Here is a 71,159-nt window from a genome sequence, read left to right as displayed (position 1 = left end):
CACTTAGCAAGTTTTGGTCAATGTTAGGTACATAAAGAACATCTGATATTAATTTGATACCTGAACATGTTGAAATTGCAACAGTTCCTTTTCCTTTTACTGAAATATAGCCACCATTCCCAATTCTGACCTTTGAGACATTAGTTGGCTTCAAATCCTTGAATAGAGTCTTATCATATGTCATGTGGTTTGTACAACCACTATCAATCAACCAACTTTCACTTGATTCACTACTCAAGAAGCATGTGGCCACAAACAGTTGATCCTCCTCTTCTTGATTAGCAATCTGAGCTCCCTCATCATGATGATTTTTGTTGGGGCAGATCACCGCTTCATGCCCTATCTGGTTGCACTTGTTACATTTTGCATCTGGTCTCCTCCAACATCTGAAAGGTGCATGACCTTTTTTGCCACAATGCTGACAAGGTGGATAATTTTTCTTTTTATCTTTATCTTTGTTTTGGTTGTTTGCACTATTTTCGCTACTTGCTGGTTGATTCTTCTTGAAAAAATCCTTTTTGCTTTCATCAACTTCATGATGTTTGGCGGGCAAAGCACCTTCGACAACACGATCTTACCTCATCAACCTTCGCTGCTCTTGAGCTTGCAGGGCATGTAGCACTTCTGCCAATGTGATTTTCGACAGATCCTTTGTGTTCTCCAATGAAGCTATAGATGCTTCATACCTCTTCGGCACCGTTACCAAAATTTTCTCTACAATTCTCGAATCAGCAAAATCACTTCCCAACAACTTTATCTTGTTGGCAATACCCAACAATTTGTTTGAGTATTCTTTGATTGTATCTTACTCTTCCATACTTTGAAGCTCAAATTTCCTCCTTAAATTCAGCACTTGCATGCTTCGTATTCTATCATCTCCAGCGTATTCCTCTTTCAGATAATCCCAAATTGCTTTGGGTGATTTAAGAGTCATGATTCTGATGAATATCATTTGTGAAACACCAGTGAACAAACATGATCTCGCCTTTGCCTTCTTCATCTTTCTTTCCTTGTGATTTTTAATTTGGACCATGGTGGGATTTTCAGATAGCGGATATATTTCATAATCCTCTTCCACAACATCCCACAAATCCAAAGACTCCATGTAGGATTGCATTTTCACTTCCCAAAGATCATAATTCTTTCCATCAAAGATTGGAAGAGTTATGTGAGAAAAACTTGCTTCACCTTCCATGGTAGAGGTCCCATAAGAATAAGGCTCTGATACCAAATGTTGGTTTTTTGGAGGAAATTATAAAAAATAGAAGAGAGAAGAGACACAATACGTATGCGGAGGAAATAGAATTATTCTATTCTAATTCAAATTGTTCTCAGTAGCGATACAATAAATAGCAAAAAATAAACTAATTAGATAACAAGATATTAGTAAAATAGAATATTAAAACTAACTTGCTCCTTAAAGATAAGAACCACTTATTGACTAGGCTAATCCATTAAAAGTGACTTACTCCTAAAATATAGGAAACCAACTTATTTACTAAATCCTATTTTAAAAACTGAAAAATAAAATATTATGCAGTTACAAAAGTATATCTTCAACACAATAGATTTCAAAATAGGAAACTTTCTGATTTAGTCCAGTGACCATCTGTTCTATGAGCAAGACTCCAATCACAGTTTTATTATCAAATTGACTTGCTATAAAAGATCCAATAGGATCCCATGCAACCCCCTTAACCAGACTTGTGTGGCCCCTCAGAACAGCAGTGCAAATACCATTGCTCATGTTCCATATATGAATAGTGTTGTCCAAACTCCCACTAGCTAATGTGGAGTCATCAGGAGACCAATTAAGACCCACCTACTTTATGCATGGACATATAGATCCCAAGCTAATGATGCTCTCGTTAAAAAATGTGAAAATGTTTGGATACATAAGGTGATGAGAAAAAAATAATATATGGAGGACAATTTAGATGACACAATTGGTTAATTTAGATTCAAAGACAAATGAGAGTTAATAGGCCGAAACATGAATGCCTGTTGAAATAGGAAAAGCATTTGCATTACCAGATATGCAACGTGCCCTCTCAAAGTCAAAGCAACTTTCCAGTATTCAATATTCGGTGGCTCTCCACTGCCAAATTTCGTGGTTCCCAAACCGGACTTTCTCTCGTGAACTAATATTACCTGATCATCAGACCCTGCGCAACATACCTACCATGCTTAGCCCACCTAACACAGTTAATAGACCCAAAACGATCCCGCAGGGTTGCAAGAAGCCTCTGAGAAGACTCATCATTTCCTATGTCCCCAGACTCCCCACAAACAGACTTCATATTCCATATTCGAACCTGCACAAAGCACAGACGAGGAAGGTGATTATTGGAGAATCATTACTATGGCTCTCAGTATCAATTTCTCCCATCACCTAACTAGCAATGCATCAAACATCAGAGCAACACCCTTTTGCCTAATGAGTTCAGCAACATCACCAAATTACATAAAGTATCTCATTCGTCAACAAACAAATTAAACATTAATGCACAACAATGGTATGACACGTCCCTGGACACAGGCAAAACAACGGCAGACCGAAAAATTCAAATTCATCATTAAATTGAGACTCTTAATACAAAGGATGAGAGAAAGAAGCCATACCTTGTGGTCACCACCACCAGTAGCAAACCGGAGCCCACCAGGTTGAACATCAATGGAGAAAATTTGCATGCCCTCATGCCTAACCCAGCTAGGTTTCTCAGCGATCTTCTTCCAAAAATCTGTTTTGCCTCCCAAAATAACTTTTTTTTTTTGTTCTTTTTGAAGCAAATTCAATACATTTTTCTTTCCTTTCCCAATGGGGGAGTGGAGGAAGCTGAGAACTTCACCAACTCAGTTCAAAACCCACGAGATTCCTACAAAAATTGATGTTACTTAAACCCACGAGAACAAAATTGATGGAGTGAAAACAAAATGGTATCAAAGGGTGCTTTACATACTTTTTTATTCAATATTAATTCAAGCACGATTTCATAAAAACCAAATTTAGAAAGAAGAAAAAGTACGGGTGTGGTTTAAATTTATTAAAAATTTATAAGACCTTGAAAAAATCAATTAAAGTTGCAAGATTCATGGAAGGCAATATGCTCAACCTTAAAAAACAAGATGTTTACATAAACAACACCAGACTTTGACAAAGTTTAGCCTTCCATAAACAACAAATAAGCAATACCATTAACATTAACACATGTAATACAACACAACATTTTTATTCCATGACTTAGAGAATATATATGCAGATGATCACTGGTATTGCTTCCATTGAATCAGTTATCAGATAATATTTGGTGTACTATAATACATAGAGATTCAGTTTTTGCTCCTGGAGATTTGCTGCTATTGAGCCTTACTTATTTTGCAGACAGAAGTGATATAAATGAATTTTCTTAAGGTGTAAACCAATAATGATACAGGCAAAGAAGCACTCATGACTCAACATTAAGTAAATAATGTGACACCCTCTATCCGACTTACATATAGTTAAGAAAAATATATAAAAATCTAGAATTTAATTAAATAAATTTTATTCAAATCGCTTAAACAAATTCACGTGGATAAAAAGGTCACATTTGATTCACTGTTACCAAATAAAACTTATTAAAAATATTTCTAGCTTAAAACAAGGTCATTTAAGTTTACAAAAAAAAAAACTCAAGTTAAACAACGGAATAAAATAAAGTAAAATACATGTTTGGAACATCATGCAATTAAAACAAAAATAAATGTCTCAATATTACATCCTATCAGAGTAGTGTCTTAGCGTCCTCTAGCACGAGGTTCTTTAAAGTCATTCACCTAGTTATATGCTTCCAAGAACACAAGGTTCGAGATCATCACATGATCCAAATATAAACAACAAATAGGGAGTGAGTTATTACATTTCTAAATAAAATACAGATAAACAAAGGCATAAGTGTTAACTTATTGACAAGTGCACCAATTCGTCCAAGTAGTAATTTGAAACAGTAAGACCGATTATTGCTTCCACAGGAATTTTGTTTGTAAATTAAACAAACTATACTATTCTAAGCTATGATTGAGTAGAAAAACAAACACTGGGAGTGGCGAAGGATCGTGAACGCAGGAGTTAAATATGTTGGTGGCTTCTTACCGAAACTACTCTTGATGCAATATAATTAATTTTTCTCTATTTAATATTACTCTAGTTATCACCCACATCTAGTATTATACTCTAACTATGATTCCTCGCATGAGAGAGCCTAATTATCCTAATTTCTTTCTTAATCCCTCAAGAACTAAATTAGTTGAGCCGCATGACTAATGGAGATGCATAAACTGACTAAGCAACCTCAACTATCCCTAGCAATGAAGCATTTAGATGTTCTTTCTGGTTCTAAGGATCAAAAATATTTTCCAATGCCTAAACCCTAAACATATATATATGGGTGATCAAACCAAATACATGTGAATAAGCACAGAAAGATACAATGAAAATTGGAAATAACATTAAATAAATAGTGAAAGTCATTACATAAAGAGAGTTTAGTGGAAAGCTCCCCAACAATGGGTGGTTTAACCTCTCATTGACAATGAAATGCTTAACTATACAAAAAAAGGATGAAAATGTGTGGAGGAATGGAAGAAAGATGGGTGTGGGGATAGTTAGTGGCTCCCAATGGTTGCCTTCTTCTTCATCATCGAGCTTTAAGTTTTTATGTTGTGCTCCCCATCAGAAGTACCCATTTTTCCTCTTATTTCTCACTTAAAAGTCATCCTGATGTGAGTTTTTGCAATATCCGCACTAAGCGGCTTCCTCACGTGACTTCAAGCTCTCCAAGCAGCTTTCTCATGCTAAGTGGCTTTAGCGCGCTAAGCGAGCCTGGTGCGCTAAGCAAAAATAATTAGGCTTCAACTTCTCTTTCAATCCCTCATTTGTATTTCTGCAAAACAAAAGCCACCAAAATAATATAAATCTAACAATTTAGGCATCTACTACACAAAAACTCAGAAGATGCCAAAATTCCAATGATTCACACAAAAAAGAAGCAATAAAAGAGGAAAAAATCGATAATTACTATATGTCTCAATTACAGAATATGTTTATGCACATTAGTTATCAATAAGCAAAATACATTATAGAAATATAACATAGCTCAACTTAATACAATCCACATCACTTCACCACTTCATCATTTAAAATTCATTTTCAATCACCAATTACATTACACATAAATCACACACTCGAGTCAAAACGTAACAACACTCACCAATTTTATAATAAATAATTCACAGGCGTTATGCAACAATTATACTAAGGCATATATACAATGTGATACCATGTCAATGAAAAATTACACTAGGGCACTTATGAGTACATAAAAGACACGCCACACAATGGGTATGTCAGGTTACTCTCACTAAGTAAAATCATAAAGTGATCAGTCAGGATCACTCTGCTTTGCGAGAAGCCGAGAATGCTCCAACCATATGGGATCAACATAGGCTTAAAGGAGCACTCAAACCGAGTGTCTTTACCCCAAAGGCCTAGACTCTGAAGAATCCGTTAAGGCCTCACCTTCCTGATTCAAGTCCAACCCCTAAAATAATTTTTGCACGCAAACACTACTTATGAACTATACAATACTCACAACCTCACAATTATTTTCAATCACATTTAACACATTGTATTACAATTTAACACTTCAGGTTCCTAACTTGGAATCCTACACTTTCCTTTTAACACTTCACGCATAAACACTCTTCTCAAGGTAAACACCAATAAGGTTATTGTATAATTCACAACTCACAACACAAATATTATCACATCAAGTATTAATCACACACTTATTCACTACCATGTCCCATGTCCACAATTTAACATCTCACAATTCATCACATATTCAATTTATCACTTACACATAATTTCAATCACAATTTCATGATCCCAATATAGCAATTTATCACGCTAATATAGTAAATCTTGTCCAAAATATAAACAACTTATACAAAAATGTTTCTCAATCATATTAGAATCAAAGGAATCGAAATCATAGGTCAAAACACGAAAATACCAAGAGCACTCAATTTATCAACCAATTCGCATCAGGACATCAATTGATCCTCCAAATACAACAATCTCGTAATTATAATAATAAAGGAAGAATTACAATACAGTAAACATCCCAAACTAAACCCTAATTTGATCCTCTAAGGATCCCTACACATGTTCATTTTAACCCCAATTGCGATAAACTTATCCCTTACCTCTAAGCGGGCTCACGTGTGTAGTCTGACAGTGATAGCGGTGTTTCTAGAGGTTTCTTAAGATTCCTCAAGCTTTTGCTCTGGTTGCTCTGCTAGGATTTTCAAGCGTTAGAGAGAATGAGAAGAAATTAGAGCCTTCATTTCACTGTCTCTGTGCGAGGGATATTTATATCACCATAGAGACTACTTCCCGAATCCCAATGGTAGAGATATGCAAAAATGAGTTCCGAACCTGGTGCTCAAATTTGACTATGATCCAATGGTTAACGAGTCCAAGATCGTAGTCTTACTAAGATAAGTTTGGATGTATAGTAGAAAAAGAGATCTCTGTACGAGGGAAATTTCTCTCACTAATGATATTATTTCAGAAATTCCAACGGTGAGAATGTGCGAAAATGAGTATCGAACCTAGTGTTCAAATAGCACGATGATCCAACGGTTAAAGAGTCTATGATTGTAGTTTTATTGTGATAAGTTTGAGTGTATACGAGAAAAATGGATGGTTTTGGGAGAAAGAGAATGGAAAATGAATTTGAGAGGAAGAGAGAATGTAGAGACGCATCGTAAATGTAAAAAATGACTTAATAAAACATCTTTTTATAAAAATGAACTCTCAGCCTATTATTTACTTTATTTTTCTTTATTTTATTATTTTATAAAAATGAACTCTATTCTACTCTCTATCAAATAAATAAATAAAACATCTTTTTTATTTTCTAAGAACATATATTCATTTTATTTACCTTAAAACCATTATTTTAATTAATAAAATTATTTCTCCTTATTTATTTAATTACAAAAATCTCATTATTTTCCTAAAACTCTATTTATTTTTAAATAAAATCTTTATTTTTAATTTATTTTACGACAAATGGGGTGTTACAAATAGTAAGTTGAGACCAATAGGACTCCTAACACTTTGTATACCATTGTTCCATATCAAGCCACCAAACACTAAGTTTCCATTGCTATTCTTGAAAGGAAAGAAATCAATCCTGAAAGTTATATTCTCCCCAATTTTCCAGAACTTCAATTCTTCTAGTGTAACTTTAACATTCTCACCAGATGGATTTTCAACACTTGCATGATACATTGTTGGTTCCTCACCATAATAACTATACGATAAACCGATAAACTTCCATTCAAGTTGGAAGATAACATAATACTTTCGCTCGAGAGCTTTTCTTGGTGCTTTCATCACTGCTACACTCGTCATCATCCTTCACTTTGTACCGTGACACAAACACATGGGGAGTTGTGCATTTCTTCAAACTCATTTCTGTACAATATGCAATCATTAAGACACACATGAATCTTCTGGTACTCCATACCCATCAGACAAAGTATTTTCTTCGTCTGATAGTAACTTTTTGGCAATGTGTTTTCCTCTGAAAGCATATCCTGCACCACTAGAAGAAGTGAAGTGAAGCTTCTGTCACTCCACCCATATATGACCTTGACATTAACTAGACTTAACACTGTTGACAACAAGGTCAAAGGCTTCTTGCACCCCAGATACAAAAGTTTCTTCTAATCACTTTGCAATGTATCATACATAAGGGCATGTGCTTGCTGAAAAGATTCTTGTCCAAGATCACAAATCAATTCCTCTAAGAGATCTCCTATTTGTACATCAATCGGTTCATATTGGAACTCCCTCTGTATGTCTGTCAATTCACCATGTCATATCTATGTTGTATAATTCTTCTTAATCACATCACACAGTAGATATTCCCATATGTCGTTGAGTAGTTGTCATTTCCCGTTCAAAAAATTTATAGAAGGATATAAATATTTTCCATCCTCATCCGGTCGACTTCTTTCAGAGGCGAATTCCAACAACTGATCCATGCCTTTCTCTTGCACAAGGCTCATGCGACTTGCGTTCATCTAACTTCAATCCATCTAATTATTAACTCTGTGATACTCACAAAGTTTTTCAATGCATGAAACTCTTACTTTTTCATTAAAGGTGTGACCCTATCCCATTCAAGGAAGACATATTTTTATAGTAAATTCATATGTGAAGGTTAAGTCTCTCTTCTTAAATTTGATGAAATTTTGGCAGCATTTCGCATTGGTCTCCAAGTACACAACATAAAAGTGGTGAGATTAATTCCACGACAATCAAGTATGCACTAAAAGAACATAGAGAAATACATTGTACCAAAATTTCATCAAATTTAAGAAAATAAACTTAACATTTACGCATGAATATACTATAAAAATATGACTCTTCCCAAATTGTTCAAATGGACAATTCAAGATTCAATACAACGATTAATGCAAACTATCTACAAGAATCATTGTATTCAATCTCAAACGGGAATCTAAGGTTTACTCATCATGAACATAACTTGTATATGAATCAATACTCATTAATCACAGTGAAGAAGTAATAAACACATTGTTGACAAACAAGAGCATAAAAACTTTATGAAAAACAAATGTACCTGTGATGATGATCAATATAATGGCCAACAATGAATGTCGTGATCACAATGCAAACAACAAAATGAAAAAATGCCTACAAATTACATTGAAAATTAGATATGTTTAACTAACAACTCTTAAGCAACAACTTCATGACCACTCACTAGCAACCAATAAAATTTTATCCCACTAAATAATGTCAACTACAAGATTAACAAAAAAATACACCCACTTCTAAAAGAAGAAAAAAAGAAGGAAAAACTGAAATAATTTTTTTGTAAGTTAAAATTAACTTATGCATAAGCTAATATGTAGAAATTATCTCTTATTAACTCTTTTAAAAGTTGATTTTAACTTATGCATAAGTTAATTATGGGAGAAACATTTTTCATTTTTCTCAAGTGGAACCTTAGGTAAGCAACACTTGTCTACTCCATCTTATCTCTTTTTAATGTTTAATTTCAGTTCATTTATCCATTTCTACATGTGTTTAACACAAATAAAAAGAAAATGAGCCACCAAATCCGTATTATCCATATGGATTGAACTCAACATATCATAAACATAGAAAAGGAAAAAAAAATCATAATCAAAATCAAAATCAAACCTGTACTATAGCAAAACTAGCACAAATCAAATCTAGTGGAAATTAGAAGAAACCAAGTTTGTTTAACTCATTGTGATGATTATACGATTAAAGTTTTCAACTTTCTTTCTTATTTTTTGGCCTATGTAATTAAAGAATAAAAAAAAGACAAACATTTAGCTGTTGCAGATGTTGGTGCAACTAGGAGCTAATTTACAGTGATTCAACCAATCAAAATGATATACAATACCATTCACCACATCTACACCAAACAAGTACGCCACATAAAATGAAGGCATGCTAATTCACAGACAGTTTTTCCCCAGTTCATATTCATCTCATTACATTTACAAGTTACAACATCCTAGCATTAACTTACTTACCTCTTCTACTGAGAGTGAGGGTGTATGGATATAAAGTTTCCCAGTACAGTCAGCACAGTCCAAAAACATAGTAGCAATCCAAGAGACAGGTCAATCACCACCTACATCAATCATCATTCCCATAAACATATATATACATATAGATACACTGTAACTTGAAAATGCACCCAGTTTCAATTAATGCCTAATGAATGGCACTTGCATCCAGTTTCAGAAAATGCATCATAACTTGAAAGAAAATGCATCAAACATATATACATATAGATACACATAGTCATAGATAGGTAGTGAGATTAATTAATAACATAAGAAGTCTTCGTGTTGCCTCAAAGGCTTCATAAACCAACAACATTCAATCCTAACCATTAACTAGTTCGTGGTTCAGTAATCAATATGAAAAATCAGGTGCTTCATAAACCAGTTACATATACAAGCTATCATCCACACATACACATGCACATTTCGTTAAATACGTTGTGAGTTGTATATATATATATATATATATATATATATATATATATATATATATATATATATATATATATATATATATATCAAAGACTTACCTGGCTTCACTTCTTTTATATTGCGTCCTGTTAGACTAATACGAAGGATAAAGAGAAAGGAAATGATAAAGGGTCCTATGAGACTGAGAAAAGAAGAAGGACTTCAAATGGCAGTGCGTGAAGGAGAACAAAGTACAGAAACACGAAGAAAGGAGAAGAAACCTAACCTTTTGTGACCGAGAGGTTCCAATGTTGCCTATGATGGAGTTAGAGTGTCGTGAGAGGTTGCAAATCAGAGTGTCAAAGTGTTCAAGTGAGAGTGATCAGAATGAGAGTGAAAGTGTTGAGAGTGAGAGATTTCAAAGGTCCTGAACTTCAGGGTTTTCGGCACTAGACAATGATTAAAAGATCTCACAACATCAATTTTTTTAATAAAAAAAACGATGCTAACAAAGTAACCTTAACATCGGTTTTTCAAAAAAATGATGTTGAGTTTTCTCTACGTTCTTCAGTAACATCGATTTTTGGTAAAGCCGATGCTATCAAAGTTTGTTAACATCGAGTTTTTAAAAACCGATGTAATGAACTCATGTTAACATCAATTTTATTAAAAACCGATGTTAACAAACTCGTGTTATTGCCACTGCATTTTTTGTTAACATCAGTTTTACATAAAACCAATGTTAACTTAGCGATATTAAAACCATTGTTTGTAGTAGTGAAGGTAAAGGTTCACATTCGCTTCTCGAACATCATAATAGTACTTGTCCAAAAAATAATAAAATCATGTCGACTCAAAACAAGGTCTTCCAAATGAATGAAAAAAGTCAAACTGATAGCAGAAAACATAAAACAACTATATTGGTCATGGAACTATAACATATGAAATAAAAATGTCATGTCCCGATGTCACATCTATAAGAGCATTTCCCTGAGAAAGGCTAAGCCTCTCCATCTCCAGCATGGAACTCATCATATGTTAGCTCACCTGAAACAAAATGACATTTAGCCCAAACAAAAATACACATCGGGAATGAGTTATCACATTTGTATATAAAAAAAAATACTAGAATGTGTGAAACATATAAATACATAAAGCTGAATTTACACAAACATCATCACTTCACAAAATCACACGCAAGTATGCACACTCATTCAAGTTCACACACTCCAGAAAATAATACCGAAATCTCAATCGTTAACTCAATGAAGGCCAAACACAACATTATGCAACAAATATACTAGACTTAAGCCTACATGCAATGTGATACCATTTTCAGTGAAAACCTCATTAGGAGCTTAGGAGTACATGACAAAACATGTCTCACAATAGGTAAGTCAGGTCACTCTCACTAAGTGAAATCATAGGAAGACTAGTCAGGGTCACTTTGTTTTGCGAGAATACTTCAACCATGTGGGATCGGCACAAACTTAAAATAGCACTCAAACCAAGTATATTTACCCCCAAGGCCTAGAATCCGAGAAGCCTGTCATTCCTGATTTAGGTCCAACTCAAAATATTTTAACACACATACTCTACCTATGAATTATGCAATATACACAATCACTCAATTGTTTTCAAAATCATTTTAACTCGTCATATTTAAACTGATTAAACTCGTCGGATTCCCAAAATGAAACCCATCACAAAACTCGCCGCCCTTAAAGGATCTTACAGTTGTATGATTGAACAGTTGATAACTCACAACTCATTACATACAACAGCTTAATACACATGTATCTCACAATTCATTGCATACTCAATTTATCACTTACACAATTTCAATCACAATTTCATGATCTTAATATAACAATTTATCATGTTTCATGAATCATATACACATCACACAGTAATAATATTTACAGGTACAAAATACGTATATATTAAATTAAATTATATTATTTTCAATTAAAAAGAGTATATACAATGATTAAATTGAAATGTAACAAAAGTAATTATTATTATTAAGCAATAATTTTATAACTTTATTTAATTTTTTTTTACTTTTATTATTTGAAATATATATATCCGAAAGGCAAGAACGAGGACCACCTAACAAATCCCAACCTAGCTAACAATTGAAATGTCACTTTTTCTTTGCAATTCATAAACATGCACATACAATGAATCAACTTTTAAAATCTAATACAAAAGTATAACTTTCACATGGACATATTAAAATGGGTAAAGCAAATGAAAATTCAATTGAAAGCTCTTTTTCGTTCAATATTTAAATAACTATGGTCACATCCACACGAAAATCTCAAAATGATATATTATCACCCATCCATTCACGTTTCAATGTATATATATATATATATATATATATTAATCATTCATACACGTGTAGAAAGTACCATGGTGTAATTAGAAAGCTTCCGTATATGAATATGCCAGCAATTAGCATGTACCTATGTACAACAACATCATGCTTCTAACAAAAATACCACAACAATCTATCTAACTTTCTTAATCCATTATTGCGGAAAGAAATATCGATATGCAAAACCGCGATCCCTTAATCAAATCGAATAGGCAAAGCATGAGAGAAAATCTTAAATGCACGTGGATATCTAAGTGGAATACTTTTGCCAATTACAATATATATGATAGACTAAATAAAAATTAGTGACACCAAAAGAATCTCTAGATTAATTATTTTGTACGCAGAGTTTGCAATCACCGTCACAAAAATTAGATTAGTGAAAAGGTCAAGAGACAACAACTAAAATAAAATAATTTAACCTTAATTTTAAAACCAATCAAAATTCCTAAAAGGCACAGAAGTAAAAACACAATAAAAAACAAATACTCCTGAAATCAAATCACAACAATTTCACATCCAATCCCTAAACACACTCAATTCATAAATAAAAGCATAAAAACAAAATTGAATTTTATAAAATAGTTCAAAATAATCCCAAATTTAATTCTTTAAAGATCTCTACACATGTTAATTTTAATCTATAAGTTTGAGTAACTCATCCCTCGATTTAGTCGTTGTAACGTTTCTTGCTACCAACGACGGCCTGGTGTTTTAGGTGCTCTCTAAAACTCTTCCTCCAATCTCTAAAAACACTCTTTTTTCTCTATTAAATAGATGAAAAATGAAAAAGTAAATCTCCCTCTTATTTTTTTTAACTCTCTTTTTATTTTTTAAAAACTCATTTATTATTTATTCCAAACCTCTATTTTATTTAAATAAAAACTCATTTATTTTAATTAAAAAAACTCTTTTAATTAATTTTTTTAAAAAAAGACAGGGTATTATTATCACAGGCAATAGAAATTGACAACACTTCCATTGAATCAGACAGATATTGGTACATAAAGATCCAGTCTTGCTTGTGGAGAATTCGCTATATTGGAAATCCTCAATGATATCTATTGAACTTTTTTTTTTTATTGCCGAAATCAAAGTGATATATATAAATAAATGCATTTTCTTAAGGTATAACCAATCAATGTTAAGTAGATAGTACATTGAGACCAATAGGACTCCTAACCCTTTGTATGCCATTGTTCCATATCAAAGCACCAAACACAAAGCTTCCATCGCTGTTCTTGAAAGGGAAGAAATCAATCCTGAAAGTTATTTTTTCCCCAGTTTTCACAAACTTCAATTCTGCAGGTGTAACTTTAACATTCACACCAGATGGATTTTCAACGCTTGCACGATATACCGTTGGCCCCTGACCATAATAAGTAACTGTACGATACACTGATAAACTTCCATTCAAGCTGGACACACCAATTGAAGGGTAATTGAAGTTGGAGGAAGCTGTAAGAGGTTTCTGACATTGACTAATAACCCCAGTGAGGTTCTTAAGTTGTGCCGGGCTTGCCCCATTGCTGCACAGAAAATTGAGAACATCTTGGGAATTAAAATCATATACTAATCCAGGATTGAGTGATGCAACCGGATTAACATGTCCAGATCCATAGTCAAATGGTGTGGTTTGTGTTCCATTCGGATCTCTTCCTATGACTCGACGTGTGTTATCAATAACTGTCGCTGTAACATCAGAACAAAGGCACCAATTTAGGATCATCACACACAATTACAAACATCTATTCTCATGGTTTTTGTTGTTGCCAGGAACTTTTCTAGCATGAATGAACAACTTACCTGTTGTCATTATTGAAGACATTATGGCTGCAGGACCCCAGTGTGGGTGGTGAGATTTTATAATTGCCGCAACTGCAGTTACATGTGGGCAAGACATTGATGTTCCGGAAATGATGTTATAGTCGACAGATCGATGTTCAACTGTGGCTTCAGTTGCCACTGGAGACCATGCTGCCAAAATATTCACTCCAGGTGCTGTTATGTCAGGCTGCATAGTGGGATGAGAGCACACTATTTAGCATATATAGGTATATGATCAACTTTCAACACTAAATCCTCTTTATCCTTTTTGGGTGTGTGTCAACATAAAATTAAACTAGGAAGAGAATCTGTGGTGCATGCAGATCTAAAACATATAGTTTATTGAGTAAACTTACCTTAATAATGTCTGGTGTTATTATATTTGGTCCAATGGAAGAAAAAGCTGCCATTTCTGGAGCAGGTTTGGTACCGACTACAGTTATTGTTGGGTTGATTATAGCAGTGGGATTCCTGACATAGTAAAAGCATTAGCTGGTGATGTTTCATGGATTGTGACTAACTTTGGTAATAGAGATTTTTTTTTCTCTCTTTTGACAAACTTTTAAAACTCACTTATCTGTCTTTATATATGCTTGAAGCTCTTGTACGGCATCCTGACCAATGAGAGTGCTTGGGATGACAAATTGAAAACCAATATCTTTGGCATTATGATCAATAAGTATCATTCCGACACCCCCTCCTTGCCTTATTGCTATGGCCTTGGCTCGTCTGTCATCACTGAAAGTCTCAATTGTGCAGATTACAATTTTACCCTTGATTAAGGTAGGATCTAGAGTATTGTTCTTGCAGAAGCTGTAAACAAAAGAAATTAAAAAAATTAGGATTAAAAAATTGAATCATGTCACTCTAGATGTCTTGGGATTAAAGTCAGCATCCTTGAATAGTTCCTATACATTTATGCAGAATAGGACACTAATTTTAACTATTTGGAGTCAAACAAGATGTGTGATTCTAAATATCCACAGTTTTTTCGCTAATGGTATAATAATGATATGGCAAATAGAGAGACTAGAGTTGTCTATGTTTCAAAACAAAAAGTTAGATGTACTAATAATATTGTCTCATTTTCTAACTAGAGGACTGACTTTAATGAGTTTTAATACGGCTTAAAGAAGGCAAATAGTTATATAGAATCCGAAACATTTATCAAAATGAAGTGTTGTGCTTAGCTACTTAATGCAGAAGATACCTTGCATTTGTTGCTGAAACTCCTGCAGCTGCAGCGGCACTTCCATATATTAAACCATTCGAATGCTCCATTCTTATTGGATTTAAAGAAGAACCCTGAAGGCACATAAATCTTTCTTGATTTACTAACTGATACTAATATGCATTAGGATGTATATTGGTGACCAAATTTGTGTTATTGGCCTCACCTTTAAAACCTTCGAGTTACCAAGGTAGATATTTGAACTGAATTCCCTGTCTATTGTGCTAGCAGCAACAGTGAGGATCCAAGGAGCAACATTGCATGCAGTACGTGGAAAAACTGAGTTCCCAGCAGAAGCAGAAACAAGAACACCCTTTTGGAATGCATGGAATGCTCCTACACTGATTGCATTCTCGAAGTAAATTGGCTGCGGAGGGTCAGGGCCAAGGGAAAGAGATAGTATGTCAACCCCATCATGGATGGCATCATCCATGGCAGAAAGAACATCAGCATCACTGCAGAAATCAAACCAACATGCCTTGTAAATTGCAAGTCTCGCGCTTGGGGCACCACCTCTAGCGGTTCCTTTGGCAATGCCTAATAAGCTGGCATTAGCAACAATGGACCCTGCTATTGTGGAAGCCGTGTGTGTTCCGTGTCCATCACCATCCCGAGCTGACCGGAAAAAAATCTTGTTAGCAGTCTCTAGAGGACCAACTTCTGCCTCAATCCCTTTTGAATAGAACCGAGCACCAATAATTTTCCTGAAAAATAAAAAATTCAGGTGAGATGACATAGTTAGAAAATGACAATCTGTATATTTCTATAGCATACAATGAGTAAGCTTCTATCACAAACCGTCACAAAAGTTTAAGCTATTAGGTGAGGAAACACGAATAGTTGTATGATAAGTCTTTAACACAACATCCACTCATGTTAGAGTCCCTTAAACTTTGAAATGTGAACAATAGACGGATCCAACTACCTTGTGCTGAAATTCAGTTTTTTATTAGAAGAATGAGGTTGGTAGAGATGGAACTCTGGACCACTTGGTCACAGACATTCTAATACCATGTCATAAATCAACTATCCCAAAAGTTTAAACTTCACAAAAATGATTTTATATTACACTTCAACAGCTTCAAGTTCATAATTTATTTACGTCAATATATATACTTTGTACATCAATCTTAAAAACCAGTCTATGATGGATTTAGAATTCCAAAAAGAGTTCTTACTTGTTGCAATTGGCTAGTGTAAATTTTTCACCAGTAACACACTCTCCCTTGAATTTTTTGGGCACAGGACCTAATCCATAATCAGTGAAGCTTTCCGATTCCGGCCAGATGCCTGAAAACCAATGTAGAGTCACTCATTGTAATAAAAATGAGAAAAAAGAGAGTATCAGAGAAAGTACTTACCAGAGTCAATGACACCAACAATGACATCGGATGTGGTGTCCAGTGCTTTAGGATTGTTCTTGTTGATAGTTTCTAATCCAAGAAAATCCCAAGAATGTGTTGTGTGAAGTTTATTCATTTTGCTCTCAAATACGGACACTACTGATTTATATTCTGAAACACAATTCAAAACGTCATTCAGAGCCTGACCAAGTAAGTGGTTAATGAATTCCATATAGAATATGCTTTTAACTCTGAAACTTGGGCTTATACAGCTCCAAATTAGAGCAACCCCATTTAAATAAAGAAGCCATTCCCAAAATATTGAATTAGTCTTCCATCTCTTATTCAAAATGTTTCCTTGTCCAATATGGTGGAAAGATAAGGAAAGGATATAACACTGGAATACAATCAATACCTGCAAGTTGACTAGCTTGCACTGGTGTAATCATAGCTGAGAAGCCTTGGAAGCTTTTACTGTAATGGTGGAGTGCTGCTGCCTTTGCTTCACTAAGGCTGAAAAGTGTATGTATTTACACAAGAAAGACTATGTTAGCCTAAGTTATTCCGTTCTTAATAAATCAAGCTTAAAAGAACCTCATTAGTCATAATTAATCCATGAATTTTATCTTAAACTGAATGACATGCCTTCCAGTAACTGAAGCTAGTATCTCATGGTTTGCTCTGATTACAGATTCTGAATTGGGGTGTGAATGATCTCCCATGTAAACTATATAATGCTACATCAATGCAAATTCAAAAGTTAATTTTTGTTCTATGTAAGTAGTTAGGAGCTGCTAATAATGTAGCTCATAGGGTGTAGATGCAGCTCATGTAGCAGCATGCATCAAATTCAAGTGAATATAACAAGGTTTACTTAATCAATACCCCCACTAAGAATGCTACTTACCTTTGGGGTGGATCCATTCACCAAGGTATACCCAATGAACAGAACGGTGAAAGAGCTTAAAATTTTGGCAAACCCCATGATAAGTTGAAAGGGTCCAGAATAGAAAGCTAGATGTGGAAATGGTGATTCATTTTGTGGTTGGTGATTCACCCATTTTATACAAAAACAAACCAACTTATATGTCATGTCACACTTATAAAAATAATCATTGCCGGCTTTATATGTTTCTGGTTATAACTTAGTGTACATTTGGGATTCTTCGATAAAAGTTAAATGACATTCACAAAAGGAGATAAGATGAATATATATTTAACGAACTAACAGCATTTGGACGCATTATAAACAGCAATTATTGGATTGATACTTGTATCGTTTTGTGAACTAATAAATGTTTCCCGATATTTAAAACTTCAAAGGACGACGGGTGGTTCCCTTGTCTGAACTTGAGAGTGTGTTATTGGCAACCACAAATGGCATATGCTTACAGACCAAAAGCTACAGTGCATTTCAGGTTCTTAAAGAAAAGAAAAAGAAAAGGAGAAGATAAAAAAAATGTAACCTATAGTTCATTACTAAATGCTTCTGCCAAAAATGTTACATTCTCCGATTCTTTCAGCATAGTAAACGGCCATATCAAACTTCAAATTTCTGGTACTGTATGCACATACAAAGACAAATGTCTGAATCCTTCTAGTTTGGTTTTTCTTTTTAACACTAGTTTTTTTTTCCTACTTCATAATTTCCCCAAATCCCTCTGCCAAAGATGTAAGAAAAACTATTTTGTTTTCTATATGTCCATTTGGCGGATGACCTCCTTCTCACATTTGGAACTGATCGTAACTAGACAACTTACATGCCATTCACTTCTTCAAATTATCAACTTGCCGTCCCTACGATTCAAACAATCAGAGGTGGCCAAAAAGTCTTTTATTTCCATTGATAATTTCTTATTGTGTCATCGTTAGCAATGCCTTCTTACAAGGCATATCTAATAAAGATGACCTTTCCAAGCATTTCTTCACGGATATAAATCACATTTAGGACAACTTATATGTTTTCCTAGGAGTAATTTGAATTGTAAATTAATAACATATTTTGTTGGACAATCAGCTCAAAACTTGATTTTATAGTTAAACGAATATCCTAATCAGCATCTTTAGTGATGAAATTAGTTTATCTCTAACCTAAAATTGTCAACCCCGCCCTAGCTTGGAATCTGAAAAAACTCAAAACCTAAAACTATCTTAAAATTTAGGACACCTACATTCAAAATGAAGACCAACATGAGTAACCAGAATCACATATTCACATCAAATTTATTTTTCTGATTATTTCATCAGTCTGTTCTTATACACAAATTATGATTAGTAAAAATATGCATTTCACTTGATCCAATAGCACTGTAAATTACAAATCATAACATGTTTAAGCTAGTGCAGATGATTGAAGAAAAATTCCGTCAGAATTATCCTTCCTCTCCGAACTCCTTTGTGAATCTCTCATGAACATCAAGGTCAGACTTGCTTACGGTGGGTCTTTGTCTAGCAAGTACTTTGTCAAAATCTGTTCTCGATATAGGAGGTGGGAGGATCTGTACAGCAAACAAGAATATAAAAACTGTTATTATCTGATTATCATTTAGAAAAAGAAGTTCTCCAGTCCTACTGTCATCAAAATCCGCAGCATCTTGAATACCTTAGAAGCAAGTCCTTTCGCAGCAATATCCTGCATTGTAGTTTGCACTGAACCCTGTTGCTTTGGCCCACATGGGATCCACATACCCTCAGGATTCCTAAAGAAAAACATGGCATCTTGGGTTTTGCGAACAGGTTCAAATAAAACATCCTTCACCTGTAGAATAATAGGTCCAATTTAATTACCTTTACCTTGAAACATCCAAATAAAATGATCATTATTGTAATCAGGTATTAAATATAGAAGTCAAACTTACACAGACAGATATATCTGAACCTGAAAACCCCTCTGTCTTGCGAGCCAAATGTTCAAAATCACTTTCAGCCAAGTTATGGGGAGTATCTCCTAGGTGCACCTGTTCAATTGATCAGCCAAGAAAAAGACATAGTAAGACCATTTGCTAGGTTCACAATACACAATAAGACCAATGAACATCATCATGTATATTGCCCATGCCTTGAACATGTGTTGGCGAGCCTTTAAATCAGGTAGGGGTATGTATATACGCTTATCGAAACGCCGCCTTATTGCCTGCAATTACAAGTTGATTAATCAAAACAGTATCCCATTGAATCACGATAAAAATAAGTAAACAGAACTATTTTCTTCTTACCTGGTCTAGAGCATAAGGTGTATTTGTAGCTGCAAGAACAAGAACTTTCTGATCATTGTGTCCCACACCCTACAATGTGAAGTGGATAAACTACATTATGATTAGGAACAAACGCGAAAATGAAAATTGACGCCAAAGCTGTTGGAAACCTTGGATCTTCCGAAAAAATAAGGATGCATAATAATAGTTGTAATTATTGGGGGTGGGATTGAACAGTTTTTTTTTTTAAAAAAAAAAGAAATTACTAGCTACTATGTTCAGCTTAAGAGAAAGAAGCTAAATATAACAGGGTTTAGGTCGCTAGTCAAAAAGTGTGTGCAACTTTGTGTATGACTAAAAATCATCAAATAAGTTACTTTACAGATTTTTACCAGCAAAAAATAGTGAAATTATACTATAGCCAAGTATAATAGTCAGATGATAATGGATGCCTAAAATAATAATAATAATAATAATTGCAAATGTTCCACACCATTAAAATATTGAATAATTATGTCAAGAACCACACTTTCTATTTTCTAATAAGATAATTATCTAGGATTTAAAACACTCGGGAAACAAAGAAATACAAAAAAAGAAGCAAGAATGGAATATGATAGATGTGGATATACAAGGAAATATGCACAATGGTGGAAAACTAAAACAAATTTGCGGCATAAGTCAAGGATAAGAACTGTTTGAATTATGATGTTTAGGTAATAGGCAAAGGGAGCAAGAGAGAATAAAGGCAATGATATTCTTAGATTGATATGGTGTGTAATAATATGATAGCAGTAGTCCTAGGCCTAACTATAATAGTAAATGGATCACACAACCCCATTCAGCTTGGTTAAAGACCAAATTTTTAAAGATATTATTCACCACAAGATTCTGCTTAACAACTTCCTCTAATGTCCTTATCGGTCTCCCTCTCTCCTTTTTCACAGCACTAAAAATCATACTATTTACTCTTCTCCTTAGTCCTAGCTATAATAAAAATAAAAAATAAAGTGAAGTACTAGTTTAGTATTACTAGTACAAGCCCAAGCCCCCTAATATGACAAGCCTACTAACCCAAAGAAACAAGGAATTGATATTTCAACAAAGTATTCTAAGACAACAAAGATATAATAAGATATTTTATAGATATCCAACAAGAAAAGGCCATTTGTGTCAGATGGCTTATTGAAGAAACCAATAGAGATCAAGATATTTCAAGAGTTGCAATTATTGCACAATCAAATGTAACAAAAAGACCCAAACTAAAGATAAGGAGAAACTGAATTAGCTCAACTCTGCTCTTTAAATCAACTATTGTAGAATGAATCGATGTTTCATAGTATTTAAACTCCAGAAATTTTGTTTTAGGATTTCAAATTTTCAATAAATGATTCATATATACAGCATTACAGGACAGCTACATCATAAACTGGGACTCAAGCTTCTTGACTTGTTCAGGATATTGCAATTCAAATGTCAACTAAAGTATTATTCCAATCAGCGTATCTACACCATGGCACCATAAATTTATTACCTGCATCTGCACCAGAAGCTCAGTTTTAATACGCCTTGAAGCTTCACTCTCATTCCCTTCTCCACGTTGACCACATAGAGAATCTATTTCATCAACGAATATTATAGAAGGTGCACTTTCGCGAGCCATTTGGAAAAGATTTGAGACCAGCTTTTCACTTTCTCCCATCCACTTTGAAACCAGGTCTGATGAAGAAACACTGGTGAAGAATTCAAAAGTTAAAACATGCTGCAAGAAAATGCCCACCAAAGCACTCACATTCACAACCTTTTTTATTTCAAACAAAATCACTGTCAAGGACTCAAGGCAGAACTGTTAAATTTGCATTCCCTAACAGATGAAGGAAAGTAAATCAGTTACAATCATCCATATAATGAAAGCAATGGCACTCAGAAATTGAAATTTTAACGATAATGATGTTGATGATGGTGTGAAATCATCCGTATGCACACACATTCATCCACCAAACTTAGTGTTTGGGTTCACATTGGATGATCCAAAATCACATTGAAATATCAGTTATCGTGATTTTAAGTAAATGTTCACAAGTTTGGTTCCCTGTTAAGGAATTGATTGAGCAGAATTAAATTTAAGTAGATTTTGCTTTGGATAAAAAAATATATTGAGTCCTACCACTAAATTGTTTTTAAAATAAGAGTACTGCTAACTAGTGTCTTTAGGGCATTGGTTAGGAATCGATAAATAGAAATTTTTTATTGAGAGAGTGCATTGGAAATCATAGGAGAATATACCCTTACACTTACCAATAAAAAAAAAAAATCCACTTTTGATTCCTTAATCATTGCCCTTATGTTATAATAACATCATACAAACATAAATCACATCATTTTCAATAAATTTTGTAAAAGTTCATCCAAAACACACACTTAATTAGAGGCTTAAACAACAAAATTATAAATCTACCTGAAAAACGTAGAATCAGCTTCTGTGGCAACGGCCTTGGCCAAATACGATTTCCCCGTCCCCGGCGGTCCGTACAACAAGAACGCTCTCCAAGGTCGTCGCTTACCTGAACCAAAAACAAACCATTCCAATCGAACAATTGAAATTTCGAATATTTAAAATCACACTTCCTTCAATCGATTAACCGAAAAGTAAAAAAACCCTCACCAGTGAAGAACTGCGGAAACTTCACGGGCAAGATAACCGCTTCCTGCAGCGCCTGCTTCGCGCTCTCTAACCCCGCGACGTCGTTCCACTTCACGTTGGGCTTTTCCCTAACGATCGCGGAGTTGAGCCCGGCCCGGAGCTTGGCCTGCTCGGGATCCTCGCCGTCTCCGTCTTTCCCTCCGTCCTTGGGCTTCGTCTTGGGCCGTGTGGCGACCGCGGCGTCCCCGCTGGAGGCCGGGCCGCTGGGCCCGTCGTCGAGGACCGCCCGGATCTCCTCGGCCCGGCGGAGATACTCGGTGAATTTCTGCGTGATGGCCTCCTTGATCTTAGGGTTCTTCTCGTACTTGAGATGCGTTTTGAAATACTCCAACGCGTTCATGTAAAGCTGAAACGCTTTCGCATAGTTTCCCTTATTGTCTTCATCTACCGCTTGTTTCACGTACTCTATTGCTTGCTCTTTGAAATTGCTATACATCTCCTTCTTCTGAGAATTTTGATTCAGAATTCCAAGAATCTGATCCGAACGAAGAAGAAGGAAAGGGTGTTAGTCTGCGCGTGGAAAGAAAAAAAAAGCGTTTGGTTTGGGCGAGTCAGAGAAGATTCTTCCGTCGAACCTTCCTTCAAACGCAGACGGATTCCGTGTGTTTACGGATATATACGTTCATCGATTGTGATCCTTGGATTAAGATCGAATGGTATTTTATTTTGGATGCGTATTCTGTTCGTAGAAATTCTGAAGCGTTTGATCTGTATTGACGGTTTAGATTGCATAGATGTGTGAATGCGCGAATGGGAGGCTACGGAGAATTTAGCCTCGCATGCAAACAAATTTGTGTTTGAATTATTATTTTGTTTTTTCTAAAGAAAATTGAGTGTTTTGTAACAAATTAAAACAAACATAATTGAATGGGTTGATTGGTGAAAGGAAAATTGGGGATAAAGAAAACATAGATAGTAATTAATTTTTGCAAAAGGACATAAATAAAAGAAATTTAACTTGCAATTTTTTTATATTTTAATTTCAAAATTTGTGTTTGTGTGAATTCTAACTTGCAAGCTAAATATTTTTTTTTATCAGTGGGGGAAGAAGAGCCTTTCCATCAAATTGGAAGAAGATAGAAGAAGAGCCTTTCTTAGCTAGCCAGGTAGAAATCAAAGTAGTGAAGGCTTTTGGTTGAAGGATTGGATCTGACTTATGAGCGAAGCATTTGGATTAAGGGGAGAGAAGTCATCCATCAAAAGTTGGAGTTTGTTTCACATAAAATGACATGATAAATCACAGCAACAAGGTTTGAAGTAAAACCGCATGATCCTGTAAAACCTGAGAGTCATTGGCCTAGGCTGTTTTGAATAAGCCCACCATACCCTGAAGGTCCTAGATTGCCACAAGAGTTGTCGTCAACGTTGAGCTTGAAGGAGACCAAGCGATCGAAAGAGGGTCCTTTACTAGAGAAAAAGACCTAGTTGAAGAAGCTATTTGAGACATTATGGTGGCTTCATTGATGATATCCTGGAAAATATGCATGATAGCCTTAACATGCCTAAATTTTTCTCTAGACACTTCGGGGTGTTGTAGGATCATATATTTGGATTCCACAATTTAATGTGACTAGGTTGGATGAGGATTCGACCTTATAGACTTAACAAAAAAAGATTACACAATCTTATAGACTTACAAAATTTATCCTACAATTTTTTTTTTTGTTGGTGAGTGTTCTAATATATAATCTAATATATTTACACTATCAATAAATAATAATACATTCTAATCAATTGTTTTACATGATAATTTCTATGTTTTGTGCTTGAAAAAGAAGCCGTACGTAACTACTGAAAAAGGCCTTGACGAAACCCACCCCAAGATTATAACTGTGCAAACGCACTCATTCAGTTTTTACCCCTTTGGCCCCCCTTCACTTTCACTGCAGCATCACCATCGATCGCAACCATGGAAGACTCTGGTAACCACCACCACCACAGCGACGACCACGATCACAACCACCACCCCTCGTCCTCCTCCCCTCCAACCAGCGGCACCTGCTGCAAGTGCGGCGGCCCCACCACCTTCGCCCCCCCTCCCCAAACCCCCACCTTCACCTCCCCTCCCCCAACCTACCGCCCAATCCGCGCCCCCGCCATCCCCCCGGACCCCAACTCCACCCGCGCCATCATCCTCGCCCCGGTCCCACAATCCCAAAAAGTTCCCATTTTGCCCCCGCCGCACCACTTCATAGCCCCCGCCAAACGCATCCACTCCCCCGACGACATCGTCCGCTTCCACTCCTCCGACTCCAGCAAGAACTTCCTCGGCTTCGTCGTCGCCCTCTCCGAATCCATCCGCGCCAAAAAAATCTCCGACCCCTGCCACGTGTCCCCTGCCACAACCTCCCTCCTCTCCATCCTCCAAACCCTAACCCTAATCGCCGACCAGACCCCCCCGCTCCCCCAATCCGCGCGCTACGGCAACGTCTCATACCGCACCTGGCACGAGAAGATGTCCAATTCCGCCGAATCCCTCATCCAAACCCTCCTCCCGGAGAATCTCCACCCCGCCACGGTCGAACTCGCCCCCTACTTCGCCGATTCCTTCGGAAACTCGAGCCGCATCGACTACGGCACCGGCCACGAGACGAATTTCGCGGCGTGGCTCTACTGCCTCGCCCGGCTCGGGGTCATTGGAGAGGAGGACTACCCCGCCGTCGTGGCCAGGGTGTTTGTGAAGTACCTTGACCTCATGAGGAAGCTGCAATTACAGTACTGCTTGGAGCCTGCTGGGTCCCATGGTGTGTGGGGGCTTGATGATTATCATTTTTTGCCCTTCATATTTGGGTCTTCGCAGTTGATTGATCACAAGTATATGAAGCCCAAGTCCATTCACAATGAGGATATTTTGGAGAATTTCTCTAATGAGTATTTGTACCTTGCTTGCATTGCCTTTGTCAAGAAGGTGAAGAAAGGGGTGTTTGCTGAGCATTCACCCATGTTGGATGATATCAGTGGGGTGCCCAATTGGAACAAGGTGAACACTGGGTTGCTTAAAATGTATAAGGCTGAGGTCTTGGAGAAGGTCCCCATCATGCAGCACTTTCTTTTCGGGTCGATTATTAAGTGGTATGTGTCTTGCTGTTTTTGCTCGTGTTTCTAACATTTGATTTGATTATATATCTGCACTTAAATGTGTTTGCCATTGCTGCATTGTATCCCATTATGTTATTCACTTGTAGTTAGTTAGTTGTATGGAATGTGGGCATTAGGTATTGTATAGATTAAGTGTGTGTTTGGATAACATGTCATATTAGTGATGAAATCAGTTAATTTGTCTGCCTAGATTATTGCTTATGTTTGTGCATTATGATCTATGCATGTCAATTATTCAGTGGATACATTCTTGTTTGAACATGTATTTGTTATCAATTGTGTAAACTTTTGGATGAATTTTATAATAATGAATTTACCCATGCCTAAATTTGAAAAACACAGGTATACCTTTCTTACCAAAAACATTTAAATGCTCCCCGACACCATTTGTTTTTGCCTGAACAGTTTGAAATACTTAGTTATTGCCAGTATTTATGCAATAAATCTCATAAGTGTTTTATCCAGGCAAGGATTTTAGTTTGCAAAACTTGTTGCCTAAGTTGGTGGGTGGATTGGTGCATGTCGATTTGTTAGACATGATTGCTAGTTCTTGCATTAGAGGTCATCTGCTTTTACTTCGTGATGAATTTGATGATGTGGAATTTCCAAAGCAATTGCTGTTGCATAAAATAGCCATCGTGTAGTGTTGAGTCTTTGAGTGAATTGATGCATATAATGTACTGATGTTCTATAATCTGATGTTGATGCCATAGCTTTTATGTCTGACCTGTGCTGGTTCCTGAGCATCCAATCAATGTTTATAATTTTTTCCTTGCTGTCACAAAACTCTCATTTGCATTATCTTTGGGGATTTCTCAATCTATGGGTAAATCACACAACTTGTATCTTTCCCAGCATTAACAAGATCTGGGAAGGTGTTGAGTGATGTTCTCTTGCTGTTATTATTTTCAATATATGATATTGGATTATTCATAGCATTATATTACCTCCCTATTCACTGCTGTTTGGTTATTTGTCGGTACGGGTTACTGCCTAGATCAAGATCATGATAGACAGAAGAGTTAAGAAAATCATATTGATTGCAAAATTTTCTCAATTCTAGTCATATTGTGTTGATTAAAGACAAAAGGAGGGGGCCAAAAAAACTAAGGGGTTGGTGCAGGGGGAGGGGGATTACACAGTTCCTCATCCTAGGGAAGAAAATGGAAAAAAAAAAAAGTTATGATGTGCACATTATTATAGTGTAATGATTTTTATCTTCATGTTTGAGTTGTTTCAAAACTGGATGAAACTTGAAAGTATAATTTGGCTTGCAAATTTACTTTTTTCTTTTTAATTTCTGATTTTATTAATTTGTTTTCTACCAGGGAATAGTGCTTGGAGTCTTCTGCCGGTTTTCCTATGAGGACGAGCTATATAAACCAGGCTGATGAAATCGAGAGAATAGGGAGTCTTCGGAGTGGAATTATATCCATGACAGCCTTTTTTTCATCATTCTTTTGATATACTTACTATATCCACTTGCTTATTCTAAGATAATACGCCTTTAGTAAAGATAATGGAACGAATTTCTTCGTTTTGCCATATGACTAACGAGAATGTTTGCTGCATGTAGAAGTTCTACTGCTATACTTGCAAGAACATCTAGTCGATGTATTCTTGCACTGCTAGTTTCTGGCTCATACATTATGATTTATGAGCAGCTTAGAGTGTAGCCCCTTTATCTTGTTGATGAGATTTGGAAATGATTGAATTTTGTATTGAATAAATAATTTTGAAATTTTGTTATATAGTTTCCATCACTGACTTCTGTCATTAGACCGTCATTGTTTCCTGCTAAGTTCATTAATCGCCGTTTGACATAGATTCAAAACTATCCTACAAAAGATCACGAGTTCCCTTCATATTTTCATAGTTCGTGAATATTAAAAAATAAATAGAGATTTTGATTTTAAAAAATAGGAAAAGATATTCAAAAACACATTTGTAGTCTTTATCAAGATAATTTAAAATATTAAAGTTAGGCGCATGCTCTAGTGAACAGAGTAAATTCTTTGTGTTTGGTGCACAAAGAAATCTAATCTAGTATTGTAAGTTTGTCCTTTTTTTTAATTTTTTTTTATGATATAAATTTTATATTATTTTATTAGACAAAGATGAATTTGTCATTAATGAGATGATAAGATATCATTGTCCTCCGACAACATGAATGCCTTTTTTGCCCAATTAAGATTGAAAGAAAACCGTTAAATATCAACATGCATTAAACAGATTATGTCATTAAAACCACTATCACCATCTTTATGGCAGACGCTAAATATCAATCTGTATCAACCACAACATACCAAGGTTGTCGACAAATCTCCAACTATATCACAACAAAAATTAATAAATCAATACAATGCTACAACTTTCCGATCAACTATTTGATTAATAATTATGTAACCTTCAGGCTTCATAAACAATCTCACCTTCGCCAAACATTAACCTTTGATAATGGACATTACCTTCAAATTAACAAAAATGGAGGATTTAGTCTGTTATAGCAATAATGTTTGCCTTCAAATCAACAAAAAAGAAATAAGTACTAAACACTCGAAAATAACTTTCTCACCCGAGACCTCGCCGTCGTCGACTACAGAGCTGACGGCAACCACTATTTTCTAGAATATACCAATTAATGAAAGACCAAATGAGTAAAACACATCAACATTAATAATTTTCATTTTAAAAAAAAGGGTACAAAAGTCATAATACATTTGTCTTTAAAATATTATTTAAACAGATTAAACAGAACGAATCTATTTATTGAATATTATATTATAAAATCCTTTTTTCCAGGAAAAATTTGTGCATGAAACACAAATTTCATTCTCTGAGCACGGTAGCCTACGCCTTAAAAGTTAAATAAAATTACATTTATAAAGATTTAAAATAAAAAAATTTATGATTATATTCTTTAATTCATGATTAAGAAAATTCAAGTAATATATTTTTTTTGTCTTAATTCACCATTCATAAAAAAAAATGAACCCGAAATTCGATTGAAATATAAGTAAAATATTAATAAGAATTATTTCATCAAAGGATTGGCTTTATTAGTAACCGAATTAGTAATAATTTTCAGCCAATTGAAAAGAATCAAATATTGTAAGAAAACTAATATATATAAATTATCTACGAAAATAAAAAAAAAAAAAAAAAGGTTTTTCGTTGTGTAGAGTTGACGTTAGAGAGATTGGGGGTTTCACTTTTCAGCGGCGAAAATGGGAAAACGAGAGAAGCAGAAGCAGAGGCATGAGAGGGGTCACCGTGGAAGAGGGTCTTTCAACTATCTTCAAGAAGACCATGATTTTGATGACACTCCAAGATCCTCACCCTCTGAAGAAGAAGGTGCTGATGGCAGCAATGAGGAAAAAGAAGAAGATGAAGAAAATGTAACAATAAGTCATGAAAACCAATCTCATGATATGCCTTCCAAGTTCCTCCTTTACCAACAATCTGTGCAGGTTTGTGCCCCCATTTTAAAAAAGATTGCATCTTTGTCAATGTTGGTTAAATAGATGAATGATGAAATGTACAATATTCAAACTTAGCAGTTATGTATGTGTTTTTTAGTGTTTTAGAGTTCCCTAAAAGCCAAATTGATGGGTTTCTGGTTTTAAATTGCGGTGAGCTAGAAAACCTTTACATTGCATGCAATTTGCAGGAAAATGCGGCTGATGTGGCTGCAATTGCGTGATGCCATTGCGGAGTGTCAAAATACCTTGAGCCGCAATTGCAGTTGCGGACCTCGAACCGCAATTTAAAACCATTGGGTTATTATTGTGTGATGTTTTGTGGTGATAGAAAAGTTCATAATGTTGCTTAGTGACACTGACACATGCTTTTGTATTTGTGCAGTCTCCAAAAGGAGACATAAGTTATATGCAAAAGTTCTTTCTCATGTACGTGGGTGGAAGGATGCCCCTCCATCTTCAAGAAGATTTCTGTGGCACGGCGCTTCTTAGGTATATCCTGCTCCTGCCTTTTGTATTTTTTTTTCCTTCTTCTTTTAGTCATGCCTCTTTTAATTTATTAATACTCTCTTTTGGACATGCTAAATTGTCGTCTCTTTTGATAAGTTGAAGGAGTAAACCCTTGTCAGTACTTGAGATTATTGTTAGCATCACTTGTTTTGGTCCCTCGCATTATAAATTCTTACCTTTAGTATCAGGCTTTGCAAATAGTCGTTCATTAGTGTGTGTTTGGAACTGCATTACAAACTCACGTTAGGGTGCCATGAGACGGAATCTATAATATGTAGCAGATGATTGGTCGCTTGTCTCTCTAAACACAGCTCCAAACTCATGGTTCTTTTCTACTTCATTTTGTACTAAAAAAGACTAAAAGTGAACGACATTTTGCAAAGTCAAGAACTTGAGTAAGAATTTTGTAAAGTCAGACCTAAAGTGATCAACACTCAATCTAATATTAGTGAACATAACGTGTCTTGCAGAGATTAGCATATTTAGAGAAAAATACTGTGCAGTGCACTATGACTAATATTACAGGCAAAATCTATGGGTTATGAGTTATGACCACTTGCCATATATTATCATGAGTTGCGTAAATTATCCTCTTTCATTATTATGTGCATATAAAATTCTGATTTGGCTTTAAATAATGTGGTTGCTTTGTATCCTGGATGACATCCTGTTAATTGGGATTTTTTGCTCCTAAATTTCTTATTGTTGATTCATTTATGGTTCTAAAATCTAAATGCCAGATTGGGAAAATCTATTTCAAAGTGGGATTTTATTCATTCAGTGCGTGTTTTGAACTGCATTTAGAGAGGGAGAGGCCATCCAATTGTACACTACATATTGTGACTTTGCGTCATGGCACCCTAACGTGGTTTCGTAACACAGTTCCAAACACATTGTTAACCATTTTCTCTTTTGATGTCTCTTGACTATTTTTTTGTCAGTCCCAATGTACTTACATGACAGTGATTTATGTTTAACAGTACAGAATGGCTCCGCAGTGATTCAAGAAGAACAGTAGTAGGATTAGATTTGGATCTTGAGGCACTCAATTGGTGCATGGAAAACAACATACCTAAAGTTGGGGCTGATGGATTTTCAAGAATTTCCCTCTTTCATGGGAATGTTTTACAACCTCTTCAGTCTAAACTTGTAAAAGTAGATCCTCAGGAGCTGGTAAGCAATATTTCATTGTCACAGAATGAAGAAAATCTTCAGACTGGTGTGCCAGAATCTGATGCTCCAACAGGCTCTATTGCTCAAGATGATAAGTATACTAAGGGAAACATAACACTGCCTGGAAGAGATATTGTGTGTGCTTTTAACTACAGCTGCTGCTGTCTACATAAACGAGCAGAACTGGTTATGTATTTCAAACATGCTCGTGGGGCCTTGTCAACTAAAGGTGGAATTTTTGTGATGGATTTATATGGGGGTACGTCGTCAGAGCACAAGTTGAGGCTTCAGAGAAGATTTCCTAATTTTACGGTATAATATTCCTGATATTAATCTGTAACAGTTCGTTAGACTAACATAAGATGTTGCCTTGCCACAACCTATGTGGAATTGCCTTTCAGGGATGATGTGACTTTGATCCACTTGGATACACTCTAAAGAAATTTTGACACCTGCATGTGGATGGATAAATAGTTGATACATAGGGTACTGTAAACACTTAACATTCTTTACTAAAATTGTTCCACTCTTGTATTCAATTTTGTTGCCACATGATCCTGAATTTTCTCATATCTTACCCTTGATGTTATTTTCACTCTTAATAAGTCTTTTATGATTGACCTATTGAATTTGCAGGTATGTCAGAGTTTCACTGTTAATTTTCATATTCCAGTTCTCTTTTAGCTTTTTCTTCTCTTCTGCCACTGTTTGTAGCTTTTTCCCTGACCTTTGTATTTTTTTTACATGTTTATGAGATACATAACATACATGACACCAGATTTGAGGAGCTAGAACCTTTTAACTTGTGGGACAAGGATATTATGTTTTTCCAAGTTCAAACACAATGGCATCATTACATCAATATATGTTATTAGTACATCAAAATAAGTATATTCTTACTGAATTTCTTTGATTATCAATGTTGAAGTTGTGAATATTCTCCTGTATGTATTTTATGATGTAAAGTTTGTAATCAAATCTGTAGTATGTATGGGAGCAAGCTGAATTTGATATTATTCAACGGAAGACAAGGATTAGCCTCCATTTTCATATGAAGAAGGAACAAAGAAAACTTCGCCATGCATTTTCATACAGCTGGCGGTTGTAAGTTCTTGATTTCTTGTATTGTTTGTTCTTTTTCAAACATCAATTCATAAAAAGGATTTTTCATTTTTGAGGTGAAAGTTATGCTCAATATTTCTCAATCTTCAATTGCTTTCTTGGTTTTATTGTGCATTATGTTAATTTTTAACATCATAAGAGGTGTGATGCTGTGATTCAGGTGGACATTACCTGAAATTAGGGATTGCCTAGAAGAGGCTGGATTTCGGTCTGTTCACTTTTGGGTTCGAGAGATGCCAGACACCACAGAAATTATGAAAACAGAGGGATTTGGTGCAGGAAAGAATGTAAAATACGAAGAGGCAACAAGTTTTCAGCAACAAGATTCTTGGAATGCTTACATAGTTGGTGTTGCATAGCTTCATCTTAGAAAGTGTAGTTTCTGTTACATTAACTTTGTCACAAGACTCACAACTAGACAAGCATAACTTGTAATCAGTTCCATTGCTTGGAACTTCCCTTTCTTTTATATGAAAATTGAATTGGATTTGGCTTGAGATTATGAAGCGTAGCAAACAAATTTAAGGTACATTCAGCTCAAGTTTGGTTTGAAATTTCATCAAGAGATCTCTTTACCTTCAGGATTTGTTGATTTAATCTATATATGAAATTTCATTGATCAATGCTGACTAAAAAAACACTGAACACTAACTCTACGTCTTGACATATTAGCATTTCAATGTAAATGGTGGAATATTGTAAATGGTATACTGTATATGCATAAGTAATAAAGTGCCATAGTTGCCCAAGAAAAGAGAGAAAGTATAGAGAAAGAGAAGAATTCTAATTCAAAAAGCTATAGTTACAGAAAGGAGTTAACAAAAGATATGACTATAGATATACACTTGATTTGTGATCTATAACCTCACAATTAGTGTGTCATGTACATTTTGTCTGCCTCTTGACGTGTTAACATTAAAAAAAAAAAAAAAAAAACTGAATCTCCAAGAAAACTTGTAGTCAATTTGACAGTTTTGAAAGTTCTCTTTGGATAGCACGAGAATATGTCTTGTGTTGATATTGGAGGGTAACATCTAACAGTTCATCAAGAGGTGTCTTTGGCTTCCAAGCTGAAACCCAGAAGAATACACATTAAGAACAATGTTAAAATTCTGCTGAAAAATACATAGATTTAAAAGAATAATCGTTGAATACCAAGCTGCTTGGTGATAATTGTCATGTCAGGGATGCGCCTATCACTGTCATCATAGCCTTTACCATAGAAATCCTCTGCACTCACGTCTAGAGTTGATAGACTAGAGGCAGGTACACCAGATACCTTAGCATAAGCCTTGATATAAAAGACAATAAGAGCCATATCAGTTTATTTTTCTGTGAAAAACAAAGGCAAGGAGCTTATGTACAAACAAAGTTTAGAAAGCAGAACAACTAGAATGGAAGCTTTGGTGGGGCTACCTTTATCATAAGCTCAGCTAGTTCCTTCACAGATACTTCATTGTCTGGGTTTCCCACATTGAAGATATGCCCATCTGCTCTCTCAGGGTTGTCCTGTGAATGTTGGCATGTACATTAGTGCAAGCTCATAAAGAAACATGGATGATGGAATTGTGAACTTACAATCATTAAAGCAACAGCATCAATTGCATCTTTGATGTAGAGAAAGGTTCTCTGTGATCTCCCACCTTCAACAAGTTTGAGGGGCTCGCCTCGCAGGAGACTCTGGAACAAAAAGCTTTGTGAAAAACAGTAGTTTGCTAACTAAGATTATGATTCATGAAGACATCAACTGAAAACAAAACCAGCTATAGCTGATGTTACATTACTGAAGCAAGCTAAGACTCTGGGGACACCATCACATGGGCCATCCACACCAGGAATGAAGTCCATTCTTGGACCAATCCAGTTATAAGGTCTCACAATGGTGAACTTGAGGCCATTCTCCGCATGCTCAGCTATAGGTTAGTACTGAAGAGTAAGTTAAGAAGGGAAAGAAAATTTAATCATACACTAAGGAAAAATCCAGGTCATTGTGTACCATATATCAGTCTGTCAGTCATTTGCTTTGCACAAGCATAAGACCATCTTTGTTTCTCAACCGGACCAAAAGTACAAGGAGTGACATCTTCCTTGAGCATGAAATATTTGGGGTCCTGCATCATGCAGATTCATGTTAAATCGAAAAGTAACAATCCCAAAACAGTATCTGATATGTTTTCTATAGCATGTTTGGAAACCCGTTGAGAAGGAAGAAATCATATTTAGAAAGTAGAAATTATATTAGGGGGTGTTTGGTTTGACTGTTTTCAGTTTTCATTTTCACTGAAAATAGAAAATGATGATGAAAATGTGTTTGGCTGGATTTTTGAAAATATTTTCAGTGAAAATGAAAACAGAAAACAACCAAAAAATGAAAACAATAAAATCTCGTTTTCAGTTGAAAATAGGAATCTCATTTTCGGTAAAATGAAAATGCGATGACAAAGAATGTAATTTTAAGTAAATCTAAAAATACAAAAAAGACAAGAAGTCAAACCAAACATGTTTTCAGAATTCTAATCTTTTGAAAATAAAAACAGTTTTCAAAAAATGAAAACAGAAAATAAAAATGCAAACCAAACACAGCCTAACATCTGGTAAACTACCTGTCGATATTCCTCTGGGAGAAAACTGCCTATAGTCTTCCCGTATACCTCACACGTAGAAAAATGGATCAAACGCTTATTGTTCTCAGTGCAATATTTAATCTGCATCACGTGAGCAATCCAATTACATACACAGTTACACACACACAGAGGTAAAACTCAAACTTGAAGAGCACCCATTTTAAGAAACAACTCAATATTCAAAACCCACCACCGGAATCGCATCAATGAAGTTGCTGAAGATGGTGTCCAAAGGGCGTGTGTTGTAATCCGCCGGTGTGCAAATTGCAGCGAGATTGATCGTCTGAAACAAAGAACATGTAAAAAATAAAATAAAAATACAAAATCATCAAAACGGTCAAGTATTATATTGCAGTCCATTACTACCACAGCACCACTGCAATTGTAGCTGCATGTACACATTTGTTCATAACTTTCTACAATTTATATTGTAAATTGTGAATTATAACCATAATTCCAGCTGCAACATTAAAACTTTTGTGATCAAGTTTTTAAAAAACTACATGCAACAACAATTATAGTCACAAAGTCATGGTGTTTCAACCTTAATTGCAATCGCATTAACCACATTTGTAAGATATTTTCCACGATCTCAAGAATTGCCATGAAAGGTTTTAAATCGCAATTGCTGTCTCACATAAATCACAATTTCATCACATTTTTTTATATTGCGGGAAATTGTAGACAAATGTAGTAGTAATTGCAGATGCATCACAAACTGTTTTCTTTTTTTTGGAAAATGCTGAATGTTACGAAAATATTTTCTGTCAAAACACATGAACTGTGTATTCTGTGAAATCCCTCTTTTTGTTTTCTTAATTATTCAATTAATATTTGTTTTTAAAAAAAAGCCCAACAGTTGAATGTTACATTCGTGCATAGGATGTTTGTGCTAAATAGTAATACTCTTTTTTTAAGAAGAAAAAAAACAACTTTGACTATATCAAATATCTTTGAAGATTAATTTAATCACATTCTTAACCATCACTATTTAGCTACCGGAATAAGAACATTCAAAATGTGAAGAAAAAAACAGTGTAAGAAAAAGGGAAGGATTACGAGATCGGTAGTTTGGACGAGGGTTTCGAGGCGGGAATCGCTTTTGATGTTCATTTGGTGGAACTCGATGCGGTGGGCCCAGGGGAGGGATCTGTCGAGGAGGTGGTTGATCTTCTCCGACGAGACGTCAACGACGACGGCCTTGTGGTTGGTCTCCGCCATCAGCTTCTCGCAGAGGTGCGATCCGATGAAGCCGCCACCGCCGATCATGCATATCGCCAGCATCGGAATCGAGTTTCCGTCCAAGTTCACTCGCGCCATTGGAAGAAACGAAATTTTGTGCAGTGGGAAAGAGAAAGAGAGGGTGTGGCAGTTATAACGGCTTTTTGAAGGAACGAACTGAGAAAGCGGTGGCAGTGTCGTAAATATCCCTCAATTTCAGTTATGGACGGTGCACTCTTACTTATAGCCCATGCAATTTTTTTTCCCTACTATTCTCTTCATTTACTTTTACCATGAATAAATCACAACTTGATTTCCTTTAAAATAAAAAATGTTATGTAAAATTATATTAATCTCATTTTTTAAAATATTTAATATAATATATTAGTATTAAACATTTCTTGATATTAATTAATGTTCATATGTGCTAGCCAAACACTCGATTTTGGTACCGTAAATAAAGAATATAAAAAAAAACTACTCATTTAGTCAGTTTTTAATTATAATTACAAAAAATCTCTTTTGATTCTTTTACTTAAAAGTGTCCTTTTTTGCAATTGGTTAGTCTTCAAGGAATTCTGTTTAATTTGATGTCACTTGTTGGATGATTTAGAAGAAGTGCAATTTGGAGATATTTGAAGACAAAACGTGGCCTAATTGGTTAATTTTGAATCAGATACAAGTTCTTCATGATACCATTGTCAGAATGTGGGCCAATCACAAAATTCCCATGTTTTTGCAGTATCACTACTGATTTGAATGCTGAATCAGTCGCTATTTTTCATGGTTTGCGTGTTACATGTCATTTGTGAGTTAGATGGTTTAACTGCTATTCGATTCGGTGGATGTTTTAAAATCTGGTGTAAAAGTTATTCGTTATTCTCTGTCAAAAGATTATGATTTTTGTTTTTGTTTTTTTCATTTTACTTTTATACGTTGGATTTCAATTAAAATACATGTCATAACACTTTCAATTCCAAACCAAATATTTACTTACTCAAAAACACAATGCAGCGTTTTCATCCTTTATGCAGCGCTCATTGCTAAAATTGAACTAGTTTCTTAAGGCCTTTTGTAGTCTTTTCTTTTTGCTGCATGTTGCCTTTCTTTTCCAATTGATAAAATAATTCTACACATAATTTTGTTTTCTAGTTTCTACAAGGAGAACTAAAATAAATTAAAAATAGTATGTATAGAAATTAAAAGAGAATGTTTTGAAGTATAGGAATCAAAACGAATTTGTTTTTGTAACTATATAGAGAATAAATTAATCATTAAACTTAAATTGCAATGATAAATTCAAAATATATATGTAACTTCTTAAATACTAATGAAAATAAAGTTTTGTTGCTTATAATACTTCTATTAAGCTCGAATAATATCATTTCTAGTAAAAAATACATGTTGTTTAAAAAATAATAAAACAAAATATAATAAAACCAAATATAGCAAAAAGTATAGTAAAAGACAGATAGAAAAGGAAGGAAAACTCTTGGAGAGTGTGTTTGATTTAGAGGATAAAAATAAAAAATATAAAAATATAAAAAAATTGAATTAAAATAAAACATAAAAGATATGAATATCATAAAAAAAAAAAATTCTCTAATATTATTTCTCAGCTCTCTATTAAACACACGAAATGAGAAGTTGAAATGTGGAATTCCAAGTCAACAAACAGAGAGTGTGGTTCTGCTTCATTCAAATGAGATCTCTGATTGGCTATGACGTACCTGTTGTACCTTTACTTTCTCATGCCATGGATTTTTTCCCTGATTGTGTCAAATGTCAATAGATGACTCTAATTTATATATCATTTTCTAAATTAAGAAAGTTCTTGCTTATTATAATTTGATTAAAAATCATTATGTACTAAATATGGTTGTCTTTTTTTTTTAATGCCGCTTATGGTTGTGTCTTCTAACAAAGATTCAAATCATAATTTATCATTTTTATAAGAAATTATATTCCTTTTCACAGGAATCAATATCCCAATTGATATACTATACTTTATGTATTTCATCAAAGATAAACAAAATTATTTCCATTAAATTTATCATCTGATAACCCAACAATTCCATAGGCAAATGAGAAAAAAACAAGGCTAAGTTGTTTCATAACTCCCACTATTGCAAATAATAGCAATTTTGATTGGTTCAATGATTGAAAAATGGTGAATGGATAAGAAGGGAGAAGGAAAAGGTAGCACATTTGGATTTTTTCAACTGATATTTCTAACAAAAACTAACAAACTGAAATTAAAAATAACATACTTTTTTATCTCAAAAGAAATTTATTTTCTCTACCTAATCACATAAAAAGAACAAAGTTAAAAATCTTTCTAATTACACAATTCATATATAGTGCCATCCACCAATTACACCAGCCCTTGAGCATATCCATCACTGGTACATGACAATTGGAGTAACCCTAAACCTCTTGTCAAGAAAGGGAATAGGCTTATCTCCATCCACAAGGTCCCTATAAAAATCATACCCGACCTAAAAATCATGCAAGTCAAGCTTCTCCTTCTAGCTAGTACTGTGGTAATGGTGCCTAGCAAAATCCATTTTCCCAAACCCAAAAATGCTAACCCTCTCATAAACCCCCAAAGCCAGCAATATTACAGCCTGTGGTGATGGAGCATGTTGAAGTCACACATCGAATAAAAATAGTACCGAGATAAACTATATAAGTGGAGAGTAATCCTCACCTTACAAGCCGGTTTTGTAGGGTTAAGCTAAACTCATGAAAAAACCCACTTTCTGACACAACCTACATCCCAAAAGAGTAATGAAAAGTACTTCGAGATCCTCAAACATAATGCGTCGAACTAAGGATCTGTCACCAACAATAGAGCCTTGTGAGAAGCATGTAGTTTAGGAACTGCACCTCTTAGGAAATGTATGTGATTATCGGAACATGATTGTCATAAGGGTAGCAAAAACACCTTTTTCGTGCTACCGTGAGTTTTGTCAAGTAAAATCTTGTTGTTGCCAGCAACAACACATGATGAGTATTTGTTTTTGTTGTTATTATTATTGGTTGCGAGTTTTTTGTTGTGAGAATCTATTGGGAGCTTAATTGAGCAAGTCAACTTGGACATGATGCTTTTGGGTTGATGCTCTTAGTTGATGCTCTCTTCGCAGTCTTTGGCATGGCGGAGGAGCACGGCGTTGAGTTGTGGCACAAAAGGTGGCAGATTTTGACATGGGATTCGAGGTCAATGGAGGGGATGTTGTGGCTCATGATGTCATGGGTGGTGACCATGACAATGAAGAGGATGACGAGGAGGAGTAATAGGAAGAGGGGGCGAAAGGAGCGTTTATGTTGGTTAAAAAAATATTTAAACCAAGCTTTTAAAAATAATAGCACCACTATTGGAAGAGTGGAGAAGTTGCTAGCAATTCCACTTTTAAGATTTTTCTCCACCTGCCTAGAAAGAAACATGTAGAAACTTCTAGTAGATAATTGGATTGCACCGCCATTATTTTTTCTTGTTGCACCACCATTTTCTTGCCTATAAAAGGCCATCATCATGTAACATTTTGAGCATGAGTGAAATCAATTTTAGTTTGTAAGTGAGTTTGTGTAGAATTTGTTTGTTCTCTCATTTTATCTTCCACTGCGTAAGTGAGTGTGTGTTTGTAAGATTAATTTTGTGTCTAATTGTCATCAATTAGTATCAGAGTTAGAAAAGCTATGGTAGTAGCGAGAGAGAAAAAATAGTATGTGTGTGAGGAGAAAGAGTGTTCTCACTATGTGTTCAAAAAATAGAGAGTTGAAAATATCTGTAAATAAAATTATACGCATCATGCCAATGAAGTACGATCATGTGATGACTACGATAATCGAGTCCCATGACACATATGCCATGATCGTATCAGAGTTGCAGAGTAGTATCGAAAGCCACGTGAATAGATTTTGGAGAAGACAAGACAAGTAAGTGAAGAAGCATTGAAAAGTCAAGTGAATGTAGCTAAATCAACTCAAGGAGCAAAAGCCAGAAGCCGAGGAAATTTTGACAATTGAGGAAGAGGATATTTTAGAGGTAGAGGTCAGGGAAATTATAGAAATAGAGGATGCAGAAATTTTAATCAAGGAAGAGACAATAATTTCAGAGCTTTAACCGAAGGAAGAGGTGTAGGTAATTTTGGTGTTGGAAATCAAGGACGAGGTCAAGGTAACAATTATCAAGGTTGAGAAAATTTTAATTGCTTCAACAGCAGAAAGTTCGAGCATAGAGTTGTGGACTGTAGACTTAAACAACAAGCAAGCGTCCTAGAAAGTCAAAATCGAGTGAGAATTCTAGTGCCCAACAAAGTTTATTTTTAGCTAATAATAATTTTTTGGAGGATGAAAATATTTGGTATTTAGATACTAGTTGTAGTAATCATATGTATCAGAAGAAGGAGTTATTTTCTTCTTTAAACAAAATGGTAAAATCTACCATCAAATTTGGTAACAACACAAATATTCCTATTTTGGGAAAAGGACAAATCACGATCAAGTTGAAGGATGGCTCACAAAATTTCATTTATGATGTTTTCTATACTCTCGGTCTTCATCTCAACTTATTAAGTATGAGACAACGGTCAGAGAAAGTTTTTAACATGAAGATTTATCAAGGCTACTGCACGTTGATTGACAAAAATGGAAGATTCGTCGCCAAGGTAAAGATGACTCATGACCGCCTATTCCCTTTAAAAATTCATCATGAAAAGCTTTCTTGCTTAAGTTCAGTTATTCCAAATGATTATTGGTTATCGCCAAGGCTACTGCACTTTGACCTTTTTTACTTTTTTGAATTAAATTATCTATCAAGAAAATAACTTGTTTTTGGTTTGCCTGGTGTGAATGTTCCTAATGGAGTGTGTAAGACATGTGAAATTGGAAAGAAGCACAAAGATTCATTTCCAACCGAGAAATCTTGGAAGGCAACAAAGTTGCTCGAGATAGTTCACTCAGATTTGTGCTCAGTTGAGATTCCAACACCTGGAAGTAACATGTACTTTATCACTTTCATCGATAACTTTAGTAGAAAGTCTGGCTATATTTCTTGAAGCAAAAATCAAAAGCTTGTGATGCTTTCAAGACATTTAAGGCATTCATAAAGAAGCAAAGTGGGTGTAGAATCAAAGTACTCTGAATTGACAGAGGATAAGAATATCTCGCCTGCAAAAATTTCTTAGAGCAACATGAAATTCAACATCAATTGACAACAAGACACATGCCTCAGCATAATGGAGTAGCTGAAAGGAAGAATAGAATAATCATGGATATGGTGAGGTACATGTTGAAGGCCAAGAAAGCACCTAAGGAGTTTTGGGCAAAAGCAGTTTCTACCGTTGTCTACATTTTGAATAGGTGCCCAACTAAAAGTGTTTGTGACAAGATGCCAAAAGAAGCCTGAAGTGGAACGCGACCATCAATTATACATCTTAAATTTTTTGGGTGCATATCATATGCACATGTTCTAGATCAACTCAGGAAGAAATTGGATGATAAAAGAGAAAAGTGTATTTTCATTGGCTATAGCACATAGTCAAAAGACTACAAGCTTTATAATTTAGAGACAAAGAAGGTGATTATTAGTAGAGACGTGACGTTGGACGAGAAAGGCATGTGGAATTGCTCTTCAAAGTCTTAACAAGAGCTGGTGGTGATCGCTGACAACCATGAAGAAAATGATGAAAGGCTACCAGATCCAACACCTTATAAACTAAAATCATCCAGGAGGCCACAGAGGAATCCCTAACTCCAAGCTAGATTGCAAGATTGTGTCATGTTTAATGACAATATTCCATTTGATGAAGAGATTATCAATTTTGCTTTATTTGCAGATTATGATCTATTTACTTTTGAAGAAGCCTCAAGTGATGAGAATTGAAGAAAGGCGAGGGATGATGATATTCATGCTATTGAGAAGAATAACACTTGGGAGTTGGTGAACTTTCCAACAAACAAAAGGCCAATTGGAGTAAAGTGGGTGTACAAGACTAAGTACAATCCTAAAGGAGAAATTGATCGCTTCAAAGCAAGGCTGGTTGCAAAAGGTTATAAACAAAAACCATGTATTGATTACTTTGAACTATTTGCATGATCATTTCTCTTTCAGCTCAAAATATTTGGAAGATATATTAGATGAATGTAAAATCTACATTTTTGAATGATGTTCAGGAAGAAGAAGTAGATGTTGAGCAACCTACATGGTATATTGTTGAAGGAAAGGAAGACAAAGTCTACAGGTTAAAGAAGGCTCTGTATGGGTTGAAACAGGCTCCAAGAGCATGGTATAAGAAGATTGCTTCCTAGTTTGTTCATAATGGATTTGAAAAATGTCCTTATGAGCACATGTTATATGTAAAATCTATTGATCTTGAAGATATTCTCATTGTGTGTCTTTATGTTGATGATTTAATTTTCACTGGAAACAATTCAAAGTTGATTGTAGAATTCAGGGAGGTTATGATAAGTTGTTTTGAGATCACAGATTTTGGCTTGATGTCCCGTTTTCTTGGCATTAAGGTTAATCAACAAGATGATGGGATTTTCATCTCTCAAAGGAAGTATGCATGTGATATTCTGAAGAAATTCAAGATGGATAATTCAAAGCCTGTTTCCACACTAGTTGAAGAAAAGCTGAAGCTAACAAGAGATATTGAAAGCAAAAGGGTGGATGCAACTCTATATAAGAGTTTGATTGGAAGTCTAAGATATTTGACTACAACAAGACCATATATTTTCTTTGGAGTCAGTTTGTTTGGCAGATTCATAGAGAAGCCACACATTAGTCATCTGTAAAGAGCTAAGAAAATTCTTAGATATATCAAAGGCACTTTGACTGATGGAATATTTTATGTTGAGAACAATCATGTAAAGCTTGTCGGTAATACAAACAGTGATTGGGCAGGAGATGTGGAGACAAGAAAAAGCACATCAGGGTACGTATTTCATCTAGGTTCAGGTGTAGTATCATGGTCTTCAAATAAACAACCAATAATTGCACTTTCAATGACAGAAGTAGAATATATTGTGGCAACCAGTTGTACCACACACAAGCAGTATGGCTTAGAAGAATATTAGAAGAGATGCATCATTAGCAGAATGCTTCTACAAAAATATTTTGCAACAAGAAGTCGGCGATTGCATTGCAAAAATCCAGTCTTCCACGGGAGATCTAAGGTTATCGATATTTGGTTTCACAAGATACGAGAGCTGATAGCAGATAAAGAAGTTAAGATTAATTATTGCCCTATTGAGGAGCAAGTAGCAAATACTTTTATGAAGCCATTGAAGACCGACTTATTTTTCAAGCTAAAGAAAATGCTCGAAATGAAACAAGCTTGATTTAAGGGAGGCAATGTTGGTTAAAAAAATATTAAAATCAAGATTAAAAAATAGTAGCACCACTATTGGAAAAGTGGAGAAGCTGCTAGTAATTTCACTTTTAAGATTTTTCTCCACCCACCTAGAAAGAAACATGTAGAAACTTCTAGTAGCTAATTGGATTGCACTGCCATTATTTTTTCTTGTTGCATTGCCATTTGATTTCCTATAAAAGGCCACCATCATGTAACATTTTGAGCATGAGTGCAATCAATTTTAGTTTGTAAAATTCGAGCTTTTTTCTCCCTTGTGTGTAAGTGAGTTTGTGTAGAATTTATTTGTTCTCTCATTTTATCTTCCACTGTGTAAGTGAGTGTGTTTGTGAGTTTAATTTTTTGTCCAATTGTCAACAGTTTAATTGAGAGAGGGTTAATGAGGGAAAGATTAGGTCTTTGGTTGCTAAATATGGATTGATGATGGGTTTGATGGTTTCGGTTTTAGATTCATCTTTTTTTGTGGGTTACATTAGGCATGCGTGAAAAAGAAGCACAAGAAAGAGGTATTGCGTTAATGTGGAAGTTTGAATATGGGTTTCTGTCAAAAAGTAGTAATTGTTTTCATCAATGAGGGAGAAAGAGAATACTTTGTTTTACTATTAGGTTGGATTAGTAATTTTTTATTTGCTTACTATAGTATTGATACATAGTAATTTCTATTGAAGCCTCTATGAATTTGATTGATTTATTTATTCCCTTTTTACACACAGAAGAAGATAGTCGCTAATTAATCTTTGTTGGGAATTATAAGTGTATATAAGATGGGTATTTCTCTCCCAACATAATTTATTCAAAGATCAATCAAAATTAAATTATCTATCACTTAGTTAGAAATATAAGTCACTACCACTTATCTTAATCGTTATTGGTATGCAGTTAGTATTAGTAATTACAATTTACAAGTATTTCTTCAGTTTTTGAATTAACGAAGATAAGTTGCTCATTTTAATCGATTTGTAATGATAAAAAAATCAATTTGTTTGTTAAAACGTAGCATCATATAGTATTAGGATAACCAACAAAGTATAGTAGAGCGAATAGATGACTGACTTTCTTAATCTTGCTGATGCAAGGGTGTTCGATTTTTTGGTCATGCGTACAGAGAAGACTTTGTTGAAAAACACAAAACTCATTTAGGTAATCTCTCTACGCCTTGAGGGTTAATATCATGACTTCCAGCTATGAGAATACCTTACTTCCAAAACAAACCAGTATGTATTAGGATTTTTTTAATTCAATTTAATTATTTTCTTTTAATCTTTTATATTTATAACATGATTCAAAATGATATTTTTGTCATCTTTATTATATATGCTAATGAAAAATTATGACATGTCATTAAATGTTGTTTAAACGTTCTACTTTACATATATTGAATAAAACAATGTCATTATGTCATTTCACAAAAGTCTCAAAATTGAAAACTGAAAGACAAAAATGAACATACTTAAAAGATAAAAGAGAAAAATAAATATTTTGTAAAATATAAAAAATCCAAATGAACATACTTAAAAAGATAAAAGACCATAATACAATTATTTATCATGAAAACAATTTCTCATAGAAATAAATATGCTTGTGATTTTTTGGGTCAAGAAAATTGCTTGTGATTAAAGGACTTGCTTTCAACTCATTAAATTATTAAATGCTAAGCTTAAATTTGGTTTGACTTAACAAAGTTAATTGCTTATGTTTTAATACATTCTATATTTTTTCCTTGGAAATTTTGTGGTAAGCATATTCCAAGTAACAATTATTTCAATTCAATAACTGATCAAAATTTGTTTCAATTCCATTTATTCCTATGGGATGTGTTTACGATAGATAGTTGAATCCTTCTAAACAAAATTATAGATGGTTTGAATTTTATTCTTTTGTCTTTTTAAGTGATCTCATTTTGGTGACTTCTAAGGTGGACCACCATCAAGTTGGTCATGGTGGACTATATATAAATTTTATTTGTTGAACTAATTTCATATCCATAAATATATCATGTACCCTTCATACTAGATTATTCTTCCCTCAAGTTCTTTTCACCAGCCCTATACTGCCAATCATCATTCACCATCATCAGAGGCGATCAATTTCCAACAATAGCGGTGAAAGTTCTCCCCAATTCCCCTCAACACGTTTTCACGTGTCAAGCCTTCTTCATTAATAATAAAAATCACGCTCGATTGCCCATGCTTTCAATGCACCAACAAGAATTTCGATGTTCAATGAATCTGAACCGAACTAATTTCTTTTGCAAAGGTAACAATTGAGCTTCCTCATCTTTTCTTTTTGCATGTCCATTCCTCTACTAGTCAAGTGAAGTGTAAAACAATGTCATTTCAATATTGACTCAATTTGATGGAGTGAGTTTCTCTATGATCTAGAGAGAAATCTAACGATGAGTGAGCTAATTCAATGCCAAGAGTTTTATTAATAAAAATAGAGTTGTTATATGTGACATATTTTATCATGAGCATATGGATGAATTGACATAAGATTAGAATAAAAAAACTAACATGAGATTAACTTAGTTGGTATGTATTTGTGTTAAAAAATTGTAGGAAAAGTTTAGGGTTTGTATAAGATGAATTTTAGTTGTAAGTTTCAATTTTTTTTTTATAAAAAAAAAAAAAACTAGTTTTTAGCTTGAGAAGTTTGGTTTTAATTTTTTTTTCTAACTTTTAGTTTCTAAATAAACTCATTTTAAAAGTTTTCTATTTTATTAAATGCTTAAATATGTTTTTAGTCCACTCAAATATAAGAATATTCTTGTTTTAGTCTTTTAAATTAAAAGTTGGTTTTCTTAGTCCTTCAAATTCGAATTCCTATATGACATTAGTGTGTGTCAAACAAAGAATAATGAGTTCACAATTTGTGATAACTTTTTATTATCAAAATTTGATTTTTAAATTTAACTTTTAAAGTATGATATCGGCTTCTTTAAAATACAACAAACTATGGGGTAAAATAAAATCACAAATCCCCCTCAAGCTCTCCATCCAACACGCTTAACAAGGTGAGAATCACAATTTCAGTGGATCATTTCCATCATCCTATCATTAAATTGCAAATGAAGTGAATTGCCTCCTCATAGAGAATTTGATTGAATTACATCAATATGAGTTAACAACTTTCCAATGTGCAAATTAACAATCCCTACCGATAAATGAGCAACTTTTGAAACCTTCTCTGATCCAGAATTTGAATACCTTCTTGAGATTGAGACAACAAAACAAATAGGAGGGCTTTGAAGCAAGAAATTGGCTCTAAACAATGTATTTAGGGTCGATACTCCCAAAAGCTCCCTAAAACCACCAACCCCATATCCCAAATCAAATGTCAATGATTTAAGAGATGCATAATGAAGAAGTTGTACTGCGTTTCAAAATTGCAGTCTTCCAAATAAAATTTCTGTATCTTTAAGAATAACTTGCTCTACACCAAGTTGCACCAAAAGTTTGACCCCCTCCGTTGTCCATGACATCACCAGGTTCTCCGATCTTACTTTAGCAAAGTTTTGCTCGCCTTCTTGAGTTGCTTTGTGAGTGCCATAGATTTGGCGGCAAAAGGGTGGGCACATTTGGAGTGTTTAACGGTGGAAGAGGAGGTTGCGACGACTTGTTCCTTTTCTTTCTTTTTCTTCTATTTTTTGGTTTTCTTTTTCTTCTCTAATTAGTTTTTCTTGCTGCCTTCAATTTTTGTTGCTTTCTGATCTTGATACTGAGTACAAGATGTTGGCTCTAGATTTCTAGCTTGGGGCGTTGGCTATAAATTGTTTTTTGGTTTTGTGTGGTTCAAGTTTATGGTGTTTACGTGTTAGACGTTTTTTATATCTTTTTGCAAGTTGTGACGATTAAAAGTCATCTAAATTGTGAATTTTATATTCCATGACTACATGTGCCAATAACATCTGTGGATAAGGACTAAAAAAATTAACTCGAATCCAGGGACTAAAGAATAGTTTTAAATGTGAGGAACTAAAAAATCAACATTAAATTGGAGGGATTAAACAAAAAATAATGTTATAATTTAGAGGATTAAAAACATATTTAATCCTGTTAAAATTAGTTTAATGGTGTATTTGTGTGATGATGATAACGGCGACACGAACAGTGGTCATGGTGAGCACTAGCAACGGTGTGCTAGTTGTGATAGTCTGGTATGGCAATGGAGCGGGATGAGAGCGAGTTTAGTCTCTTTACCCTCACCCCAGCCCCACCCTTCTCTGATCCTATCTTGTTTTTTTTTATATTCATAAGAAATGGAGAGAACAAGATTTTTTTTTTTTTTGCAATTGACCTAAATCTATTATAGCATGCTAAATTGAAATTTCAAGTAAAAATTCGTTGTTCTCATTTATTTTTTGTGCTCAACATGAAATTAAACAAAAATTATACACAATTATAAGGAAAACAATAATTTCATGCATAAAACAAGCATTAATCCATTAAAATTGATAATAAGAACTAGTAAGTAGTGTCATAAAACATAAAGTGCAGTAAAATAAACATAAAGTATTGGTTCCACCTTCCAGCAATTTAACAAAAAATACAAACTAAAGATAAACATAGTCTAAACTTCCATGTGTAGCAAAATGTCACAACAGAAAGTAGTTGACATGCATCATAGCATCTATTGATCATCGTCCAATGTGAGTTGGGAAGTAATGTCACTCAACAAATCACCTACACAAGAAATGAGCAATGAGCAACCTTCAAATTTGTATCTAATTTCAAAATTCACCAATATTTAATTTCAAAATTCAACAATTTTTAGATATAGAAAATGTACCTTCATCATCTGAATCTATTTCATTCAGCAAACTAGCAAATCGGATTCAATGACTACTTTGGATTCCACACAGCCTATAAATTTCAAAGGAAACATAACAAATTTAGTTGACATTAAATACAACTATTAAATAAGACATTTAAATGTAGTATTCCAAATATTACCAGGTTTTTCAGCATTCCATAACCAACTTCTAGTACACATCAAAGCCTCTGGAGTAGTCCAATGGAGTCGACTGCGATGAGGGCTCAATATATGACCACTGGTGCTAAAAGATGATTCAGAAGCCACAATAGAGACAAGAATAACTAATATATCTTTTGCAATTGCTTGAAGTGTTGGGTACTTGATACCATTCAACTTCCATCACAATAAAATATCAAAATCAAAAGTTCTATGCAAAGCATCTTCCTTTAAATAGTGATCCAATTCTGATTTGACAATAGTACTTCTTGCTTTTTTTCTTCTTCATCATAATATACCTATCATAATAAAAAAAAAAAAGAATAATTAGCAAGTTGATTACCATCCACATGTAAAATGATGAAAGTTAGTAATTTAAGCTTTAGTAAATGGCAAATTTAGAATAGTATACCTATCATAATCAAATAAGGAATCACTAGTAGCTTTATGACCATCCAAATTTGTAGAAGAATGATAAGAATCCTTACGCATATTCAGTTGATAATCAGAAACCAAATTATAGCTCAACTAACGTATCTTCCTAACTTGAGAAAAGCTATCAATACCATACATCTTCTCATAGTAGTATTCCAACAACTCCATTTTGTATCTAGGATCCAACACAGTAGCTACACCCATAATTTCATGAATTGTGCCCCAATATTTATCAAACTTCAACAACATATTTCCAACCATCTTTTGAATCAACTCATTTGAAGATGAAACCCATTTATGTAGTGCCAACTTGATCTCACATATTTTTGAAAAATATATATTTGCAGTTGGATGCTTAGTGGCAGAAAATAATTCAGTGACAACATTAAACAAATTTAATCTACCACACACATCCTTTGCAAATTTCCATTGTTCACTAGTTGGCAAACAAGCATATTGACCTTCTCTTTGTTTCAAACTACTAAACACATTTTCATATGATATGACAACTTCCAACATTTTGAAAGTTGAATTCCACCTAATGGGACAATCTAGAATCAAATTCCTAGCTTAAGGGATCCTCAATTGCTTAGTCGTTTCCTCAAATTTCTCCCTTTGTTTTGGTGTTGCGCTCCAATAAGCCTCACTATCCCAAATCTTTTCTACCCCTTCTTTGACCATTTCTAACCCATTTTTATTATCAAGTTCAAGATGTGTGCACAATAACGCATATGCAATAAAGAACCATCCCTTAATAAACTGCCTAGATGCAATTTATCCTTAATTTTATCAATCATTGCATCATTTGTGCTACAATTATCAAGGGTGATAGTGGAAAACGTGGTGCCAATGTTCCAATCCATGAAACAATCAACTATTCCATTACATAACCTACCACTTGTGTGAGGAACGGAAACATAAATGAACCTAACATAAATGAAAAATATGTATATATCACATTTAAGCTAATTTATCATACAATAACACAAATAATATATAATATAAAGTCCAATTGGAAAGTTATATTACCTCAAAATGTGACTTTGTAAGTTCCAAGAACCATCAATATAATGTGCAGTGACAACCATATACCCTCTCTTTTGATTACTTGAAGTCCACATATTGGATGTAATGGCCACTTTTCCATGCAGACTATCCAATATCTTCAAAGCCACGACTCTTTCTTCCTTAAAGATTTTGAAAATTTATTTCTTCATTGTGTTTCTAGAAGGGATTTGAAAGGTCAGTTGAAGAGTTGCTACAAATCTTTTGAAAGTAACATGATGCACAATTGAAAGTGGATCATAAATCATAATGGCCAGCAACCTCCTTGCATTTTTTGGATCATAAATATGTATACTCAACTCTTGTTTACCTTGATTGAAAGAAGAAAAAAACATTTTTTAAAAAAAGAAATAGATTAAGTAAGGAAAAACCTCATGTTATTCAGTAATGCATGTTCAACTCTTATTTACCTTGATTGGTTGTAGAAGTAAGAAAAGTTTGACCTTTTCTTTCCAACCAAAGCTTGTAATGCAAACAACCCGTATTTTGTTGCCACAAATGCTTTGTTTCATTTTTAGATTTTTCCTCCAAACTATTTCTTACAATATTTGAATTTGGCCTTGTCTTCTCCATTGACTTTCAGTTTGTCAAAATGCTTCCAAATCTCCTTTTCAGCCTATTTCCTTTTGCCTCACTGGTCTTCTCTGCCTCCAAGTTATCAACAATTTGATCCTGTGGTGTTTGGGGTAAATCAGTTGAAGTTGGAGTAGGCTCATCACTAGGTAGAAAGTCAGGACTTGGATTTGCTTCTGAAGCTAGTTGATGTATACTTTCTTGTGAAATGCCCATTTCCACCATTGATTTCCTTTAAACAAATAGAATTCCAATAATTACTAAACTTTGAGTGAATGACTTTCAATCAACAATTACTAACCTTGAGTCTTTGAGTATGATCACTCTAAATCAACAAGTATAGCTATGTGTCAGGAGAGTGATATAACACTAGAGAAACTATCAAACAAAAAATAAAGCTCTTTTAGTACATGGAAAAATGCATGACAAAAGTAAGGAAATAGATTAAGTAAAAAAAAAAAGAGTGTAGAGACAAAGCCACGATGTGGGTGGGTTGTCGGCAGCACAGGCAAACACTTGTGTAGCGGCGCTGGGTAGTGGGTAGCTACTTGACTCTTAAGAGTTGATAGAATGCATATTACATAGGGTTAATGAAATATTTATATCAAAATATCAAGTCATATTATCCTATCGTGCACGACAAAATATTTATATCAAGTCATATTATCCTATCGTGTGTGATATTAAGACTTACATGCAAAAAATAGAGTAGTTCTGACTGAGTGTAATTGATTTAGTTGAGCGCATTATGCATAAAAATTTTAAAAATCTCATATCATATACATTTCACTCAGCCAAATCAATTTCGTTGAGCCTAAAATTTGAGAAAACTGGAGAAGATACTAATGATAAAAACAACAAAATGTGTTTATAAAATATTTATTTAAATGTATTTGTATCAAGTCATATTATATTATATTTATAAGATATTTAAATTTGATTATTAATTTTATTTATTTATATTAAATGATACATCAACTTATTTATCCCTAAAAAATTATGTAGTATTTATATTGTATAAAGATATAATATATATGATTGCATATTTTTTGTAAATTTATAAAATCCTTTATTTTCTAATTATTTAATATATATTTATATAAATATTTTTCTATTTATATTGTATAAATATATAATATATATGATTGTATATTTTATATAAATTTATAAAATCCTCTATCGTATGTAATATACTAATAGTAATATAATATATTTAATATATTAGAAATTCAAAATAACGATTGGGGCGGGGATGGGGACAGGGATAGGGCAGGGATCAACATACCCAATCCCATCCCTGAACCTAACTTTTTCAATCGAGAAAAACTTGAATCCGAATCTGATCCTAATCAATTCAAATTTTCTCCATCAAAGTTAGGATAGATTCAAGTCGATCCTTGCAGGGACAAGTACATTTGCCATTCCTAGTGGTAGTTCTAGTGGCAGTCATGATGGTATGACAGTGTCATTGGTAGTGATATTAATGGTGATGGAGGTATTGATTGAACTAATAACATAAAAAAAACTTTAATCAGTTTATTAGTTAAATAAAAAAACAAATTACTTAAAATAAAAAAAAGATATCATGACAATATAAAATGTTTAATATATGAATTGATGTGAGGTATTTCGTTAGAAAGACTCTCACCTACATAAAGTAGGACTAATTAACTCATTTCACATTTCTACTTTCTACAATCCTCCAACATATACCAATTTTAGAACTCTAAATTTGATTTGTTTGCTTTTCAGTTATGATACTTGGTGTTGACAATTTTTACTTTTATTTATTTTAAGTTATGTTATATGAGTTTAATGTTTATATACCGATAATGTAAATCAATTTTATATTATTATTCAATTATAAATTATTATTTGAATTATAATTATTTTAAAAATTAATAAATTTATTATTTAGATGATGATATATTATAATTGAATGACTATCTAACTATTAGTAGGTAACTTCCTATCATTTTATATTTATTATAGCTAATCCACACCAACTAACCAACTGTTCCTCAAACAACATATTTCTCTCCTTCATTGCTTCTAGTTTCTTTATCACATTATTTTTGCTCCATATCTCAGTTGATTCTCAGACAAAGCAATTATCATTGGAGTCAAAAGAGAATCAACTTGTGCAACCGTGCAAGAAAATGCAATTTAATTATATTTCATTCGATATTAAATAAAATGTTTTATATATAAAGTATAAACTATACTCTCCTTAGATTCCCGTGGAGATAATACCGGAATATGTAGATAATGATGGTTTTGATTTGACTCCAACATGCGTTTCATTGGTAATGGTAGGTTTAGCCGTCTTAGATTTCCTTCGTTTATTGAAACATACCTTCTCGCTCACGTGTTTTGTGTGGTACGGTAAACAACTACCCAAGGACAAGGAGATAAGTGAATCAAAATAGTGACATTTTTCTTACATTTTTTAATAGAAGTGTTTTACAATTATTTTTTTTATGAAAAATAAGTTATATACATAATATTTAAAAGTCTTTTTGATTGGTGATCAATATAAAAGTTTTTTCCTTATACAATAGATGTTATTAAACTCTTTTTTTATTATATGATCATCACTAATCGATCTTTTCCTACTTTTTTTTTATCTTTGTCTCTTTTTTAAATCATAAAAGTTTTATAAGTAAAACTATTCAAATACAAATTAAATTACAAGTTACAGCCAGAAGATAAAGAAAAGTAAATTGATGAATGCATTTACCACTTTCCAAATAATGAATAAAAATAAAAGTTATTAAATTTTTTATTTATTCCCAAGAAGGTATGTAGGATTCTTCTTGTGGCGAGTTTTCCATGATAGACTCCCAACAAAGTTGAACTTACAAAGAAGGCAAGTACAACTTAATGTGGAGGAAATCAATAGCGTTTTTTGGTAATCAATTGAATAAAGATGAATCACATTTGTTTTTCACTTGTCCAATTACACATCAAATTTGGAAAAGATGGTACAATTTGTTTGGCATTTCATCGGTTCTGCCTGGAACAGCAGAGGCTCATTTTCGGCAGTATCAACATGGTATGTGTGGCAAATCCATTTTGGTGTGTTGGTCGGTGGCTTGGAGCGCTATTATGTGGAATAAATAGTTACAAAGAAATGTTACGATTTTTGAAGGCAAAAACCTTGATAGAGAACAACTTTGGCATAAAATTTTGTTCACTATGTGGAGCTGGATGAAAGCATATCAGAATTTCCCATATTCTTTCCAGCAGTAGCAATCGAACACGGCATCATATATGCTTGTAGAGCTGAAGCTCTGTGGGAAGGGGAGCGCATGGTTTTTTGCTTGTAATTCTTTTCATATTTCAAAAGGGATTGAATCTTTATATATACAGCCGGTTAAGCTTGTATAGGATAAGATTCGATTATCTTACTGTCAGAGAGGGGATTGCATATGTTGTTCGGTAAGTTGTCATGTGTAGGTGGGTATAATGTTGGCTATTTATGTGTATATAATAGGACACAATATTGTAATTCTTTTTAGCACTTCTTGTGCAATTAATGAATTCTCAGTTGGTGATTAAAAAAACACACACACACAGTTACACTCTTCTTGAGATATGATGTAATATTTTGATATACATTAATGCTTCAATCCATGAACCTTGGAGGTGATTGGTGTAATAAAGTATGATAAATAATTCACATTCTGACTTAGAGAAACAAGATTAGACATTATATTTCACTTAATGCTTTGGATTAGGTCACTTTCACTAAGATGAAGTATTGTCTAGAACAATAACTAAAAGTAAAAAATACTTTTTATTTTAAAAAATAAGTTAAGTATGTTTAAACAAATTTAACTGCGTTTCAACTAAACACATTTTATTTTTAAATAATTTAATATTTGAAGACTAATAATCGCCTAGAGCCATTAATTCTCATTACACCATTTACAGAAATAATTTTTAACCAGACCTTATTTATTTCTTGATTAAATTCTAGATTTTAATTAAAGTCTCTTAGTCTGAATGAATGAACGGTAGGATTAACAAAAAAAATCTTCCTTACACCAAAGAATCACCTAGACCATGCCATTCGTATTTTGAATTAACTATCTGATTATTTTCTATTTACTTCAGATAAATTTGTAAATTAATATTTATAAGAAAATAAAATAAAAAGTAAATTGAACTTAACCTTTTTTTTCAAAAGTTAAAATTAAAATAAATGAATAAATATATAAATTAATCTTTTTGACAGAAATAAATTACGTAATTTTTGTACAGTAATGACATTAATATTTCAACCCAATTACCTTATTCAAATTATCTAAATCATCCTTTGTTAAACTGACCCTAGAGAGTTTACGTATAAATTGTTGATAAATTATTAAAAAAATCTTTTATTAGTGATATGATTGTATCTTTCCTTATGCAGATATTTGTATACAAAAATAATCGATTTCTTTTATTTGAGAGTATTATAAATTTTTTGATATGGTGTTTAATTCATATGGATTGAAAAAAAGAAGATAGGTACTATACGAGCGGATGAGATTATAAATCATGTGGAGGTGGATCTTTGTAAGTATTTGGTAGGACAAACTTTTGAAATTCTGTTTTGGCACAACTTGTGTAGATAATGAACTTCAGTTGCTCATAAAAAAAACTTATTAAAAAAATCATTTTACTTCCTTATACCGTATGCTCTACCTAAAAGTGTTATTGAAAAAATATATTTAATTTAATTAATAATGGGGTGAAAATAAAAAACAAGATCCTCATCTAGTTTTAGTTGATTCTTTACCTTAGATCTTATTACCTTTAATTTTAGGTAAAAGTGACCTCTCTTGATTGTTGATTGAAAATGTTTTTAATTTTAGGTAAAAGTGACCTCTCTTGATTGTTGATTGTGTGATTATTTATATGAATGGTGATTGACCCAAATGAAAGTTATCATTTAACTAATTTACATACACAACCCTGTGATGTTAACATGTGATAATTATGAGATTTTTGCACGTGAATGATAAGTCACATCAAAAGATGAGTTTGTTATTTGATATGCTTTTATTATCAATGTTTGAACATTACAACAAGGATATCATAGCAATTAATACCATGGTCCAAAGACTTGATATTAATGGTGCACTAGATATCTTGAGATGAGATATACTATTATTTAAATGCAAAGATGACTGTTATGTGAGTTTACTGTATTATTTGTTTTGATCTTTTCAATTGTTGCTTTTATATCTGTTAATCTGAATTTGTTTCTAGTTCTTAATAATACAAATTTTAAGGACCAAAAAGAAAACATGCAAATTGTTCTTGGCTGCATGGATCTAGACCTTGCGTTAAGGATTGAAAAACCTCCTTCTCTTATGGATTCTAGTACCTCTAAACAGAGGAAACTTCATGAGTTTTATGATCATTAAGCGAGACATTCCTGAGGTCTTTAGGGGCACTGTTTCAGATGATATAACTAGTGCCAAAGAATTTCTTACTGAAATTGAAAAGTGCTTTGCAAAAAAGCGATAAGGCGGAAACAAGTACTCTCCTTCAAAACTTGATTTCCATGAAGTATCAAGGCAAAGTAAATGTCAGGGAACACATTATGAGAATGTCAAATATTGCTTCAAAATTAAGGACACTAAAGAGCTATCAGAAGACTGCTTATTCATTTAGTGCTAATTTCTCTACCTTCACAGTTTAGTCAGTTTAAGATCTCTTATAACTGTGTGCAAGAAGAGGAAAGACTGAAGCAAGAAAGGACTGAAAGTGCTCATGTTCTGAGTACTTCTAAAGACAAGGGCAAAAGAAAAAGAGTTGAGGAGCCCAAGAATGAAGCGTTAAGGGTCCATCACAAAAGAAACAAAATCAAGGTGACAACTGTTTCTTTTGCCGTAAGCCTAGACATGTAAAGAAGAAATGTACCTAATATCATGCTTGACGTGCAAAGAAGGGTATGTTTCTTACTTTGGTCTATTTTGAGGTCAATTTAGCTTCTAGAAACACTTGGTGGTTAGATTCTGGTGCCACTACTAACATCAGTGTTTCAACGTAGGGTTGACTAAGCTACTCGAAGCCAATTGATTTTGAAAGATGGATCTATGTTGGAGATGGTAAATCGGTGGAGGTGGAAGCTATAAGGCATTTTAGATTATTATTATGTACTGGTTTTATTTGGATTTGAAAGACACTTTTGTTGTACCGCCATTTAGACGGAATTTGGTTTCAGTTTCTTATTTGGACAAATTGGGTTATTTGTGTTCATTTGGAAACAATGTGTTCAGGTTGTCTTTTAATTCAGATATTGTTGGAACTAGTTCACTCTTGGTTAATGATAATCTATATTTACTTGATACTATAGCCTCCTATGGTGAATCCTTTAATACAGAATTGCGTGGTACTAAGCGTAGAATTGATAATACAAACTCAGGAGCATTATGACATAAGCGCTTAGGTCACATTTCTAAGAACAGAATTGAACGACTTGTGTTAAACAGAATCTTGGATTCCATTGATTTCACCAGCTTTGATGTTTGTGTTGAATGCATTAAAGGTAAACGGACCAAAAAGCAAGAAATTAAGTGCATATAGGGCTATAGATGTCTTGGAATTGATACAAACAGACATTTGTAGGCCATTTCATATACCTTCATGGAATGGTCAACAATATTTTATATCATTCATAGACGATTACTCCAGATATGCATACTTGTTTCTTATACATGAAAAGTCACAATCTTTGGGTGTGTTCAAAACATCTAAAGTTGAAGTTGAAAATCAACTCAACAAAAGAATCAAGAGTGTTAAATCTGACCGTGGTGGTGAATACTATGGCAGATATGACAGTTTAGGTGAACAACGTCCGGGGCCTTTTGCCAGGTACCTAGAGGAATGTGGAATCGTCCCGCAGTACACCATGCCAAGGTCACCTAGCATGAATGGTGTGGCTGAAAGACGAAACAGAACTCTTAAGGTTATGGTAAGAAGCATGATTTGTCGTTCTAACTTACCAGAGTCAGTCTGGGGAGAGACACTAAAGATTGCAACTTACATTCTAAATAAAGTGTCAACCAAGACAGTTGCCAAAACACCTTATGAGCTTTGGGTTGGGCGAAAGCTTAGTCTGAAACATTTTCATGTGTGGGGATGTCCAGTTGAGGCAAGGCCTTATAAGCCAAATGAAAGGAAATTGGACTCCCGAATAGTGAGCAACTACTTTATTGGTTATTCTGAAAGATCCAGGGGCTATAAATTTTATGATCCCAAATTAAAGACAATTTTTGAGATGGGAACTGCCACATTCTTTGAGGATATTGAGTTTGAGAGAAGAATAAGGTTAGAGACTTTGTCTTAGAGGAAGAATCAGTAACAATTCCAGAACCGATTCATACATTTGCTTTTGATAAAGCAAATTCGAAACCTCTACAAGATATTGTTATTGAATATCCCACTCAAGATAATTTGGTCGTTAATGAAGAACAAACTCAAGATCCTCAAGAACCTATGCTTCATGAGCCAGTACCTTTGCGGAGATCTACAAGAGAAAGGAGAAGTGTTATTTCAGATGATTATGTGGTATTTCTCCAGGAACATGAGGAAAATAATGGTATGATGGAAGATGACCCAGTTAACTTCCATCAAGCCATGCAAGATTCCAACTTAGAAAAATGGATTGAAGCAATGAATGAGGAGTATAAGTCCATGCAAGACAACAAGGTTTGGGAACTTGTCCATTACCAGAAGGTGTGAAACCCATTGGTTGCAAATGGATATTTAAGACCAAGCAGGATTCCAAAGGTAATGTGGAGAGGTATAAGGCTCGTCTTATGGCGAAGGACTATACCCAAAAGGAAGGGATTGACTTTAAAGAGACTTTCTCCCCAGTTTCATCAAAAGACTATTTAGGACAATCATGGCTCTTGTTGCACATTATGATTTGGAGCATCACCAAATGAATGTCAAGACGACATTTTTCAATAGCAACATTGATGAGACAATTTATATGGTACAACCAGAAAACTTTGTGTCAAGAGACCCAAAGAATATGGTTTAAAAACTGACAAAATCCATTTATGGGCTAAAAAAGGCATCTCGTCAATGGTATCACAAATTTCATCAAGTAATTCTCTCATTTGGTTTCGAGATGAATCTTGTTGATAATTGTGTGTATCACAAATTCAGTGGAAGCAAGTACATTTTCCCGGTCTTATATGTTGATGACATACTGCTTGACACTAATGATATAGGCATGTTGTACGAAACCAAGAGATTTCTATCAAGAAACTTCGAAATGAAAGATCTTTGTGACGCCTCCTTTGTATTAGGAATTCAAATACACCGAGATCGATCTCGGGGTATTCTAGGATTATCACAAAGGAGATATATTGAAAAGTTTAGTATCAAACAGTGCCCAAAAGGAAATTTGGAAATTCAAGAAATGTAGAAGATTCCCTGTGCATCAGCTATATGGAGTTTGATGTATGCCCAAGTATGTACACGTTCGGATATATCATACATAGTTGGGGTATTAGGCAGATATTTAAGCAATCCAGGAATAGATCATTGGAAAGCAGCCAAAAGAGTTACGAGGTATTTGAAGAAAACAAAGTATTATATGCTCACATACAAGAGGTCAGATCAGTTGGAGATTACTGGTATTCTGACTTGGATTTTACAGGATGCCTAGTAGTTTGAGATCCACTTCAGGTTACATTTTCATGTTAGCCAGTGGTGCAGTTTCTTGGCGCAGTGCCAACCAAACCCTTACTACTTCATCCACTATGGCGGTAAAATTTGTGGCATGCTATAAGACATCAAATCATGGAATATGGCTGAAAAATTTTGTCACAGGGCTGCAAATTGTGAAAGGAATTGAAAGACCACTTAAGTTATATTGTGACAATAAATCAGTTGTATTGTATTCTAACAACAATATGAGTGGACCAAGTCGAAGCATATTGACATCAAGTTCCTAGTTGTTAAGGAAAGAGTACAGGGTGGACAAATTTTCATAGAACACTTAGGGACAAACTCCATGATAACAGATCCTCTTACTAAGGGACTTTCACCCAAGGTCTTTCATGAGCATGTTGCTCACATGAGTGTTTTAGAGTTCAAGGAATCTTTGGTTTAGTGAGAGTTAGTCACTTTATATATTTTATGTTTTATGTTAGATTTTATGTATGCGTACATTGACTTTTGGATATATTTGGTTATATATATATATGGTTTATTATTCAGTTATTATACTTTGTACATTAAGGTTATTAAATGATCTCATTGAGGTAAAGTATGACCAATTAAAAATAGACGTGTACAGGCCACCTTCACGTAATTTTCATACTACACATTTCATGACGAGTCTATGTCATTTGATTCTGTCAGCATTAGTGATCATTGATGAATTTAGTTGTAATTGATACAATAAAAACTGCTTTAATACAATGAAAATTATTTTCATTATAATCAAGGATGGTAAGTATATATATATATATATATATATATATATATATATATATATATATATATATATATATATATATATATATATATATATATAAATCACTAAAGTTAACCTCTTTCTTTCTTTATTAATCTTTTGTGGTGCCAAAATTTTTACCTATGCACACGGTGAGACATTGAATGACATCATGAACACAACCAACAAAAAAAAGATGCCCATTGTTTTAGCAAGATCTGCAAAATTCAAAATCACGTAACGACTCGAGATTTCCAATTATATAAAACATCCACATTGACCAAGAGATTATGACAAATTTCGAAATTACGATAATTGATTACCTCTCCTAAGTAAACACATTCACATTATCGATCTATCTACCAAGTACCAAGTCCCCATCTATGTTCTATTTCTATCCATTCGTAGCAAAGAATGGTAGATCTATGAGACATCTCTAAACTAAGCCAGCACATGGACCCACTCCTCATCCCTTTTTCTACAATTATCACTCCCTTGCAAAGCACACTATCATTCCTCATAGTGGCCACTTGCCATCATCCATGACCCAAAAAACATGCTTTTTTAATGTGCTCTAACAACACATGCCCCCCTCTAATTCATTCCCTTCCCCCACACCACACACACATTTTAATAATCTAGATTCCCATTAGGGTTTTTTGTTTTTTTGGTTCGGTTCTTCCACCTCCACCAAATCTTTCAATCTCTTTAATGCACTCACTCTCATAATGTTCAGCATCTACAACTATACCAAATTCTTGACCCTTCTCCTATACACGCTCATGACCTATTTCACCACTTAATAACAAAAATGCCTTCCATTTGACCTCATCATCACTCACTCTCCTCCATTATTTCCCACTTTCTGTTGTTCAAATGTTCATCTCTTCAATGATGAAAACAATCACTTTTTGACCCAAACACAGTTTCAACTCCCACATTACCCATGCAATTCACATTAACCCCAACATCAGCAACAGAAACAGCAACTTCCTCGAAGAAAAGATCTCACTATCACCGCATTTCATTCTCATTATTCTTATTCTTCACTCATGCCTAGGGTAAACGAATCTGAAAAAGATGGATCTGAAACCGAAACCCTAAAACCAATCATGGATCCATTTCCCTTTCCACATTTAGCTACCACGAAACGTAATTTTAATTTCTCTCTCAAGAGTCATTTTCCGATGAAACGCACCGTTCGGCCCCTCTTCGCGCTCCTCCTCCTCCTCGTCTTCGCTGCCACCCTCACCTCACGCGCCGTCCTCCGCCGCGGCATCCTCTCCATCGAGCTCGAATCCCGCGTCCGGATCCGCCGCCCTCCGCCGCAGCTCAACTCCACGCTCCTCCACCACGCCGCCGTCGAAATCGGCGAGGAGAAGTTCAAGCAAGAGATTCAGAGCCTCCTCGACGGCAACTTCGGCAGCCAAGCGCGCCACCGCACCTTCGTCTCCTGGCGCCGCTTCATCCACCATGACCGCGGCGGCGCCGAAGGCGCCGTGGCCAACCTCCCGGCGACGCTCCGCTCGCCGCTCTTCTATCGCTACTGGCTCGACTTCCGGAAGGTCCTCCACGACTGGTTCCGGAAGCGACGATTCCAACCCGGTATCATGTCCGAGTTGACTCGGTCAATTAAGCTTCCAATTGATTCACACAACAACAACAAACTACAAACCAATAACAAAAATAAAAACAAATACTCTTCTTGTGCCGTAGTTGGAAACAGTGGAATTTTGCTGAATAGAAACTACGGTAGTGAAATTGATTCCCATGAGGTTGTGATAAGGTTAAACAATGCTAGGGTTGATCACTTTGAAACCAAGGTTGGGAAAAAAACTAGCATTTCATTCATGAATAGTAACATCTTGCATTTGTGTGCTAGAAGGGGAGGGTGCTTTTGCCACCCTTATGGTGATAACGTTCCAATTGTAATGTACATTTGTCAAGCCGTGCATTTCTTGGACTACACTGTGTGCAATGCTTCTCACAAGGCTCCTTTGTTGGTCACTGATCCTAGGTTTGATGTGTTGTGTGCGAGGATTGTGAAGTACTATTCGTTGAAGAGGTTTGTGGAGGAGAGTGGGAAGGGTTTGGAGAAGTGGGGTGAGGCTCATGATGGTTCTCTTTTTCACTACTCTTCAGGGATGCAGGCTGTGATACTGGCTTTGGGGATTTGTGATAGGGTTAGCATTTTTGGGTTTGGGAAATTGGCTTCTGCTAAGCACCATTACCACACTAACCAGAAGGCTGAGCTTCACTTGCATGATTATGAGGCTGAGTATGCGTTTTATAGGGACCTTGTGGATGGGAATAGGGCTATACCGTTTCTTGAGGACAGGTTTAAGGTTCCTCCTGTTGTTATGTATCAGTGATAGGTGCTGAACTGCTACTGCTGCAAGTGGTGGTGGTGGAGGGCATCTGTGACTTGTTGTTCTGTTATTGTAATACTTGTGAAATGCACAGATAGTGGAAAAAGCAAAAAATACTGATTCAAGATTCTTTTTTTGTTTGTGTTGTACTGTCCAACATGAAGCCTCAAGGCAACACCAAGTGTAAATTTTGGTTAGATCAATACAGCTTTGACCCCGTCAATGATTAAGCATGTCCATGTGTTATTTGTGTGTGTGTGTGTGTGTGTTCAAGACTCTTTGCTTGGATTCACTTTAATTGGGTAATTTTTTTTCAACTGCTATGATGACTTGTTAACCATATTTTGTTGTGCATTTGACTTCAATTTGACCCAAAATGTTTTGGGCAGGGCATCTATATGACATCATAGACTTTAAAATGAAACCAAATGATTTGGTAAAAGATGCCGGGCATCTTAGGTAATAGACATCATTTTCTGCCTGTTTTATCCTTGAGTAGCCCCATCCTTTGCACAGAAAGGGAACGAGAAGCATTTTATTGGATGCTGAAATGCAACATTATAACAACTTTGAAGGCTGACAAATGAAACTAATCGATTTTTAATTTGCACGCACGTTTAAAGGCTTGAGGTGTGGTATGCAGCCCTTGTTATTTTGGTTAGAGATTGCTCTTATTTAACAGCTTATGACACGCTTCTTCCATTTAAATATGCAGGGCATCTGGTCATTTGGGGTGCATTCCTCCATGATATGTTCCAAACACGCTTACTATTGGGCCAAATACTATTTAGAGGTATTCACTTAATGGATTTCCATGTTATTTTTAGTGACTCGTTATGGCTTATAGATCAAAACCTTTTCCTTAAGGATAGTTGCTACTGACGATAACAGTCAAGTTATATAAAGGACATCATTATACCATTTCTTCTACTCATCATATCATTCATACAGACTGAGTAGTACTAGTCGCTGAGTAGTACTAGTCAACTAAGACTTAAACAACATAGTGTTAGATGTAGTTCCATTCTCATGCAGTCATGAGTAGGACAAAATATTTACTTACCCTAACTTGGGCAATTTAACTATACATACATCAAAATGTGACACCATATACAGCCTATTTTGTCACACGTAAATATACATCAAAATGACAGATCTTCCACCAACTAGAGAAACCACTAGTACATCTTCAGACAAGATGGTCATATCTTTCAACTCCTGCATTACAAAAAAGCTTTCCTTTCATCCTTTTTGGTTCATCATTCAGCTGTGTCAATCACTGCACCCTTCTCTTCATACTTCACTCCCACCAAGTAGCTTATGCGTGCCTGTGAGCAAAAAGTGCACAAATTCCAGAATAATAAATGTTCTTTTTCTTCTTTATTGATAATCTGGATCATACTTGAGAAAAATGGGTCATACCTGCTTTTTATCGTAGACAGCATACTCGTTGTATTCCAGGGGGCTATCTTGATGGTCTGAGGCAACTAGTTTACCACAAGGAACTTTTATATCGTCTTTCCAAACAAAATGCTCTGATTCATCTGTTTTCTTCTTCCCCAGTCCCTTCACTCCAACCTTCTTTTCCTCCAAAGATGATGTATCCTGTGACAATAATTTTGAAACCAAATATATATTGGTTCTGTGAGTGAAAGGCCAAAAGGTGAATATAAGTGCATTTTGGATACCTCAGGTGGGCTTTTCAACTCGGTAATCTCATTTCCTAGAGAAGCAATGGCCAAAACTAAGAACCCTTCTGGCCTGTCCACAGCTGTAAAACCATATCTTGCAGCCTCTGCTGCAGCATCAGAACAGATAATAGCTTTGCCAAACTGTTGCCAAGAGCACATAACAAGGGATGAGTAAATGCTCACAAACATTAAAATTGAATAACTAAATCTATTACTATTACCATATAACCCGGAACAGGTAATGAGCATATTGCTGGCGAGAATCCCTTGTGTAAGTGCCTCAAGAGGTTTGAGCTTCGTGATCCTTGCATCGTAGAAATTTTTGCAGTCATTGAGAAGAACCAAGATAATCACAAAATGAGTTGTTTTTTTCTTCTTTCAATTTGATCAATATGCTACGTGTCTTACCACACCATAGAAGAACCTTATTTGGCAATTTTACTATGTCTTCATAGGAAGGGCAACCACCTGTTTGAACCGCAAAAATGTTTTCCACTGACACCCCATATTCCTGAAGTTCATTGGAAGTAAATACTCAACAAGACATGCGCAAGGTAACAGAAAACACACAAAGCATAAAGTTTTAATCTTACAATGTCACCAACTTTGACCGGCTCATAAGTTTTTTCAAGGTATTTCACAATCATCTCATAATCATCTGAACTTTTGTCCAAGGCAGAAATTGAGCAGCCCAATTTCTTGTATGTCTCTGATAAAGGGTCATCAATGGTTGAGCCTGTCATATCTCCTATGAGGTGAGAAGCCTGGGTTATGTCTCTCACCCCCTCTAACGCAGCAGCAGCCTAGGAAAATAAGGACAAGACTCAAGACTCATTTTAATAAGTTGTTGAATTGAATCAACAAAGGTGGTGACTAATTGTGCTTACATGCTCTGCAATCTCTTGATAATCTCTAAAATTGAAAGGCCTTGTGGAGTGCATCAGAGTGAACCATCTTTGGCTAAAATCAGTCCACACAGCCTCAGCCTTGGGCCCAGTTTCTTTCAGTGATTTCATCTTGTCTATGAATTCTAAGAGAACGTCCTCACCTGATAAGGTTCTAATGTCAGTTTTTCTGAAGGACATTAGAGACATAGGAAACAAGTGTTGTTGCTCGTGTACATACATCTTTTCAGATGAAGATTTGTAACCATTCCAATTGGAAGGTCCGGAGAGTCATAACCCATCTCCATCAATGCATACCTGAATAACAGTGCAGGTTATGTTGGTACTTGAAGTAAAATCATGCATGATGGTTTTCAGATATTGTACTTACTTGTATATCTCCTGGCTGCACAAGACCTTCATAAAATTTGCAACCAAAGGCTCAAGTTTGCAGTGTGTCGCTGCTATCCCCAGCTGCCGAAGACCTAGTGCGCCATGTCTAACTTCAACTCCATCATCCTATGCAATTTAATATTACTGTGTGTTAGCTGAAAGAGGTGACAGACAAATAATTTATAAGGAATATAATTGTAATATACCATGTCAATGGGGTAAAACTTCAATGGCTTCTTCTGGAACTTCTTCTCTCTTTCCCAAGGTTCAAACTCATTTCCTGTTATTTCATCAAAGAGCCTCGCAAACTCTTTCAGAGCACCATCCACATTGTCCCACTCTTCTAATTGCTCCTCTGCATTTGGATCATCGCCAACTCTCCCTTTTTTAAAGTACAGATGCAAAGGATTCTCTGGGACAACAATCAGTTGCATGACGCAATAGCTGCCCCAAATTAACACCGCCAATTAGTATAGTTGTTTTATAAATGTCATTATTGACTAAAAATGAAGTTGGTCTTCATAATATTACTCATTCAGTCCTAGCCCTTGGTCACAAACAGAGAAGGCACAGTTGTATAATATCCCATCTCTTTCAAATATCTTTCCACCTTGTTCCTGCAACTTGGAATCTTTATAGACCCCTCTCTTCCCATAAAGCTTGAGCTGTTACCACACAGGCCAAATTTAATCAAACACAAATAAAAGGAAGCTCCATGTGTTATTTTATTTTTAATTAAGAAATTAAGAAAATAAAAGTATGAAAGAGTAAATTTTTTACTTCTGCTGAGAGTGATTCAATAGCCTCTTCCCCAGGATCTTGTTTGTCCCAGGGGATACCCTTGCCATCCACAGAAAGATCAGAGACAAGATCATAAGATTCCAAAGGCTGAGGTTCTTGCTTTTCGATGCTGTCAATCAACCAAGCCTCCCTAACCACTGGTATACCCCTCTCCCTACAGTAAGATACCTTAAAAGTTAAACTAGGAATGCTTATTGTGTTAAAATTAATGTGGCACATTACCCATTTTATTTGGCTGATCATTTTTTAATGGCAATCTAAGGGTGTTCATGAACCAAGCCTCCCTAACCACTGGTATACCCCTCTCCCTCCAAGGAGATACCTTAAAAGTTAAACTAGGAATGCTTATTGTGTTAAAATTAAGGTTAAACTATTCATTTGGTTCCTATAGTTTCACGATTTATATCTTTTAGTTCCTATAATTTGAAAGTGATTTTTTAGTTCTCCTATAATTTACATTTTAATTCTTTTTACTCCTTATAATTTTATGATTCATAACTTTTTAATCACTATAGTTTATATTTTAATTCTCTTTTAATCCTTTTATAATTTGCATTTTAATTCTTTTCACTCCTTATAATTTTATGATTCATCTTTTTAATCACTATAGTTTAATTACTCCCTATAATTTTATGATTCATCTTTTTAATCACTATAGTTTATATTTTAATTTTCTTTTAATCTTTCTATAATTTGTATTTTAATTCTTTTTAGTCCCTATAATTTTATGATTCATAACTTTTAGTTCTTATAATTTAAAAGTGATTTTTTAATTCTTATAGTTTACATTTTAATTCTCTTTTAGTCCTTATAGTTTAAATTTTAATTACTTTTTATTCCTTAAAAAAATAAAAAAAATAATTAACTACAAATTAGTTATAAATTATTAACTATTTTTTATTAATTAGCTACAAATTAGTTAATCCCCTCTAGTTTGTATTTTAATTTTTTTTAGTCCCTATAATTTTATGATTCATAACTTTTAGTTCTTATAGTTTGAAAGTGATTTTTTAATTTTTATAATTTATATTTTAATTCTCTTTTAGTCCTTATAGTTTAAAAGTGATCTTTTTAATATAGTTTAAATTTTAATTACTTTTTATTCTTTAAAAAAATAAAAAAATAATTAACTACAAATTAGTTATAAATTATTAACTAAAAAAATAATTAAAATTAAAGTGATTTTTTAATTCTTATAGTTAAAAAATAATTAAAATTAAAGTGATTTTTTAATTTTTATAGTTAAAAAATAATTAAAATTAAAGTGATTTTTTAATTTTTTATAGTTTATATTTTAATTCTCTTTTAGTCCCTATAATTTAAAAGTGATCTTTTTAGTCCCTATAATTTAAATTTTAATTTTTTTTATTCTTTAAAAAAATAAAAAAATGAAATTAAAAAGAAATTAAAATACAAATTATAAGAATTAAAAAAATTATTTTCAAACTATAGACTAATAGACTAATTAATTACAAATTAGTTATAAATTATTAACTAAAAAAATAATTAGAATTAAAATATTAATCATATCTTAATAGTAGGACTAAAAAAATCATTTTTAAATTATAAAAAGTAAAAAAAAATTCAAATTATAAGAATTAAAAAAATTATTTTCAAACTATTGAATCTAAAGAACTAAAAAAAATCACTTTTAAATTATAAAAACTAAAAAAATAAAATTCAAATTATAAGAATTAAAAAAGTTATTAAATTAAAATATAAATTATAATGAAAAAAAATAATTTTAATCTAAAAGAGAATTAAAATATAAATTATAAGGAAAAAAAATAATTTTCAAACTCAAAGGACTAAAAAAAATCATTTTAAAATTATAAAGACTAAAATATATTAAAATTATAAAGACTAAAATATATAAATGATAAAATTATATGAATCAAATGAATAATTAAATATTAAACATAAAATTAATGTGCACACTACCCATTTTATTTGGGTGATCATTTTTCAATGGCAATCTAAGGGTGTACATGAACAGAAATGCTTAAAGATCTCTCACAATGTTCATGACACGATGGAACCGAACAAAACAGAGATAGCTAGCCTTTCACACTCGTAAGGATTAAAACAAAAGCAATAACGTTTCCTAAAAACTTTTACTCACACTCGTAAGGATTAAAACAAAGCAATAACGTTTCCTAAAAACTTTTACTTCACTTACATGGCTTCTGCAAGTTTGGATGTGCCACCACGTTCTCGCTCAGCAGGTGAAGCTACCAAACAAGTTGCCCCTGAAAAATTTAACAAGCCAGGTTATGGTAATGCCCAACAACAGAAGTATGACAAAAGCAACTCTTATCACATTTATTTAGAGTACAACTATCATATTACCAATTATAGAGTTTGCCACCTTTCCTCCATGCTTTTCAATAGTTGTTTTCCAATAATGCTAAGTGACCAAAAAAAATAAAATCCAACCAATAAAGCTTGGTAGATGCCAAAAGGGTATTCAGTAATTAATGCAACAGCAACAAGAGTGACAGTGGTGCATACATGTGTCCGAGTAAGACGACCCATCAGAGATATCATCATTCCAGTAAAGGGTTTTTCAGCTAAGCCTAGATCCCTGTGAGGCCTGTGACTCGGGTCCTGATATTTCTTTAGCAACTATGGCAAAAACATTGGAAAACAAGTCAACAAAAAGAAAAGAAAGACAAAATCTTAGAAAACAAGCAACAAGAATGAAATACACGACGAAGGAAAAAAAAAAGTAGAGAGAATATCACATCTGAAGCCAGAGAGTCCTGAACAGAATCAGGTAACTTAATGGGTTCTTGTTTCCTTGGAGGGTTTCTGGTGCTGAAAGTGCAACTAGCCCACTCACTGTAGAACCCTCTGCAAACATAACGTCTTCCATCGAACTCCAAACTCCCATTGCAAACCGAGCATTTGTCCAATGCACCATAAAACAGCAAGTCTTGGCTGTTCAAAAGAGGTGGTAATTGTAATTGAGTCATTACATATTAACGATGAAAATCCACTTTCAAATGGTCTAATGTAAACCAAAACCAACCATCTTCTTGCAATTTCAAGATCAGAGCCAGAAGAATCAAGGCTATTAGCCTCCATAATCTCTCTCATTTGTTCCAAAGGAAGGTGCTCGTTTGTTACTTTGCAGAACTCATCATATTCTTCTGCAACTCCAGTTTCAGATTTTCCGTTGATTTGGCCATCTTCTTTTTCCACCTTGGCCTTCTTTGGAGAATGCTCCACTTCATGTGCCTTGGACTCAGCCTTCTGCTTCCTTGTCATCACCTTCTCTTCTTCCCCAGGTGCATGAACATGCGACCTCGTTTCTTGAACCTTCGAAATTTCCAAAAAGCACCACCTTAACTAATTAAGTTAAACAAACAAAGAAGTGCACCACTAAGGCACTAACAAAACAACAAACTTACAAAAAGCAACAAAACAAAACAACTTGATCTTTTATTATTAGCAAGTTGGCAACATGGAAAAGAAAGACCCCCTTCTGAAGTAAATGTCAATCACACTGAAAACAAGAACAAACCTTCATCTTGGTGCTAAATCAAACTGAATAATGAAAGACCTCTATATTACTACGATGAACAAAAGCCAAGCATGTAGTTCAGAGTCTGAAGGACTTGCACATGATGTGCACTAAATAAGCTTTTGATTGATCCCTGAACAACTGAGACAACAACAGCCCCGAACTGCCACGTACATTGAGTTCTCAGTTCTCATAAGACAACCAAATCTTCTTGTCGTCACAACAACATGCCACGTTTGCTAGCTCTTGAGACGTGGCTAACTATGTACATTTTAAGGCTTTAAAACGGTGACATGTGGGAAAACCATGCCATTATGTTTCTTGTTCCATTCATCATCAATTATTCTTTTGTTCACATCCTTTAATCAGACTCTGCTCACCGTTGCATGCACCATTCGGTTGGATTGGCGTCAGAAAACGGTGCTTAAATGTTCGAGGAAGATGATAAAGAATTTTTCTTTATTTTTTTTCTCTTTTCCCAAAAGATAAAGCAGTTGATTTTTACTTCCTGGATTGAAAAAGTTAACATGCAGACAAATTCAAGTCAACCACGCAGCTGAGGTTAGATTTCCGAACGTGGACCTGTCGGCATAGATATTCGGCATTGTGTGTCATCTAGCAAATATGAACTTGTAATATTTTGTTTATGGTAAAGAAATATCTCTATTAAAAGCTGAATGATATATCATATATGTTAGTGTTAGTCACAGATAGGGTTTAATTTACTTCGAATCAACTGCAAATTATCATTAATTATTTTGTTGAGCATAATTCATAAATTAAATAAATTGAATTTTAATTAATTTTTTTATGATGATATTAGGATGAAATAATTTCCGTCAAAAATTTATTATTAATCTTTGTTGGAAATTATAAGAGCTAAGAAGGTGAATTCCCAGCTTAAAAAATTACACTTGCTAAATAAATGAATTGATGTGAGTCACGTATAGCTCTCGACTTATTCGGATACGTGTTTCTTCTTGTTTCTTTATAATTTTATGTTTTTTAAAATATTTAAAAGTTTAAAATAACATTATCCTTTTTTATTTATTTCTTAATTTTTTCACTTATCACAAATGAGAGAAAAATAATAAAAGAAGTTATATTAAGAAGTCACAAATAATTTTAATATAAACGAGATATTTGAAAATATATAAAATATTATATAATTTCTACATATCAAATTTAAAACAAAATCATATATATATATATATATATATATATATATATATATATATATATATTAAATTTTATTGTTAAATTCTAATTAACTATTGATAATTTTTGTAAAATTTAAATCATATTAATATCGCTTTGTCTAAAAATGACTAGAATATGGTGAATTTAAAATCTGTTAAATTCCAATTATGTTAATCATTAATTGTTGCAATTCCAGCTAACAAGCTAAACTATTTGTTAGCGTATAGGTGTTAAATTGGTAAGACAAAAATGAAATGGCTGAGGGATGATTATTCTATTCAGTTCAAATGGACCACATATACCATTGGAGGCTTCCCATCATCCAATTTCTCATTTATTTTAAGTTAATTTTCTTTTATTGAATGAGGCAGAAGATATGCACATCCAAGCACCACAAA

General features: G+C 34.1%; 7 protein-coding genes and 1 pseudogene across 10 annotated transcripts; 3 read left to right on the top strand and 5 right to left on the bottom strand.

Moving 5' to 3' along the window:
* The window catches only part of LOC100786862 (protein HIRA-like), a 13,824-nt pseudogene extending 6,485 nt beyond the window's left edge, over positions 1–7,339 (bottom strand).
* Positions 7,340–13,538: 6,199 nt separating this feature from the next.
* LOC100792672 (subtilisin-like serine-protease S) lies at positions 13,539–18,032 on the bottom strand. Its single transcript, XM_003538081.5, has 11 exons — positions 17,787–18,032; positions 17,525–17,616; positions 17,295–17,392; positions 16,898–17,050; positions 16,715–16,826; positions 15,703–16,240; positions 15,516–15,610; positions 14,879–15,118; positions 14,662–14,776; positions 14,285–14,492; positions 13,539–14,170 (listed from the first exon to the last, which is right to left on the bottom strand). Exons 1-11 carry the CDS (start codon positions 17,970–17,972, stop codon positions 13,623–13,625), a joined length of 2,385 nt encoding a protein of 794 aa, XP_003538129.2. The 5' UTR covers positions 17,973–18,032; the 3' UTR covers positions 13,539–13,622.
* Positions 18,033–19,090: 1,058 nt separating this feature from the next.
* On the bottom strand, positions 19,091–23,403 carry LOC100791614 (protein SUPPRESSOR OF K(+) TRANSPORT GROWTH DEFECT 1). The gene is made up of 8 exons (XM_003538079.5): positions 22,739–23,403; positions 22,532–22,637; positions 21,608–21,806; positions 20,095–20,163; positions 19,938–20,012; positions 19,738–19,836; positions 19,482–19,637; positions 19,091–19,377 (listed from the first exon to the last, which is right to left on the bottom strand). The coding sequence occupies exons 1-8, from the start codon at positions 23,211–23,213 to the stop codon at positions 19,252–19,254; spliced, it is 1,305 nt and encodes a 434-aa protein (XP_003538127.1). The 5' UTR covers positions 23,214–23,403; the 3' UTR covers positions 19,091–19,251.
* A 1,122-nt stretch (positions 23,404–24,525) lies between these two features.
* On the top strand, positions 24,526–27,625 carry LOC100791085 (serine/threonine-protein phosphatase 2A activator). Its single transcript, XM_041007006.1, has 2 exons — positions 24,526–25,849; positions 27,205–27,625. The coding sequence occupies exons 1-2, from the start codon at positions 24,687–24,689 to the stop codon at positions 27,209–27,211; spliced, it is 1,170 nt and encodes a 389-aa protein (XP_040862940.1). The 5' UTR covers positions 24,526–24,686; the 3' UTR covers positions 27,212–27,625.
* Positions 27,626–29,032: 1,407 nt separating this feature from the next.
* On the top strand, positions 29,033–32,657 carry LOC100790563 (uncharacterized). The gene is made up of 5 exons (XM_003538077.5): positions 29,033–29,346; positions 29,741–29,847; positions 30,846–31,350; positions 32,024–32,142; positions 32,321–32,657. The coding sequence occupies exons 1-5, from the start codon at positions 29,104–29,106 to the stop codon at positions 32,517–32,519; spliced, it is 1,173 nt and encodes a 390-aa protein (XP_003538125.1). The 5' UTR covers positions 29,033–29,103; the 3' UTR covers positions 32,520–32,657.
* A 165-nt stretch (positions 32,658–32,822) lies between these two features.
* On the bottom strand, positions 32,823–36,224 carry LOC100790039 (UDP-D-apiose/UDP-D-xylose synthase 2). Its single transcript, XM_003538076.3, has 9 exons — positions 35,844–36,224; positions 34,975–35,067; positions 34,764–34,865; positions 34,157–34,271; positions 33,940–34,073; positions 33,739–33,840; positions 33,577–33,669; positions 33,316–33,451; positions 32,823–33,230 (listed from the first exon to the last, which is right to left on the bottom strand). Exons 1-9 carry the CDS (start codon positions 36,102–36,104, stop codon positions 33,121–33,123), a joined length of 1,146 nt encoding a protein of 381 aa, XP_003538124.1. The 5' UTR covers positions 36,105–36,224; the 3' UTR covers positions 32,823–33,120.
* A 23,912-nt stretch (positions 36,225–60,136) lies between these two features.
* LOC100789506 (beta-1,6-galactosyltransferase GALT29A) lies at positions 60,137–63,540 on the top strand. Of its 2 annotated transcripts, XM_003538075.5 has the most exons (3): positions 60,137–62,568; positions 62,656–62,896; positions 62,982–63,540. In XM_003538075.5, the coding sequence occupies exon 1, from the start codon at positions 60,950–60,952 to the stop codon at positions 62,267–62,269; it is 1,320 nt and encodes a 439-aa protein (XP_003538123.1). In that variant the 5' UTR covers positions 60,137–60,949; the 3' UTR covers positions 62,270–62,568; positions 62,656–62,896; positions 62,982–63,540. The 2 variants fall into 2 exon arrangements, with proteins under 2 accessions (XP_003538123.1, XP_040862939.1); XM_041007005.1 differs by having other exon boundaries at positions 60,144–62,896.
* LOC100788978 (protein ADP-ribosyltransferase PARP3) lies at positions 63,276–69,721 on the bottom strand. Of its 3 annotated transcripts, none has more exons than XM_003538074.5 (18): positions 69,562–69,721; positions 69,067–69,356; positions 68,780–68,975; positions 68,547–68,660; positions 68,385–68,442; positions 68,215–68,284; positions 66,015–66,189; positions 65,766–65,899; positions 65,441–65,678; positions 65,233–65,360; positions 65,083–65,159; positions 64,845–65,005; positions 64,551–64,760; positions 64,366–64,468; positions 64,179–64,261; positions 63,955–64,098; positions 63,689–63,871; positions 63,276–63,594 (listed from the first exon to the last, which is right to left on the bottom strand). In XM_003538074.5, exons 1-18 carry the CDS (start codon positions 69,565–69,567, stop codon positions 63,526–63,528), a joined length of 2,439 nt encoding a protein of 812 aa, XP_003538122.1. In that variant the 5' UTR covers positions 69,568–69,721; the 3' UTR covers positions 63,276–63,525. The 3 variants fall into 3 exon arrangements, with proteins under 3 accessions (XP_003538122.1, XP_040862938.1, XP_025980242.1); XM_041007004.1 differs by having other exon boundaries at positions 69,067–69,386; positions 69,562–69,643; XM_026124457.2 differs by having other exon boundaries at positions 69,449–69,580.
* Positions 69,722–71,159: the final 1,438 nt, after the last annotated feature.

This window comes from Glycine max, chromosome 11 (genome assembly GCF_000004515.6).
Source record: "Glycine max cultivar Williams 82 chromosome 11, Glycine_max_v4.0, whole genome shotgun sequence".
Lineage (NCBI taxonomy): Eukaryota > Viridiplantae > Streptophyta > Magnoliopsida > Fabales > Fabaceae > Glycine > Glycine max.
Note: the sequence above shows the minus strand (reverse complement) of the source record. Positions and strands in the feature narration are given on the sequence as shown.

Excerpts from the sequence above, each read along its gene's own strand:
- LOC100791085 (XM_041007006.1), top strand. The coding sequence starts at position 24,687 with ATGGAAGACTCTGGTAACCACCACCACCACAGCGACGACCACGATCAC.
- LOC100791614 (XM_003538079.5), bottom strand. The coding sequence starts at position 23,213 with ATGTATAGCAATTTCAAAGAGCAAGCAATAGAGTACGTGAAACAAGCG. Across the intron at positions 21,807-22,531 it reads GCTGATTCTACGTTTTTCAG|TGTTTCTTCATCAGACCTGG; the intron begins GTAGATTTATAA and ends ATTCTTCACCAG. Across the intron at positions 19,837-19,937 it reads CTCGCCAACACATGTTCAAG|GTGCACCTAGGAGATACTCC; the intron begins GCATGGGCAATA and ends TCAATTGAACAG.
- LOC100792672 (XM_003538081.5), bottom strand. The coding sequence starts at position 17,972 with ATGACATATAAGTTGGTTTGTTTTTGTATAAAATGGGTGAATCACCAA. Across the intron at positions 15,119-15,515 it reads GTTTCAGCAACAAATGCAAG|CTTCTGCAAGAACAATACTC; the intron begins GTATCTTCTGCA and ends TTTTGTTTACAG. Across the intron at positions 14,493-14,661 it reads TAACACCAGACATTATTAAG|CCTGACATAACAGCACCTGG; the intron begins GTAAGTTTACTC and ends CCCACTATGCAG.
- LOC100789506 (XM_003538075.5), top strand. The coding sequence starts at position 60,950 with ATGCCTAGGGTAAACGAATCTGAAAAAGATGGATCTGAAACCGAAACC.
- LOC100790039 (XM_003538076.3), bottom strand. The coding sequence starts at position 36,104 with ATGGCGCGAGTGAACTTGGACGGAAACTCGATTCCGATGCTGGCGATA. Across the intron at positions 34,272-34,763 it reads TCCCAGAGGAATATCGACAG|GACCCCAAATATTTCATGCT; the intron begins GTAGTTTACCAG and ends TGCATGATGCAG. Across the intron at positions 34,074-34,156 it reads GACTGACAGACTGATATATG|CTGAGCATGCGGAGAATGGC; the intron begins GTACACAATGAC and ends ACTAACCTATAG.
- LOC100790563 (XM_003538077.5), top strand. The coding sequence starts at position 29,104 with ATGGGAAAACGAGAGAAGCAGAAGCAGAGGCATGAGAGGGGTCACCGT. Across the intron at positions 31,351-32,023 it reads GAAGATTTCCTAATTTTACG|TATGTATGGGAGCAAGCTGA; the intron begins GTATAATATTCC and ends TCAAATCTGTAG. Across the intron at positions 32,143-32,320 it reads TTTTCATACAGCTGGCGGTT|GTGGACATTACCTGAAATTA; the intron begins GTAAGTTCTTGA and ends GCTGTGATTCAG.
- LOC100788978 (XM_041007004.1), bottom strand. Across the intron at positions 65,160-65,232 it reads TGCAGCCAGGAGATATACAA|GTATGCATTGATGGAGATGG; the intron begins GTAAGTACAATA and ends ACTGTTATTCAG. Across the intron at positions 63,595-63,688 it reads CTGTCTACGATAAAAAGCAG|GCACGCATAAGCTACTTGGT; the intron begins GTATGACCCATT and ends TTTTGCTCACAG.